The following is a 72,089-nucleotide window of genomic DNA, read 5'->3' as shown; positions in this document are numbered from 1 at the left end:
CAAAATCTACTTGAATGCAGGGGGGCAAGCCCCCTGCACCCCCGATGTGGGGGGGCTGTGTTCCCCACACACCCCCTACTTTAATATTCTCACTCTGAGACTACACTACAGTGGGGAAAAGGGAATTTTTCCCTTACTGCACCGTAGTACGACCGGAACAACAAGCTTCAGTGAACAGCACTTTCACGCAAGTATGCTCACCAAATTGGGATTCGGTGAAAGATGCAGTCGAGCATCTGTATGGATGCTGAAATGATGAAATCTCGAGTTTTAAAAAAAGAACCCAAAACATTGAGATTTCAGTATCTCGGCATTTAAAAGTGGGGGAAAAGAAAGACACCTAAAATAAAGTGTTTGCAGGGGGCAAGCCCCCCTGCATCCCCACACCACTTACTTAAATATACCAACTCTGTGATTGCGCTGCAGTAAAGAGAACGGTAATGCTCCTGTTGCACTTACCATTCTCTTCACTGTAGCTCGATCTCAGAGTTGATATATTTAAGTAGAGGGTGTGTGGGGGTGCAGGGGGGGGCTTTCTCCCCTGCAAACACTTTATTTTAGTTCATTTGTGTTTTTTTTTTCACTTTTAGATGTTGAGATACCGAAATCTCTGTGTTTTAGGTTTGTTTATTTAAAACTCGAGATTTTGGCATTTTGGCATTTCAAAGTGGACCTATATATATATATATATATATATAGAGAGAGAGAGAGAGAGACACACACACACACACACACACACACACACATATATATATATATATATATATATATATATATATGTACACACACACACACACACACACACACACATATATATATATATATATATATATATATATATATATATATATAAAAACACACACAAATTCAGTGTCAGTTATAACAAGCTAAATCTGAGAAATCATTTGGTACTGAATTAGCTTCATATACATGCACACACACACACACACACACACACACACACACACACACACACACACACACACACACACACACACACACACACACACACACACACTTACTTGATGAATAAAGAATTAAATATTTATGCTTAATGTGGCATCAGTCACTTTTGCATTGCTAAAAACATCCTTGTCTGGAATACTTATGTATGCTGTTGGCTTTAAATGCGTTTCAATCTAAGGTTGTACAGTAAGGCTATTGAATATAGCTATGCATAAAACAATTCAACCTTCCCATTTTGTTATATTAAAGTGTGTAAACTGCAAAAGATACTGTGATGATGTGAGGTATTGCCAGCTATGCCAGGAGAAGTAGAGCAGTGGATGTGTAACATATGCCAGCATAGCTAGCTGGAGTTTAAAGAATTATGTCGTTTGTATATCAAACTGATTTCTACAGGTGCTTGTATTGAAAATGTATTTGTAAACCTGCTTGTGTTAAAAATGTACTAACAGTAGGTCCTGCTGGACAGAAAAGAAATAGACCTGTATATCAGACTTTACTGTAACTGTTGAACTGAATATACTGTAACAGAGGATGCTGGCAGAGAAGAGGGCAATCTCAGTCCCACTAACTTTGAAAAATAGTCTGAAATTAAATTACCTGGTTTAGGCCATAAAGATTGTGGGCAGGATTCACGAAGGCTTGCACGGAGTCTAAGAGTAGTGTAAGACTCCATGCAGCCTTTGCGATCCAGGAACAGCCCAAAGTCCGTGTAAGAGACAAGCTAAAACGTCTCTTACACGGAGTGGGAGTGGATAAGCTAATCACCTCACTTGCAGCCAAATAGCATGCAAATGAGGATGATTAGTGATCCAGGAAGCCCAGAACAGCCTGTGTAAGAGCCGTTTTAGCTGCAGAAATGTACTCAGTTGACAACTGAGTACGTCTCTGCAAAAACCGCAATGGAGCCATGTCAGCTCCAAATAAAGGGTGCATATGTGTCAGGCAGCATGCCAATGGCCAAATATGTGGCCATTGGCAAGGTAACCTGATGCAAAAATATTAAAAATATAATTGTCTGGCACCATCTGCCGATGTTTAAACCCAGCGCATACCCGCGCAAACGGGCTGCGCTGCATAATACATAAAAATGAAGGTTATAAACCCACAAATGTGGGTTTTATGCAATACATTGATTTTTAATGCAGGGACCAGCAGAACAAAAACAACATGGCCATCGTGTAGTGGTTGCTAAGGGGGGAAGCTGAGTCTAAGAGATGTAACTAAGCATTAGTAGGCAATCTGATGCAAATGAGTGTTAGTATACTGAATTCCACTGTCACATAGCAAATGAGCACATTCTGAGTAGTGTAAGAGTTACAGAAGGGGGAGGAACAGAGTAGGAGATAGGTGACATCACAGGGGGGAATGGCAGAAAGAAATGCAGTTCATTGGAGGTCAGAGTTACATGACAGATGTCAGACACATATCATGGAAAGAGGAGTGCCACAACATAATAGGTTCATAGGTTCATACTAGGCTATCTGCCCGAGGGCATTTACAAGCCTAGCCCATAGTTTTTGTGGCTTACGCCACCCCTTTAGTATGGGGAACTATACCCATTATTTTGCTGTGCCTCTGTCGAGCAGTGACACTGAGGTAATCCCTGGGGTATATCTGCGATCTCCCATCCATTGGTCAAGATTTCTCTTGAACAAGGCCAGCGAGGTGCTCTGCCTCACATATACCGGGATTTTATTCCACAGCATAGGGAGTCTTTGGGTGATGAATCTATCCCTCCAGCACGTCCTATTAATAGCCGTGTCGAGGTTTAAGTCTCCCGCCTTGTGGCTCTGACGGATCTAGATTTTTGAGGTGAAGCATATTCATCAAATCTGGGTTTGACATGGCCTTGTATGTTAGGCAAAGGTCACCTCTGAGCAAGCGGTAGCGACTGAATAGAGCTGGAGTTCTTTCAGTCGGGCAGCATAGGACAGATGTTTGAGACCCTTTATCCTTTTGGTGAGGAACTTTGTGGCCTCTCCAGCTGCTGCAAGTGTCGGGTCAGATACATTCGAATGGGGCATTGTACTCAATCATTGGTCTGATGAGTGATGAGTATAGGGAGACTATGACCTCCCTTGATCTAGATGAGAATCCCTTCATGATAAGGTGGGCAATGTAGAAGGTCTTCCTATCTACTTTAGCTACATGGGTGTCGAATGACAGACTACTATCAACCTGGGTCCCCAGGTCCCTGATAACTTCTTCTGTGCTCAGTGGATTGCCACCTATTTGGTAGCTAGGGGTAACCTTGTTTTTCCAAGGGTATGACTATGCATTTTTGGCATTTAACTTTAGGCCATGGCTCTGGCACCAGTTATCCGCTTCTGTGAGACCCTTCTGAAGGATATCTGTGTCAGATGTGTTTTCTACTATGGCCAGTTTGCAGTCATCTGCAAACTTTGTCAGCCATAACCCTCCTGTGTTTGCTTGTACTTCGGAAAAGTAGATGCCAAACAAGAGTGAGCCCAGGACTGAGCCCTGTGGTACACCACTTGTGACAGGCTTTGAGTCTGACATGGCGCCAGCAACTCTGACCCTGTGGGTTCTGTCACTCAGCCAGTTTGCAACCCATCTTGTGATGTGTGGGTTAACATTTAAGCTGATGAGTTTTCAATGATACCCGAGTGGGGTATTGTATCGAAGGCCTTCGCCAGATCGAGGTAGGCTGTATGGACTGCCTTTCCCTCATCAATGGCTTTGGTGACTGTTTCGAAAAAGTCAACCAAGTTTAGAAGGCATGATCTGCCTTTGACAAAGCCAAACTGGGATGGATCCAAAGTCTGCAAATTCCCTATGTCTTTATTTATGAGGTCCATTATGATCCTCTCCATGGCTTTGCAGATAAGGCTTGTCAAGCTAATGGGCCGGTAATTTCCAGGGTCGGTGGAGGCACCGCCTTTGTGATAAGCATGGGAAAGTCAAGAAATGGAAGGTGTACATTGTTGCCTACACCAAAGTTTCTTGCTGGGCGTTCATGCGCAAGTGTGCGCGCCATGAAGCGCGAGTAAGACACTGTGTGCACGTGTAAGGCAGTCTGAGCATGTGGGAGCGTGTTGGTAGATGTTTAACACTGCGCTGGTGTGCGCGTGTGTAGGGCAGGCTGAGCATGTAGGAGGCTGTTGGCAGACTTGTAACACTGTTTGCGTGGGTGTGCACGCGTTTTAACCCGAATAAGTAGATTCTGAACCGTGTAAGCACGTGTGCGCGCGTGTAAGCCACTGTGAGCGTGTTTCTGCTGGTATACACGCTGCTCCCCCCTGAGGAAACAGAAAGGAAAAAGGAAGCAACAGAATTAGTAGGAAGCTACCAGGGAATACTGCTGGAGCTAGCAGGTGAAAACAATTAGAAGCAGGCAATTACACAGGCAGAATGGTAGCTCAGCCCAACACTTAAAAATCTGCAAACAGCAGTGCAAGATGTTTCTCTCAAGAGACACTGCAAGACAGGAGTAAGCTATTAGAAGTGAAAACTGAAAAAGCATCACTCAGAGCAGATTAGGGGCTGCCATAGCTGTCATAATGAGACATAGGCGACTTGCTGAGGGTGGTGACAAGGCAGATGGTGCCAGACAATCCACAGTGAGGAGACGGAGAAGAGTGTACAGGCCCAGGGTCACCTACCACGGGTTACATGAGCTGGAGATAGTAGAGCACTATAGAGTGGACAGAGACCTCCTGCAGCAAATAGTGGAGCTGTGCAGGCCACGCCTCACACACAGAACCAACAGAGTGGAACCCATCCCAGTGGAAACCAAGGTATGTGTTGGCCTAAGAATACTAGCAACAGGTACCTTCCAGAGACCAACTGGTGATATGATGGGGATATCACAAGCATCAGCCTCCAGGGTACTGCACCAGTTCCTGGATGCCATGTCAGCACATGTCGGTGATTATGTATATTTCCCCAATGCCCGTGAGGTATTGGCCAGCAATATGCATCTCTTCCAGCAAATAGCGGAATACACTGAGGTATTGGGTGCAATAGACTGCACGCACATACACATCAAAGCACCAGCCGGTGAGTGGGGTAGGGCCTACATTAACCGCAAGGGCTTCCCTTCCATCAACTGCCAGGTCATGTGTGATGCCCAGGGCATAATAATGAATGTGTGTGCTGGCTGCCCTGGGAGTTACCACGATTCCCACATCTGGCATTTGACGCAGCTGTACCAGACATTTGCCAATGGGGACATCCCACACGGACACCCAGTGGGGGATGCAGGTTATGCACTGGAGCCATGGCTGATGACACCCATCAGAAACGCACACACACCTGAACAGGAACGCCATAATGAGGCACACGCACAAACACGTAATGTAATAGAGCGTGTGTTTGGGCTGCTCAAGTCATGGTTCCAGTGTCTGGACACATCTGGTGGAGCCTTGTAGTACACACCAACTACATGTACCCAAATTGTCATGGTATGTGCTATGCTACATAATATGATCTTGCGAAAACAGCTGCAGCAGGACCAGCATAGGGCTGGGCCAAACAGCCCCCCACCATTGCCAAGGCCATCACAGGCAGAGCGTGACTCGGAGGAGGAACAACCTGAGCCTGCCCCAGTAGGCAGAAGGAGGAGTGCCCAGTATGCCCTGGCCTTGGCAAAGAGGCAACGCATAGCACATACACTAGCTCAGTAGGAACCCTGGGAATGATACCCCTCTGACTCACTCAAATAATAACATGGATGCCTAAAATGACATGACCTGCTCATAAACATGTACAGGGAAGTGTAATATGCATCCGACAGAGGCAGCCCTGCAGCACCACCTGAGGCATGAATGCCATGTGTTAAGTAATGTAACACCATGTACTATATGCACACCTGAGGACCCTGACTAACATCCTACCCTCACCAAGCATCATGCCACAATATGACAATGAGATGATCAAGTGCAATAATTGACTGAAGTATCGCAGTTAGTCAAAGGGGATCCAATGTGTGCCAGCCTGGGATGACATGCTGAGCATGACATGATGCTCCACCTGCTAAGACTGGCGTGCACCTATCAGTGCAGGCCGTATGGATACTGGCAAAGGCTGTTGTTACCCACAGCGTGCCCTGAATAGGTAAGGCTCAAAACACAAACCTACCACCATAGGTATCAGAAGGGATAAGAATAAGTTAAGGGATAAGTCAAAACAGCAAGCTGCATGCAGTCTAAACTCACCCAGTATGGAGAATGTTGATATCTGTGCTGTAACAGAAAAATGGGTCAAGGCTCACAACAGCACCCTAACACTACCAGGTTACACCTCATACTGTGCTGTACAGCCTCAAAACATGGAAGAAGCTACGAAAGGAGGGTGACTAGCAATAATTGTCAAGGATAACCACACCCCCATGTTGGTACCACAACAAGAAGCAGCATGGACTAGCCATGGTCAAGTAACAGTGGCTAAAACTGCCCCCCAGTTTATAGCCTGCTACAGACTACCATCCCAACACCAGGAACTGCACCTGGCCTATGCTGGAATACATGAATATATCAAGTCCTCCAAACCACATTATATTGGGTGACTGAAAATACCCAGACATAGACTGGGAGCATTATACTAGCTCCAACACTGTAGGAGAAAAGTTCATAGAATCCATAAACCAAAATGCCCAGGAACAACGTACCACTCCCACAAGAGGGTAAGCATACTGGATGTGATAATCAGCAACATGGGTACTGGATGGCAAGACGAGAAGTGTATTGCTCACTGGTAAAACCAGACCATAGAGTAATCACACTGGATATACAAATCCTGACCACAGTCCCTGGCCAGAAAACCACAGTGGAAAACATGTGTAAAGCAATATTTGCACTCCTCCAAACTGATGTGGAAGCCATTAAAGGTCCTGTGCAGGTGCAAAATATGGGCCACACCTCAGAACCTGTAATATAGCCATTCCATGAACACTGCCAGGAATGCTTGGATTATGCAATCCTAAATTAAAACAAGACACAATGCCATACACGCAGGCATCTGGCATGGTGAACACCAGCCATAACCAAACCATGCAAGAGAATGAGGAAGCTACTACATGATAGAGCAAACATAAACAATGAAGTAATCACTGATCAGTAGTATGGCAATAAAATAAGCCTAGCACTTGTTCTCAATACTTCTCTACTAAGTAAGCACTCTCGTACTAAGTAAAGCACTACATCTACTTACCACCCCTGTGAATATCCACTTCCCTTAAAGGTATACCACTCCCTTATACTGTTCTAGCATGTCGAGTGGTAGATTACTGGCGTCGTCTCCAGTTCAGCTAGTCAATCTGGGTATCTTGAGACAATGCTACAATTGTCTCATGTACACAGACAACCCTCTCCTCCTCCCAACAAACACAAATACATGTGAGAGATGCAACTATATAGCCAAACTGGAGGCTGAACTCTCTCAACTCAGGGCTGGCATGACCAGACAGGAGGAGATGGAAACCACACACACAACAATCCCAGTCCCACATAGACCTACCACAACTGCAAACCAAACACATAAAACACAAAGACATACTGGAGGCTCTAATAAAAACTTACCAAAACAACAGAGGCTCCCAAAGCAGACATCCAAAAATCCACCACCTCAAAACAAAACACATGCAACACATACTTCAATAAATCAGTGTGTCGACCAATCGCAGCCCTTAAGGCCAAACACCTTGCCTGATACACTAGTAATAGGTGACTCCATAGTCAGACACACTGATGTCCCACTGACCAGGCTGAACAAGGAGAAGGTGACTGTGAGCTGTCTATCGGGAGCTAGGATCCGCCACATAACACACACACTCTGGTCACTCCAAAGCAAGTACAAATATGACTCCGTCATTGTCCATGCTGGTGTGAATGACCTGAGACATACCTCCCTGGACTACATGAAAAGAGACATAGAGGAGCTCTCCGATTATGTAGCCCAGGCTGGTATGACCCTGACCCTGAGCAGCATCTTGCCCTCACCAAGAATGATACCACAATACAAAGGCAAGATGATCAGCTTTAACAATTGGCTCAAGTACTGGTGTCATTCTAAGGGGATCCAGTGTCTGTCTGCCTGGGATGATATGTTGGACAAGCCACGCTGCTTCGCAAGGGATGGCTTACACCTGTCACCACTGGGCTTCTGGATGTTGGCTAAGGCTCTTGCCACCCCCATAGTGCCTTTTTTTAGGCAAGGCTCAAAAGACAAACCCACCTCCTTAGAAAACAAAAATGGAAAAAAACTAAGGGTAATGCTGCTCAACGCCAGAAGTCTAAATCTCAAGATGCAGGCACTTGATGCACTTCTCAGCATGGAGAACATCGATGTCTGTGCAGTAACTGAAACCTGGTTCAAGGCTCCTGAGAGCACCCCAGCACTACCAGGCTATACCTCAGATCATGCTTTTCGGCCCCCAAACCCAGGCCGAACCACAAAGGGAGGGGGAGTGTCCATATTCATAAAGGACACCCACACCTCCAGGTTAGTAGCAACACATGAAGCATCAGAGACCATACAGGTGCAACTAACCATAGGCAAAACTGCTATACAACTGGTAGCATGTTACAGACCACCCTCCCAATCTCAAGAACCCCACTCAGCCTTCCTGAAGACATTGGAGGATATGAATGTATCACAAAATACCATCATACTGGGAGACTTCAACTACCCAAACATAGATTGGGTACATTATTCTAGGCATAATACCCTAGCCCAAAGGTTCCTGGAATTCATAAATTCAAATGCACTAGAACAACTAGTCACCTCTCCCACTAGGGGAGATAATATACTAGACCTGATCATCACAAACATGGGGACAAAATGCTCCACACCGGAAGTATACCCCTCACTAGTGAGATCTGACCACAAACTAATCACCCTGGATATACATATCCCACCTCCACCCCCAGCACAAAAGACCACAGTGAGAAACTTCTCAAAAGCAGACTTCACTCTTCTTAAGACTGAGATGGTATCCTTTAAGCCCACTGTGCCAGTGGATACCACATCCCACAATGCCGAATCCTTCACTAATGCTTTCTATGGACATCTCCAAGAATGCATGGATCATGCAATCCCAAACAAATCCAAGTCCCTCTCCACCAAATGTAAGCGTCCAGTCTGGTGGACCTCAGCCATAAACAAATTGTATAACAAAAGAAGGAAGCTACTGCACGTCAGAGCGAAATCCCATGAAGGGAAGACATCTCTGATCAACATTAGCAGAAAACTATGTTCTCTCATAAAAACATCCAAGGCAAACTTTGAGAGAAAAATTGTTAAGGACACTAAAGATAACCACAAAGCCTTCTTCAGCTATGTTAGAAATCTGGGCGGAAACCCTCAGATATGCTCAGAGTTGGTTCACAACAACAAAAAATACACTGAACCCACAGATATTGCTAACATTCTGGCTGACAGGTTCAGTGCAAATTTCTCCCCTCCTTCACCCCCAAAAGAAGAAATACTTATCCCAGCTGAATGTAATCTCCTGTCATCTCAGAGGTCCAAGTGAGAACCGCCCTAAACAAAGCAAAAAACACAGCATCAATGGGTCCTGATGGTATCCCGGGGTGCATGTTACGTGAACTCCAAGAGGAGCTAAACCCACACATAAAAATGCTATTTAACCTTAGCCTTACTTTGGGATATGTACCTGAACACTGGCGTACAGCAACAGTGGTCCCACTCCACAAGGGGGGTGCCTCTACAGACCCTGGAAACTACCGCCCCATAAGCTTAACTAGCCTGGTCTGCAAAGCTATGGAAAGAATCATTATGGAACTCATAAAGAGAGACATAGGGGACCTACAGACACTTGACCCCACCCAGTTCGGCTTTGTAAAGGGCAGATCCCGCCTTTTAAACCTGGTTGACTTTTTTGAAACAGTCACTAGAGCCATTGATGAGGGCAAAGCAGTCCATACAGCATACCTGGACTTGGCTAAGGCTTTCGACACAATACCCCACTCAGACATCATAGATAAGCTAAACAGCTTAAAAGTAAACCCTTATGTCACTAGATGGGTTGCAAACTGGCTAAAGGACAGAACCCATAAAGTTAAAATCGCTGGAGCAATGTCAGACTCAAAGCCAGTCACAAGTGGTGTCCCACAGGGATCTGTCCTGGGACCCCTCTTGTTCGGCATTTATTTCTCAGATGTTAAAGCAAACATGGGAGGGCTGTGGCTGACAAAGTTTGCAGATGACTGCAAACTAGGCGCCATAGTCGATACACCAGCAGACACACACAACCTACAAAAAGGCCTCACTGAAACGGACAACTGGTGCCGTAGTCACGGCCTTAAACTAAATGCCAAAAAATGTATAGTCATCCCTTTTGGAAAAAACAAAGTACCCACAAATTATCACAGAGACAGCAACCCACTGAGTACGGAAAAAGTAATCAGAGACCTAGGTACCCAAGTAGAGAGTGACCTCTCATTTGACACCCACGTTGCCAAAGTGGTTAGAAAAACATTCTACCTTGCACACCTCATCATGAAGGGATTCACATCCAGATCCAAGGATGTCATTGTACCCCTTTATTCCTCCCTCATCAGACCCATGATTGAGTACAATGCCCCATTTGGTATGTACCTCACCCGGCATTTGCAACAGCTGGAGAGACCACAAAAGTACCTCACCAAAAGGATCAAGGGTCTCCAACATATGTCTTATTCTGCCAGACTAAAGAAACTTCAGCTCTATTCAGTAGCATACCGCCTGCTCAGAGGTGATCTCTGCCTGACGACAAGGCCATGTCCAATCAGGATCTGATGGACATGCTCCACCTCAAAAGATCCAAATCCATCAGGACCACGAGAGTTAAAGACTTAAACCTCGGCACAAGTATGAATAGGACATGCTGGAGGGATAGATTCATAACCCAGAGGCTTCCCATGCTTTGGAACAGGATCCCAGTGCATATTAGGCAGAGCCCTCACTGACTCTCTTCAAGAGAAATCTTGATGAGTGGACGGGAGATCGTACGTTTACCCAGGGGTCACATCTGTGTCACTGCTAGACAGGGCACAGTAAACTAATTCTATTATATAAGGGGACCTTCATTGTGTCAATTACTAGACAGAGGCACAGTATTCTAGATTTATTCTGTACATTTTTGTACCATTTCATGGTGTGGCAAAAGCCACATCACTATGGCTAGGCTTACAAATGCCCCAGGGCAGATAGCCTAGTACTATACTATGAAACTATGAAACTATGAAATATGTCCACACATACAATCCACTAAGGCCAGCCACAACAAGTTGAATCTGTGAATCTTGAGGCAATATTACACCTGCCCCAAGTACACAGACAACCCCCAACTCCCCCCAAGAAATACAAATATATGTGAGAGTTGCAACCATCTATCCAAACTGGAGGCTGAGCTCCCTCAACTCAGTACTCCCAAAACTAGTCAGGAGGAGAAGGTAACCACACACACCACAAACACAGTCCCACATAGACCTATCACAACTGCAAACCAAAGACATAAACACAGAAAAACATTCCCGGAGGCACAAATTACAAACACAGTACACCAACAGAGGCCTCTAAAGCAGACACCCAATCAAACAACTTCCAAACATAGCACATGCAACACATAGTACACAAAGCTGGTGTGCCAAACAGTCACAGGCCAGAAGGAGAAACAACATGCCTGATACAGTTGTAATAGGTGACTCCATAGCAAGACACACTGCTGTCCCACACACCAGACTGAACAAGGGAAAGGGTACAGTAAGCTGCCTGTAGGCTGCCACAATATGCCACATAACACAAGTATGCAGGTCACCCCAAAGCAAGTAGAAATATGATGCAGTCATAGTCCATGCTGGTGTGAATGACCTGAGATGTACCTCCCTAGACTACATGAAAAGAGACATAGATGAGCTCTCTGATTATGTAGTCCAGGCCAGTATGACACTCACCGTTTGCAGCATCCTACCCTTACCAAGAATGATGCCACAGTACAAACACGGAATGATCAGTTATAGCAAGTGGCACACTTACTGGTGTAATTCCAAGGGGATCCAATGTCTGTCTGCTTGGGATGTCATACTTGACAAGCCACGCAGCTGTTCCTGGGATGGCTTGCACCTGTTACCCCTGGGCATCTGGATATTGGATATTGGATAAGGCTTTTGCCACCTCCATAGAGCCTTTCGTAGGCAAGGCTGAAAAGACTAACCCACCACCCTAGAAAACATAAGGGTAATGCTGACCAATGTCAGATGTGTAAACCCCAATATGCATGCTCCCGAGGCCATCCCCAGTATGGAGAACATCGATGTCTGTGCAGTGACAGAAACCTGCTGCAAGCCTCCTGACAGCACACCAGCACTACCAGGTTATACCACATATCATGCGTCATGGCCCCAAAACCTGGAACAAAACATAAAAGGAGGGTGAGTATCCATATTCAGCACAGACACCCATACGTCCAGGTAACTGACAATGCACAAGGCATTGGAGTCCACCCATGTGCAACTAACTGTAGGCAAGACTGCTGTACAGTCTGTAGCATGCTACAGACCACACTCTCACACACAGGAACCCCACCCAGCCGTCCTGAAGACACTGGACAGTATGAATGTCCCACCAAATACCAAACAAGGTACCACAAATTACCACATAGGTGGTAAACCATTATGTATGGAAGGAGTAATCAGGGACCTAGGGACACAAGTGGACAGTAACCTGTTATGTGACACTCACATTGCCAATGTGGCTAGGAAGACTGTCTACATTGGACACCATATCATGAAAGAATTCACATCTACGTCAACAGAGGTCATTGTGCCCCTATACTGTTCTCTTATCACACCCATAATCTAGTACAATGCCTCATATGGGATGTACCTTACCTGACACCTGCAGCAGTTAGAAAGACCTCAAAGGTACCTCACCAAGAGGATAAAGGGTCTCAAATATATGTCATATGCTGCCTGACTGTAGACACCACAGCTGAATGCAGTCACATACTGCCTACACAGAGGCATTGCATGCCTGTTGTACAAGGCCATGCCCAACACAGGAGTAATGGACATGCTCCACCCCAGAAAACTGAAAGCCATCGGAGCTGTGAGAGTGAGAGATGTCAACCTCAACAAATAATGAAATAGGATGTGCTGGAGGGACAGATACATAATCCAGAGGCTCCCCACACCCTGGACCAGAATCCCACTCCATGTTAGGCAGAGCCCCTCACTGACACTCTTCAACAGGAATCTTGCCAAGTGGATGGATGATCGTAGAGTTACACTGGGGGTCTTCACTGTGTCATGTCCAGACAGAGGCACAGCAAAGCAAATCATAAATGGCCATAATATTCACATAGCAAGGGGTGGCGAAAGCCACACACACTCTGGCTAGGATAACAAATGCTCTAGGGTGGATAGCCTAGTATGAACCTATGAACCTATGACGATACAAATTGTACAGGACACTAAGGATAATCCCAAGGCTTTCACAATTGATGGTAGGAACCGTGTTGGGAATTCACAGATATACTCTGAATCACACAAATATCACAAACAACATACCAAACACACACACATATTGCCAACATACATCCTGACAGGTGCAGTGCAAACCCCCCCCCTCCCCAGAATGCAAAATATATATCCCAGCAGACTGCTGGCCCCCTGACATTGCAGATGCTGAGGTAACAGCCAGCATCTACAAAGCAAAACACACAGCAGCAATGGTATGAGATGGTGTCCTGGGCTGAGTCCAACATGGACTCCAAGACGAATGGAATGCCAAATCACACTACTGCTCAATGTTAGCCTTACCACAAGATATGTACCCAAAGAGCAGTGTACAACAACAGTGGTCCTTCTCAACAAAGGTGTTGCCTGAATGGATACTGAAAACTACCACCCCAGAATCCTGAGAAGCTCGGTCTGCACAGCTATGGAAAGGATCAGCATGTACCGCAGACATAAAGATATTGGGGACCTACTGACACTGGACCCTACCCAGTGTGGCTTTCTTAAGTGCAGATCCTGCCCCTAAACATGTTTGACTCAATTGAAACAGTCATTAAGGTCATTGATGAGGGCAATGTGGTCCACACAGCGTAGCTGGACCTTGCAAAGGCTTCTATACAATACCCTACGTGTTCATTATAGATATGCTCACCAGCTTAAATATAAACCCCTATGTCAGTAGAGGGGTTGCAAACCAGACCAAGGACAGAACAGACATGGTCAGACATGCTGCAGCCATGTCAGACTACAAACCAGATATAACTGGCATCCCACAAGGCTTGGTCCTGGGATCTCCCTCGCCTGGTATATATGTCCCATAGGTACAGGCCAACATGGAAGGACTGTGTCTGAACAAGTTTGCAGAGGACTACAAACTGCTCACCATATATGATCCACCAGCTGACACAAGCATCCCACAAAAGGGCCACATAGAAACAGACAACTGGTGCCATAGCCATGTCAGCAAGCTAATTGCAGAAAAGTGTATAGTCAACCCCGTGGATATACAGTAAGTGCCCACCAATTACCACATAGGTGTTAACCCATTACGTACTTAACATGTAATGAGAGACCTGGGGACACAAGGTGATAGATATCCTGCATTGGACAAACATGTGCTGTACTGTTTACAGAAACATACCATATACCCACCTAATCATGAAGGTTATCAGATCTAGATAAGGGGAGGTCATTGTGGCTCTGCAGTCATCCTTCATCAGCGTTACAATTGACTACAATAGCCCCTGTGGGATGTACCTCAGCAGACACCTCCATCAACTGTAAAGTCCCCATCAAAGAGCTTGCACAGATGCCATGTGTTGCCTGATTAAACAAACTGCAGCTACACACACTGCCATACTGCCCACCCAGAGGCAAGCTGTGCCTGATGTATAAAGCCATGTCCAAGCTGGTATCAATAAACATGCTGCACCTTGTACAATCTGAATGGCAGTGAGCTATGCACATGAGAGACCTGAACCCCAGCACTGACTTACATAGGACAAGCTGTACTGCATGATCCATAACACAGAAGCCACCCCCACCCATGAGTAAACTCCCAGTACAGGCTACCCATAGAGTCACTTATCGATTCTCCTCAAGAGGAATCTTGATGAGTGGATGGGAGATGGTAGCTTTATCCTGGGTATCACTGTCATGTCATAGGTAGACAGAGGCACAGTATACTAACCATGACATATGTCATGGCAAACTCCACTTACAATGTGTGTCGAAGGACAAACACACTCTCCGACTAGCATTAGAAATGGCCTAGGGCACATTGCTAGTGTTTGCAAATGTACACCTATGTTGTGGAATACACTACCAATGTTGGACAAGCCTGGTTTAAGTAGTTCATATCTGAACATAATGCAACATGGTCAGATGTGCACAACTGGCCCCCAACCAGGCTGTTGTGCTCACTATGGAAATGTAAAGCAGTGATAGGACTAAAGCCCAGGATACTGTCCACCACAGTCAAAGTACTGAACCAGTACACTATACAGAACTACAGTGTTAGGTCAGTGTGAAAGGATGTTGACAACTCTATGCAAAGTATCCCATGCAAACCCTGCAGGCACAGTATAATCATGTTGTGTTCACACACAAAGCAGTTGTACAGTAACTACACAACATGACACACAACACACAACCATAAACGGGAGATATTTGTTGAAGTTCACACTCATCCACAAATGTGGTGGGCTGCAGAGTTCAACATATGGAATGCTCACACTGGGCATGCTCACACACTTTGATAAATGAGACATATGTCAGACAACATGCCATGGGAAGGCTAAACTGGGCATGCTCACACACTTAGGCCAAATCTCAGTTTAGCAGTTGGCCACACATATCTGGTATTTTTACGTGTTATTCCAGGAACCAACCACATTACAGCAATCTGCCCAGAGCACACAGTTAAATGACTACAGAGACATACGTGATATAATGGATCCCTCCCATATGCAAACATCTTCCACAGATACACAAGTTGTTCATACAAACAGGGAATGCTATGGCAATAAAGACGTGCAAACAGTCTATCAGCAACAAATAATGTGCATTTGACAATTAAACATATGGGTGTAGAGGTCAACACTAGGCTGTTTGCCCTAGAGAATGACAGCTTAGCCAGAGTGTGCTTGGCGTCTGCCTCCCCACAGGATGCACATTCCCCTTTCTAAACACCGATGAGGTCAGCACCCTATAAGTACAGCAGGAGAAGAAAATCCTCCCAGTAATGTGAATAGCGCACTCCGCTAATGCGTCCGTCTCAAGTGTCATAACATAGTGAGGTAGGGGTTTGAATCCTGCAAATGCTCCGTGTGAGTGGGGTTGATGTGTGTGCAAGTCTGTGGGAGAAAAATCCCCCTTTTGGCAACTGGGAAAACACACTACAGAATGCACATTCCCCTTTCTAAACACTGATGATGTCAGCACCCTATAAGTATAGCAGGAGAAGGACAACCTCCCAGTAATGCGAATAGCGTGCTCCGCTAATGCGTCAGTCTCAAGAGTCATAGCCTAGTTAGGTAGGGGTTTGAATCCTGCAAGTGTGTGTGTTTGGCTGAGGGGGGTTAGTGTGTGTGAGGGAAATGTCCCTTTTGGCAACTAGGAGAACAGACTACAGGATGCACATTCCCCTTTCTAAACACTGATGATGTCAGCACCCTATAAGTATAGCAGGAGAAAAGAAACCTCCCAGTAATGCGAATAGCGCGCTCCGCTAATGTGTCCGTTTTAAATGTCATAACATAATTAGGTAGGGGTTTAAATCCTATAAACGGCAAGTGTGTGTGTTTGGTTGAGGGGGGTAATAGTGTGTGAGGGAGATCTCCCTTTTGGAAACTAGGAGAACAGACTACAGGATGCACATTCCCCTTTCTAAACAATGATGATGTCAGCACCCTATAAGTATAGCAGGAGGAGGAAAACCTCCCATTAATGCGAATAGTGCGCTCCGCTAATGCGTCTATCTCAAGTGTCATAACATAGTTAGTTAGGGGTTTGAATCCTGCAAATGGCAAGTGTGTGTGTTTGACTGAGGGGAGTTATTGTGTGTCAGGGAAATGTCCCTTTTGGCAACTAGGAGAACAGACTACAGGATGCACATTCCCCTTTCTAAACACTGATGATGTCAGCACCCTATAAGTACAGCAAGAGAAGGGAAACCTCTCAGTAATGCGAGTAGCGCGCTCTGCTAATGCATTCGTCTTAAGTGTCATAACATAGTTAGGTAGGGATTTGAATTCTGCAAATGGCAAGTGTGTGTGTTTGGCTGAGGGGGTTAGTGTGTGTGGGGAAATGTCCCTTTTGGCAACTAGGAGAACAGACTACAGGATGCACATTCCCCTTTCTAAACACTGATGATGTCAGTACCCTATAAGTACAGCAGGAGAAGAGGAATCTCCCAGTAATACGAATAGCACCCTCTGCTATTGCATCTGTCTCGAGTGTCATAACATAGTGAAGTAGGGGTTTGAATCCTGCAAATGTGTGTGTTTGGCTGAGGGAGGTTAGTGTGTGTGGGGAAATGTCCCTTTTGGCAACTAGGAGAACAGACTACAGGATGCACATTCCCCTTTCTAAACACTGATGATGTCAGCACCCTATAAGTACAGCAGGAGAAGAGAAACCTCCCAGTAATGCAAATAGTGTGCTCTGCTAATGTGTCCATCTTGAGTGTCATAACATAGTTAGGTAGGGGTTTAAATCCTGCAAATGGCAAGTGCGTGTGTTTGGCTGAGGGGGGTTAGTGTGTGTGGGGAAATGTCCCTTTTGGCAACTAGGAGAACAGACTACAGGATGCACATTCCCCTTTCTAAACACTGATGATGTCAGCACCCTATAAGTACAGCAGGAGAAGGAAAATCTCCCAATAATGCGAATAGCGCGCTCTACTAATGCATCCATTTCAAGTGTCATAACATAGTTAGGTAGAGGTTTGAATCCTGCAAGTGTGTGTGTTTGGCTGAGGGGGGTTAGTGTGTGTGGAGAAATGTCCCTTTTGGCAACTAGGAGAACAGACTACAGGATACACATTCCCCTTTCTAAACACTGATGATGTCAGCACCCTACAAGTACAGCAGGAGAAGGTATGTGGCATGGACAATGACTGAGTCATATGTGTCCATGCCTCTGACTGACCTGTATGCTTGTGTTATGTGGTGGACCATAGTGCCCCACAGGCATATCACTGTGACCTTCACCTTGTCCAGCCTGGAGAGCGTGACCATACTGTACCGGACAATAAAGGTAGCTAACACAACTGTGGCAGGTGTGTTGTCTAGCCGTACAGGCTGTGACTGGCACACAGGATTTGTGTGCTATGTGTTATATGTGATGTGTTCAGGCATAACGTATGCCTGTGTGCCAGCTGCAGAGGTGTGTGCCGCTCAGGCAGGATGCTATTTTAATGCTCCATGAATGGCCCAGTGTGTTCACGTGCTTGTATTGCTGTCAGTGTAGTTCTACATCAGACTGGTATTGTAGTCACTGTAGTATTGCATGCCACCTGACAGGTTATGCCAGTAGTGGGTTCAGAGTGCTTAGTCCCCAGTTTGGCTATGTGGTTCCATCTCATACATGTGTTGTACGTCCATGTGTAGGGGAGAGGGTTGACTGTGTACATGTGGCAGCTGTGACATTGCCACATGACCCACATATTCCACAACTGTAGCATAGAGGTGACTGACAACTGACCTTTGAACATGCTACCATAGTATTGTGATTGTCATGGTGATTAACAGCACATAGGGCCAATGGGGAACAAGGTACATAGGTTCATAGGTTCATAGTGTCATACTAGGCAATCTGCCCTAGGGCATTTAAGAACCTAGCCAGAATGTGTTTGGCTGTCGCCATCCATTGTAAATATATCTTGCCATGCCCTTTTCCGAGGTTAGTATACTGTGCCTCTGTCTAACAGTGACACAGAAGTGATACCCGGGGTAAACCTACAATGTCCCATCCACTCATCAAGATTCCTCTTGAAGAGAGTCAATGAGGGACTCAGCCTAACCTGGACTGGGATTTTATTCCAGAGTGAAGTGAGCCTCTGGGTTATGAATCTGTCCCTCCAGCATGTTCTATTTCTTTCAGTGCTGAGGCTTAGGTCTCTCAAGCGTGTATCCCGATGGGATTTGGATATTCTCAGGTGCAGCATGCCCATTAATTCCGGGTTTGACATGGTGTTATACATTAGGCACAGATCGCCTCTGAACAGGCGGTATGCCACTGAGTAGAGCTGGGGTTTATTTAACCGGTCAGCATATGGCATCTGTTTGAGCCCTTTGATCCTCTTGGTGAGGTACTTGTGGGGTCTTTCCAGTTGCTGCAGGTGTCTGATAAGGTACATCCTGACAGGGGGATTGTACTCAATTATGGGCCTGATGAGGGATGAGTAAAGAGGCACAATGTCCTCCCCTGATGTAGATGTGAATCCCTTCATGATGGGGTGGGCTATATACAATGTCTTTCTAACCACTTTGGCCATGTGGTTGTCAAATGAGAGATTGCTATCAACTTGGGTCCCCAGGTCCCTAATTACTTCTTCTGTACGTAATGGAGTACCACCTATGTGGTACTTTGTGGGCACTTTGTTTTTGCCAAAGGGGATGACTATACACGCTTTTGCATTCAGCTGGAGGCCATGGCTCTGGCACAAGTTGTCTGTTTCTATGATGCCCCTTTGGAAGATGCTTGTGTCGGCTGGAGAGTCGATTATGGCGGCCAGTTTGCAGTCATCTGCATATTTGGTCAGCCACAGTCCTTCCGTGTTGGCCTGTACCTCCGATAAATATATACCAAACAAGAGAGGTCCCAGGACTGAGCCTTGTGGGACACAACTCATAACTGGTTTGGAGTCTGGCATGGCTCCAGCAATTCTAACCATGTGGGTTCTGTCCTTGAGCCAGTGTGCAATCCATCTAGTGATATAGGGGCTTATATTTAAGCTGGTGAGCTTCTCTAGAATGCCCGAGTGGGGTATTGTTTTGAAGGCTTTTGCGAGGTCCAGGTAGGCTGTGTGAACCACCTTCCCTCGTCAATGGCCTTGGTGACTGTTTCAAAGAAATCAACCAGGTTTGAGAGGCAGGATCTGCCTTTAACAAAGCCAAACTGGGTATGAACCAGTGTCTGTAGGTCCACAATATCTATATTTATGTGGTCCATGATGATCCTTTCCATAGCTCTGCAGACCAAGCTAGTGTGGCTTATGGGGTGATAGTGTCCAGGATCCATTGAGGCACCACCTTTCTGTAGAGGGACCACTGTTGTTGTACGCCACACTTTGGACACATATCCTGTAGTAAGGCTGGGATTGAACAGTAGGTTTATGTTTGGTAGTAGCACGTCTTGGTGGTCATGTAGGACACAGCCCGGGATACTGTCTTGTCCCATTGATGCAGTGTGTATTGCTTTGGAGAGGGCGGCTCTTACATGAGCATCTGAGATGTCAGGGGGGCAGCACTCTGCTGGGATACATATTTGCCCTTTCAGTGTGGAGGGGGGGTGAGAAGTTTGCACTGAACCTGTCAGCTAGAATGTTGGCAATGTCTGTGGGTTTGGTGTTTCTATTGACATTTTGGACTACCTCTGAGCATATCTGGGAATTACCACCCAGGTTCCTAACATAACTAAAGAAAGCCTTGTGATTATCCTTAGTGTCCTGTGCAATTTCTCTCGAAGCTGGCCTTAGACAATCTTATGAGTGCCTGTAGTTATTTGCTAATACTGATCAGTGATGCCTTCCCTATTTGTGAATTTGCTGTATCATTTAGTAGCTTCCTCCTTCTATTGTGTAGTTTGTTTATGGCTGGGGTCCACCTGCCTTTGGAGGATTGGGTCTTGGTTTTATTCGGGAATCACATGATCCATGCATTCCTGAAGGTGTCCATAGAATGCGTTTATAGAGGAATCTGCGGTCTGGTCTGTAGTTTCCACAGGCCCGGGGGCTTTGAAGGTTTCCACCTCAGTTTTGAGGAGTGTGAATTTGCTTTAGAGAAGTTGTTCACTGTGGTGTTCTGGGCAGGGGGTGGGGTCGGGATGTGAATATCCAGTGAGATTAGTTTATGGTCTGATCTTACCAGTGAGGGATACACTTCTGTTCTGGAGCATAGAGTCCCCATGTTGGTGATGATCAGGTCCAGTATGTTTCCCCTTCTTGTGGGAGTGGTAACAAGTGGTTCCATAGCATTTGAGCTCATATATTCTAGGAATCTTTGGCCTAGGGTGTTTGAGCTAGAGTCATGCTCCCAGTCCATGTTTGGGTAGTTGACGTCGCACAATATAATGGTGTTTGGAGAGACCTTCATATTTCCACTGTTCACAGGACGGCCGAGTGCAGTTCCTGGGTTTGGGAGGGTGGTCTGTAGCAGGCAATAACCTGGAAGGCAGTTTCACCCATTGTTAGTTGCACATGGATAGTCTCTGATGCTTGGTGCTTTGCTACCAACCTGGAGGTGTGGGTATCTTTGATGAATATCAATACTCCCCCTCCATTTGTGGTTCGTTCCAAGTTTTGGGGCTGAAAAGCATGGTATGAGGTTAAACCTGGTAGTGCTGGTGTGCTCTCAGTAGCCCTGAATCAGGCATCTGTTACTGCACAGATATCGATGTTCTCCATGCCAAGGAGAGTTTCGGGTGCATGCATCTTGAGGTTTAGACTTCTGGCGTTGGGTAGCATTACTCTTAGTTTCTTATCCATTGTGATACCTATGAAGGTGGGTTTGTCATTTGAGCCTTGCCTAACATAGGCACTATGGGGGTAGCAAGAGCCTTTGCCAATATCTGAAAGCCCAGGGGTGACAGGTGCAGGCCATCCCTAGCGAAGCAGGTGGTTCAACAGAAGATGAATATGTGAAGGTGTAGTGCCTGTGATTAGTTAGCAGTAGCATATATGACTGCTCATGTGGACACATGCCAGGTAAGTCATATGCACTGTATGAACAGGACAAACAGTGACATTCTGTCAAGTGAGACATGGACATACATATAGTAAGCTATGCAGATGGCACTAGGAGTCCACAGAAGCTCTATAACTATGCATTGCAGGTGGGATCAGTATTCCAGGGTAATTGCAAGCAAACATGCATGCAAACAAAGCTACAGTAAACAGGGCTGCATGTAGTCCATTGTACAACAAACAAGCTGTACCACTTCCAGTAGGTAACACTGCAAATATGCAGGCACTATGCACATGTACATGGAAATACACGGGTCAGATGGCTAGGGTCCAGTCTCAGTGCACACAAGTGTGCAGACCATGTACTGTCAGGATGTACAATAACTGGATGGAAACCCATGTGCTCATACCTGCAGTAATACACATGTCAAATAACAGACACTGAGCCTTCACTCAGTGGTTCCATACTTAGTAGGATGTATGCTACCTGGCCTGCCACCACAGTATCCCTAACATATATGGGGACTCTCCCTCCTTTGACAGTTAGTTTTGTGTGTTGGGGCTGTCTAGCATGGTATGAGATGTGAGCTTGCAGTGCTAGGGTGCTCCTGTGTGTCCTGTACCAGTCGTGTAGTACTGCACACATATCAACATCCTCAAACATCCGCATTGCAGAGTCCAGTGTGGGCAACATGCCACTTGCAGTTTACATGTCCATCATTGCGTATTACTACATTCATTACCTTATCCCCTGTGCTACCTATGTATGTAGCCTTCTGTTGACATCATTACCACCAGTATGCCAACATGTGCAGATGATACACTATGATACTTACCATGGGTGTAGACAACAGTACATGACAATCACACCCTTACTGCATCAGGCATGCTGTGATATACCCACAATTAATTCAGCACACAGTACTGTTAACAACATGATACTATTACTACACGTCTATGTGGTCACCCTGTGCATCAGCAACATGTTAACCTGTACCTGCACAGTTGTTACAGATTGCAGGAGGTGGCACAGTTTCATCATATGCACAGGGTGTGAACTTGGTATGCCTGAGTCAGCCACCGATACCACCGATTGACATGTATGTGTATGTGTGTTGGTGAGGGACAGCAGTAGAAGGTGGGGCAATGTTGATGCAGTGTGTGAGTGTATGCGGTAGCCCTAGGTGTTGTCAATTCTCATGTGTGTATGGATGCACACAGTTCCACCTCATGGCTGCCATATACTGGTGTTTGTGGACAGACACAGACTGTACCTGCCAGGTCATACATATCAGTGTCTCTGGCCACGGACACGGTACCTGTGCCTTGCAGGGGTGCTATGGACCGTATTCGGTACCAACCCAGACTGGGTACTGTCATCAGAAGTAGGTGTTCGTTGACTGGACACAGATCCCTGTCGGGCCTGGCAAGAGCCACGTGCACATGGTCTCCTGGGGCAGTCTGATGACAGTACAGACCCAGCATTGCTGGGGCTGCTGCTGGCACTACGGGGGTGGCCACGGCCTTGTTGTCGTCTGCGATGACTGCCAGCTGCTGCTGTTGCTGGCATACGGCCACGTCGACGCCTCAACCGTCCACCATCGCCCTGGCTCATGGACATGTGGTTGTGGAACCGGTCTAATATGTCCCCACAACGTCTGTCTATGACATCGGTGAAATCACGGATGGCAGCCGCAATGTCATGCATACTGTCAGTCATGGCTGTGCGACATGCTGTCAGCTCCCTCAGACCCTGTCTGGTGTACCGTTCCATATGTGACTGTGCCTTCATGACAGCCCAAAACATAGCTGAGGTTGTAAGACCTCTGTGGGCATGTCTGACAGGAGCAGTACGCCCACGGATGCTCCCACGAGAACCCCTGGACATCTGTCTGTGTGGTACCATCTCTGGGCCATGCCCATGGCTGCTGTGTGGGGAGGCATGTGCCACAGATACCACATTACCCTGGTCAATGCCCACTGTATGCTGTCCATCACCTAGGGACATTGGTGACAAAGGGTGTATTGGCAGGATAACTGTGCACATTGATGGGGTCGACAGCTGTGTACTGTCAATCGGCTTACCAATGGCGGACCCTGGCATACCTTCCTGTGCCATTACACAGATGTCATCATTATCAGTACCCATGGCACCTGATTCAGGTTCCCTACTACATGACACCAGAGCAGCACCAGAACCTGTGGGAGGGAAACAGGAAGCACAGTTTACAATGTCTACACATTACCAGTGATGCACACATGCACACATGCACACATGCACACATGCGCACATGCACACATGCACAGGTGCGCACATGCACACATGCACACATGCATACATGCACAGGTGCACACATGCGCACATGCGCACATACACACATGCACATGTGCACACATGCACACACATGCACACATGCACACATGCACAGGTGCACACATGCACACATGCACACATGCGCACATGCGCACATGCACACATGCACACATGCACAGTTGTACACATGCACACGTACACATGCACACAGTTTCACACAATTGTACAGTACTCAGTATGCGTGATATCAACACACAGATGCACCTACATGCATACAAAGAGCACTACTAAGTGAGCCTAATATTACTATTACTATCAAGACTATTACAGGTATTGTTAATACACACTCACCAGCATGGATAGGCTGCATTGCTGTTACACTGGAGGGACCTGCAGACGTGAAGAAACTAATGTCAGTGGGCACAACTGTACCATTGTTACTGAGTATGATACAGGTCAGTAGTACAACAGTCGCCTTTCACAGGTCAGCTGCTAATATTGAGGATATCACACTTGCACATTAAATACTATGGTGACAGCTACAAACCAAGGACACACCTCACACATGCATTAACTACCAGTGTACACAACAGTCAACTATACATATGGCATATTACCTGCACGTTCACTGTCTTGCTGCTGCGTGGCTTCAGTCTCCATCATAATGCATGTCTGCTGCTGTTGTTGTTGCTGGCGAACTGGAGCCACTACACTCATGAGTAGTCCCTCCAGTCTGGTGAGTGGGGGATGTGTAGCCACCCCACCACCTGTGGCAACCTGTTGCCTGTGGATATCCGACGCACGCTGACGGACATTTCTGATTAAATCACTGCAGTGATGTCGTAACTGCTCATATGTCCTATTATGTGTGCCTATGTCATTTACCCGACGGACCAGGTCTTGCCACAGTGCAGCCCTCTCCTGCTGATTCTGGCTGGTGCAGGAAAAGAGTATTGCATAATCCCGCACCAGGCTCTGGTGTATCTCCTCATCCTCAGCTGTGGAGTAAGTGGGATTCCGCGGGTGAGCCATGTACCTGAAAAAGAAAATAACCTGATATCAGCAATATATGTCAGCAGAATTTGGCAGACATACTACACATGCTACTCGACTGTTATGATACAACATATCTCACATATATAGCATCTGTCTGTCTATTGGTGGATACACATGTAAATGGCCAGGTATCAGTGCTCAGCCAGCAACTGTGCAACAGTACCTGGCACACTCCATACAACATACTACCAAACCCCAGCAGTCAGAACACTGATTCAGGTCAAGAGCACCTCCTCACTCTGGGGTTTGTATCTAGGTACTGTATGGCCTACATCATCAACTACTGTGAGCTGACCACACACTAATTGCCCTGGATATACATATCCCACCTCCACCACCAGCACAAACAACTATAGTGAATAACATTGCAGATGCAAACTTTACACTTTGTAACAGTGACATGGCATCCTTTCAGCCCACTGGGCCAGTGGCAGATACAACCCACAATGCTGACCCCTACACAAATGCTTTCTACAGACATCTCCGAGAATGCATGGATCATGCAATCCCATATACGACCAAGACACTCTCCACAAAGGGACAGCATCCTGTCTGGTGGACCCCAGCCATAGACAGATTGTATTACAGAAGATGGAAGCTACTGCAAGACAGAGCATAATTCCATAAAGGGAGGGCATGTCTGAGCAGCACTAGTAAGGATCTATTTTCCATCATGCAAACATCCATGGGCAACTTTGAGAGGGAAATCAAGAGGAACACTACAGATAACCAGAAGGCCTTCTTCAGTTATGTTAGCAACCTGGTCAGAATCCATCCTCTATGCCCATAGTTAGTACATAACAACAAATATTTCACTGACACCACAGATAGACAACATTGTGGCAGACAGGTTCAGTGCAGGTGTCACCCCGCCCTCTCCCCCAAAATAAGACATAGTTATCCCAGCTGACTGTAACCTCCCTGTCATCACAGATGTCCAGGTGAGAGCCGCCCTCATGAAAGCAGAATACACAACATGACTGGGACCTGATGGTATCCCCAGTTGCATGCTACATAAATTCTGACAGGAGCTAAACACACATATAGAAGTGCTATGTAACACTAGCCTGACTACAGGATATGTACCTGTACACTGACGCACAGCAGCAGTGGTTCCACTCCACGAAGGAGGCACCTCAACATACCAATACAATACAATACAACACAATACATTACATTACAATACAATACTATACAATATGCTATTGCCCCTGGGACTACAGCAGCATACTGTTCTGCTACACTGACCATTGTGACACATGTGGTGTGATGGTACCTGCTGCTGTCACACAGTTACACAGGGTGACTCATATGGCATATTACCTATCTGACTAACATTCAGCAGGGGTATGTGTGACATGTACTCATGGGGAGTCTTGCTTCTTAACACTGTGTGGTTTATTGCAGGGTATGTCTTATCTGTGGGTAGGAACTTTTACCTCCACATGTGCTCTCTATTGCAGTGGCATGGACGACACACAGCAGTCATTTAGGTTGTGGATGGTGTGAGGTGTTACTATGGTTGTTGGACATCTGTCATGGGTGTGACTTACGTATGTAAATCCGGGAGTGGTAACCTCTATGTGGGTAGTATATGTGTACTCTGTGGTGTTGTCAGTCACTGTGCATTGGTAATGTGTTTGAGTGCATTGTCACATTGTTGTACATGTCACTGTGTCCTTCTCCATATCTGTAGCTGTCATGTGAGGTCCATACCATGGCATCCATTATGTGGTGTGGAGGGGTACACCGACCTACATGTCCATAGCTGACACACCATGTCTGATGACACATACCATGTGCAGGTATTCCAGGAATAGTATGCCACTGTGAATATCATTGGGGCCACTATTGTACACATTTATGACCCTGTTCACCCCTGAGACATGCAGTGGTGGGCAGCCAATCACATATCTGGTGGTTACTGGTGTAGGTGATTTGAAATGGGGTATGGTACTCCGGTTTTGACACTGGTGTTCACTCCATGCCTTTGTCACCAGGCACCTGTTGCAATACATCTGTACACATGTGCCTCACTCAGAATTTATATACATCTATCTCTCTCTCTCTATATATATATATATATATATATATATGTATATAGATATATCTATATGTATATATATATATATATATATATATATATATATGTCTGTATACATATACACATATATATATTGATGTACATATAAAGCTATAGATGTGGAGGGGGGACACAGAGGGGGTGAGAGTGACAGAGGGGGTGGGACAGGGTGTGTTGAGGTCATCATATACAGTCATACCTGTAGATAGTCAGATCAGTCTGTCTATGTATATGTATCTACATATATCTATATCTGTATGTGTGCATTACATATATATGTTTGTACATATTCTATCTATCTACATCTGTCTATGTATTCCTACATCTCTCTCTATGTATGTATACATATATGCATATCATATATATATATATATATATATATATATATATATATATACATACATACATATTTTGACATACATACGTATCCATATGATAGACAGGTATATCAACATGTTTGTCTACCATACTGTATACACACACTAACATACTGCTAAACATACATAACTGTGAAACCTACTTTATACATTGCACTACAACCTACAGTCAACCTACATTGATATGTGCACATAGATGCTCTCACATACAAATGTATGTACAGCCTTCACTGATAGTTGATGTATGTCCCCTGCCCTTTACACATCTTCATATACATATGGATACAGACCAATGACACATATGGAGGGTTCACAGTATGTAGACCTTTATAGTATTACTTTACATTACCTGTGTTTGTCACAGCTGCTTGTGTTGCCATCTGGTTTTCTGTCCTGCTGCTCCACTTCCCAGTTGTCAGCTTTCAGGTGGCTGTTGCTGAACAGTTTTGTTTGTGTCTGCTTAATTTCAATTTTCTGTCTCTGTCTCTCTCTCTCTGTCTGTCTGTCTGTCTGTCTGTCTCTCATGTCCTCCTCAGGGTGCAATGAAAGTATTGCATGTGTGGACTGGGAGTACAGCATACTTTTGTAGGTATCTGCATATGCCCATGTGATGGCCTCTGCACCAATTGTTAGCCAGCATTTGCTAATTGCATGCAGCCAGTTGTGTACTGATTGCAGTTCTCACTGTGATTTCAGAACAGGGCTATAAAAAGGTATGTGAGATAGGCATAGCCCTTTCAGATTTTAAGGGCAGGGAGCATGCTGGTATGCTGTGGACAATGTTCTGTGAGTGTCAAGGTTGGTATCTCTCTCATATTTTCAGCTGTGTTGTAGATTAACATTCCTCCATTCATTTCTCCAGTTTCCTGTACTAACTGTGTATGTACACTGACACCTACAACTACTACTACTGTTAATGTGTGTGTGTGTGCTTTCCTTTCACTTTTGCTTGCACTTTGTTGCTAAGGCTTCAATATTTGCCCTTTACAGTCACTACTTGTATGCCTGCTAGGTGTCCTGACTGTAGTGTGCTGCTGTAGCTTTCCTATTTTCCATGTACATTCACACCTTGGAATGCTTGCTATATCTGCTAGGGTGTTACATCATGCAGTGTGGTCTGGCCATGGTGTGGGCCTTGACATCTATTAGGGTATTTGAGTATGCTGCTGAGCAGGCCCCAGAGACTCTCAGGTTCATCTATCTGCCTCATGGAATGGTACATATCAGTGGGGTACACCCATTAAATTGTCTGGTATGCTGCAGTTGTGACTGTGGGTTAGCATGAGCATATGTATTACTACACTTATTCTGCCATGCAAGTGGTAAATACTTTCAGGACTCCATAGTTACCATTGCATGTGTTGTTACACCTTTCTGCCTACTGTTTGTACATTTCACATGGAGTCTGTGGGGCATCCCTGTAAGTCATTCACTGTTGCTATGTCTAGGCTCTTAACTATTCAAATATGGTGGTGTCAGACCTCTCATGTGTACAAATATTTGCAGGTTGTCCACATTTCTGCCTCATATTTTGGTCAATATCTCATGCACAGCTTTTTCTGGCAAATCACTCTGGGCTCAATTCAGAATATAGTGACAAACATTCAAGTTTCAGACTTCATACCCTTCCAAACATCCCACAAAATGCAGACCCTGTTACTCTCTGAACTGTCTGCATTTGTTGTAACATTATTTGTAATGTGTCCCTGGTTTTGGGCCTTTCCTCCACATATTTTATTACTTGGTCCGGATGTGTTCCTGTAAGAGGTTGTGGGGTATGGGCAGTGATTATCCTGCTGTGAGTATGTGTGTGGCTTGCAAGGTGCTACAGTGACATTATTACCTACTAGCTACCAACTAGCATGGCTGTTTCTGTTCACACACTACTATTATGGAAATCCACTAGTTTTGACAGTAATTCTAAATGACATGCTTTGTATACTACACATCCTATATTCCCTTTACATTCATTCCTACTATTACATGATATATTTATTTTAGCACAATGTTCTTGTATAAGAGTCATGGCTTAGTGGTAAGTCATGCAGACTACTGTTTCCAAGGTCCTGGGTTCGGGACTGCCAATGGAATTTTATTTTGCTTCTGAACTGACTACAGGACCTGTCAATCAAAGTGACTAAGGCACTTTTAAGCAGTTGTAACCGGGTTAGCGCTGGTTTGCGCGGAGCTCACGCATGCGCACTGGCGTTTAGCTCTGCGCACACAAGCGCACACCCGCTTACAACCGCTTAAACGTGCTTACTCTTGTGCACACCCGCGCTATTTTCTTTGAAAGAAATGAAAATGGGGAGACAGGAAAGTGGTGAAAAAGGGGTCACAAAGAGGGTAAGACAGTAGGGAAACAAGCTTGGGTTTTGCAGGAGGGATATAGGTAAGGCCCATAGCTGCCCATTCCTTCATCAGCAACAGCTGTGCATATGTTTGTAATTTGGTGTGACATTTGATACCTTCCACCCCTGAGAGGTGTAAGGACAACAGTAATACTTGTTGTACAGCCAATTGTAATTGATAGTTTCCATGTCTGGTAGACATATGTGCGGAATGGGCAGCTATGTATTGGGCATAATTTTTTTGTGGGTACAGAGTGCACCCCTTTTTTTTTTCAGGTGAGAGTGGTATGTCAGGTGAAGGAAGTCGGTACAGCTGGGGAGGTAGGTTGGGTAGGTAAACAGACAAGGCAAACAAGACGCATACAGGGGCGGTGTATGACACGTGTGGGGGGGTTACACAATTGACGGGGACAGAGGTTTGGATATCCAGAGCCCATGAGCCCACAGATGGCAACAGCATATCCCCACCCATAGGCAGTTACCACTGTTCCTTCACTGCCCAGGACGGGGCTGTGCTGGGGGCTGTGTAGGCCGGGCAACAGGCATGCCCGTAAGTTGTGCCACCCGTGCCTCAAGCTGGAGTAGGGGCTCGAGAACAGAGTCCCGAATCTCCCTACGCACCACAGTCCGGATGCTACGGAGGGTGAGGGGTGGTTTTCCACCGGCCACACTTGCAGAGGGGGGGGCGAGCCTCATCCCCTGCAGCGCTTCCACCCGCAGGTGGCACAGCACCACTGGAGGAGGGTCCAGACTCGACCCTAGTGCCAGGTGCACTCGCCAGCTGAGGTGGGAGAGGTGGGTCCACTGGAACCCGCCTTCCCTGTCATCCTATGTTTTGCATTATGTCATGACAGTTTGGGTTAGTGACATATAATGCCATTCACAATTATTTGTAACAGCATGCATTAGTATTCCCATTAACCAAACACCCAGATATTCACACCATTGAACAGCGTGCATAACACATGCATAATTTGAACAGCAATACACAGTCCAACAACATGCAGGGTTAATTGATGGCAACAGGCCATCAGGTTTGGATGTATGAACAGGGCAGATGCATCAACGGACATGCAAATATATATGACCCAACAGGACAAACGTCCAGGGGTGTTAATTGTGATTGCACATACCATTTTCACGTGGAATGGGTTATATGTGGTTATAGGGTGGGGTGAAGAAAATAATATTAACATCTTCAAATACCAATACATATGCTGTACCTTTCTAATAGCTACAGATATATACACACTACTGTTCTAACTGCAGTTTCCTACATGATAACTATTTCAACTTGGTGATAGGACTGTTACTGCAACATCAATATACATTTTATTGTTCTTCATACACATTCATATCTAGCTTTGTTCAGATACATCATCCTGCTACATTTGCTTTATATAGCTGTAGACAAGTGTGGATGTTTGGTATATCAGACAATCATGCTATCTGCATATTGCAGACTGAGAGCAACATATCCAGATTTTGGGATATACATTCCAGATGCAGAAACACTTTGAACAGATTTCGCTGTTTGGTTTTGATTCTCACATGCATTTCATTCTGTCTTGACTGCAGTATACATTATTCAGGGGTTATTACTACTGTATTGCTGGATTCATGACACTTTCTCACACTCTCTCACTTGTTTTCATTTTACTATTCAGGATGGTACTTACTTCTAGGCTTTATTGACATGTTTTACCTGTAGTTATTACAATCCTTTCCAGCAGTCTCACTTCTGTCATGTTTCAGTATTTCAACAGGGATATATTTCACACATGTTATTTCATCATCTTCTGCAGCTATACTTTTCAGCCTGCTGCAGGTTGTGTACTATTTTCTTACAGGTGGGGCATTTTTATTTCAGAATTTATGTCAGACATTTTCATTTTTCTGTTTGGCTTACAGGCTGCAACACACTTTTGTAATCTAGCAATACTTGCAGACACTTTCACACTGTTACTTGTACATTTTATTCCTTAGTGACTACACTGCACTCTTTTGCTGACTGTTATACTTTTATATTTCTTTACAGTTACTGGTAGTGGATTACTGACCTGCCTGGTGGCGCAACTGCACCAGCCCATCGCCATAGGCTCTGCGGTTCGCAGAACGGACACCTGCAGCTGTAATATAAATGAAGTAATATTGGAATACACATCTCCATAATATCAGCTAGTTTAATTTCTTACATACATAATTAAATGTAACTTACTCAGTAGTGGGGCGTTGGGCATTTGCCGGGCCTCCTGGATCCAAAGGTTCAGTTGGTCCTGCTTGCGTCTCTTCAGGTCCGCATGGTGGTGACAGACCTGCTCACCAGTCCTTGGAATCCCTGTGGCACTGGTGAGATCATGAGCCAACCGGTCTCACGCCTCAGCCCTGTATGCTCCCCAGAGGACCTGGCCCTGCATGAGTTGGGCCTCATGATTGTGGACTAGGAGCCAGACCATGTACCTGGACTCCTCAACACCCCACCTCTGTGCTCGAAAGCAACTACCGTCTCCTACTCCTGTCATTCTGCCTGCAGTTCAGTTCTACAATCGTTTATGCTGTGTATTCCCGCCTATGGGGCTTATATAGTCCGTTTTTCCCACACATATATGTGATTGGCCATTTTGGAATTGTATCAACTTCAGTAAACCTGCATTGTCATGCTCCAGTTTGTATTCATTCCTATATATTAGCTATTATTGCATTTATAGGTACTGCTGTCATGGCTTAGTGGTTTGGTACCTTGACTATGGTGTATAGTATCCTGGGTTTAAACCTGGCCACTACTTTTTATTTTTTTATGACTGTCTAGACATGCTGAGGAGTGTGTCTGTGTAAAGGCCGTTTTGATACGGCTTGCTCAACGTTGCTCGTCGGGTAGCTTGTTTGCGCGGTGCGCAGCTGCGCGCAAATGGGGTACGCTGGTTTTAAGCCTCATTTGGCTATCGGCACGCATATTATGCTCAGCTCAGCTAGGGGCACTTAGATTCAGCATGTTAAACCACTGCTCAGCTACGGGCACTCAATTTGGACCAGTTAAACCACTGCTCACGTACGGGCAGATGCACTCACCCTGTTAAACTGTAGCTCAGCTATGGGCACATCTGGCATTTTTTATTGTTTTGTTACCTCACATTTCTTCAATATAAATGGGCTATTTCATTACATTTTACATAAAATGTGATTTTATGTGTACATATTTGTCAGGGACTTGTTTCATGCTTATTTTGCTAAAAATAAAAATTGGTGTTGTGGGGGCTTGAACCATGAATGCCTGCTCTTCAGCCAACATCTCTATCTCTACGCTATTGCTTCTTGGCTTACTTTGCATATTTAGTTCTTATATGCTTTCCCACTGACTGCTAACTGTGGCTGCGCTACGGGCACGCCCGCGCAAACGAGCGCACTCACTGTTAAACATTTTTACAATTTAAAAAAAATATATAACATGTTTATTTATATATTTTCTGTTCATAGTCTGTGGGGGAATGTGTTGTGTTGTGTTTATTCACATTTCTGTGGACTCTGTCGTGGGTGTTTACTTTGGGCACTTTTACTCTTCTGGGGGCGTGTCCGCTTGCAGGGCTCGGCCTACGGACACGCCCCCTACTGTCTTACATGGACCGTGTTAGACTTAGGTGTGATTCAGCATGCTCTCAGTTGTGATTGCAGCCAGAGACAAAATATATGTGAAAACCAGGATTAGGAATCTTACTGTATTGTACTTAGGGGTGAACTAATTGTTACCATGGAATCATGGTAGTTTTTGAAATGGTCTTCCAGATGCTATAACACATCCTAGCAAAGCTCTATGTGTGGGAACACCTATGTGCTAGATTCTGGTTCAGTTTCTAGTAAAGGGGTAGTGTGGGGGCCAGATGTGATGTCATTCTGTAATCCAACACTGAAATAATGTTTTAATACTTGATGAGACAGAAGTCTCAGAGCCATCCATTTTTGAAACCTGACAAAGAAAGACTACTCACGTACATCATCTTGCCTGCCTCTAGTAAGTGAACTAGTGGACAGTAATTCTTTAGATCACTCAGGAAAATATAGTGAGATTAGTTAAGTATTGTTTTTCCTGTATCTGTGTGACTCTTACCATCAGTGTTATTTTTTAATATTGCCTGTGACTGAAACTCTGGTGTTTATTGTAAGTAGATATTCAGTATTTTCATAGTCTTTTATTATTATTAAATATATTTAAGCTTTTCATTGTGGCTCATCTTTTAGAGAATATTTTAAGTTTTGAGAGTACTTATATTTATTTGGTGACACTGTGGCCAGTCCTGAAGGCCTTGCTACATTGGTCAAATGCCACCATTTGTATTAGCATTAATTTTAACTAAGTATAATTGGATACCCTGGTAAGAGCCTTAGACTAGCTGGCTTTGAAGTGTTCTGGTGGCAGTATCTGCCTTATAGTCTGTGTAGAGGGGGCAGAACAGGTAAATCTGTACCAGCCTTTCCCAGGAATGTGTGTGTGTGTGTTTTTTTTGTGTGTGTGTGTGTGTGTGTGTGTGTGTGTGTGTGTGTGTGTGTGTGTGTGTGTGTGTGTGTGTGTGTGTGTGTGTGAATGTATCTGTGAAAATCAAATCTCAAAGAGCGGGTGTGTGTCAGCTACTTGGAGCAGAGATACAGAGCACTGGTTTCACAGAGAGGGTGGTGGAGGACTTGCCTTGGAACACTCGGCTGAGGACTCAACCCTACAGCTGTGTCAGTGGAAAGTCTTGTTTGGGGTTTGGACAGAGAGAGGGAAACCCAACCCCAGGACAGAGTGTGCAACCTGCATGCTCTTAAGAAAAATTGTACTTGGTGCAGAGAACTGCATCTGGAAATACTGTGTGCATCTATCTTTGTTCCAAGTGAACGTCACTCACCAGTGTCAGTGGTGAGGACTGAGGCTCCTTGATTACTGGCTCTCAGGAGGGACATCAGAGATACCATGAGAACAAACACAAAATTACTAGGGTTACCTGCATCTGTATTTGCACAGGGCAGTGCCTATTTGGGCAGCTGTGTCCAGAAAAAAATCTTGAAAATGATAAATGTCCTGAGATTTTGGGATAACACTATTTGGTTCCTCTAATAATTGCATAGAATAATTATTTGTATCTAAAAGGCTTAAATATTATATGAAACAGCATACACAGCTGAAATTCCACAAGACTGAGCTGCTATTTTAGAAAAAAAATGACATTTATAGCTTTGCATTGGGTTACAGCTTTGCATTGGTTTTGAGTATGGTTTGCACACTCACATTTCAGAGAAAATGTCCCAGTTTATGTATTTGAGAATGTGATAACCCTGAAAAAACACAACAGTGGATATCTGTACTGGCCCAGAAGCAAATGGTATACTATCCGCTGAAGCTAATTAATTATATGAGAAGTTTTAGCTACCTGAGATTTTTCAGATGCATCTTGTTGTATCCAACACTGAACTTCCTGCTACTTGTCGAAAGGTGTTACCTAATTCAACAACCATACAAACCACAAAATGAGCCAGATGCAGCACAGTGCAGGAAAATGAAATAACATGCAAAAAGTGCATAAAATAACATCCCAGAAGGAACTTAACTCAGACCACAGCATCTGGATCATAGAATCAAACTCTGTGCCTCTTATCTCTGAGGCAAACACCTTAACCATTATGCCAAACCTCCATCACTGCCCTAAAGCAACTTAATGGTTAGATAAGTGAAACTCTGTATGTATTTCATTACAAACGCAGTTAACAAACATAACTGATTGAATTACTCCATGCAAGATAAATGATCAATTCATAACCTTGTATTTGTTTCATTAAATAACATGCTTCACTTTCTAGAAAAAAAATTTACATGTGATAGCAACTAGCAACCTTAGTAACCTATGAGTCGATTGCAGCAGGTCCACTGCTGATCACTTGTGGAATCATGTAGGAACTCTTCTGCTGCTGAAGGATTTTGTCTGTTCTTACTAGAATTGTACAGATGCCTCATCCCACAGATTGGCTGGTAGCAAAGTGATGTAAGAGATGTGTGCAGCTTGTAGGGAGACTGCTAGAAATAGTATTATATTGCAGAAGAATAAGCAGATGAAGTTATTTAAAATCCTACAGGGAATCACTTTTTAATGTAGTTACTGATAACATTGTTATGGAACTTAGCAACCTTAACTTTGCATCAGTAACCCATAGAGTAGCTGTAGAAAACTGATCGCTGATACTGGGTCAGGGCTAGCCAATTGATGGTGTAAACATTGACTCTAGGGGGTTTGGTTGCATTGACTAATGCTGATGTGACAACCCGACTCCATGTAAAAATGGAAAGAAGGGATTGATGCTGATGATGACTGACCAATAGCATGGATGGATTACTCAGTTAGGCTCCCTTGATAAGATGTCTAGGGAGCCTTGTGCTAGAACCAGCTATGCTGACTCTTTAGAAAGAACAGCAACCACTGTACCTATCTAGTTAAAGAAGGATGACATTGGTTAGAGCAAACCTTAAGCTGTCTTTTTCTAGATCCATGTGTGTTGCCTGGGAATAAGCTTTACTCATATTGAATCACAAGCATTTGATTATGTCCTGTGTACAGTTTGCGTATATACCTGTGCATTTGTGTAGTTGAGGTGAACATGCATATCAGTGGAGTGTAAGATATGTGAAGTTATCTTCTCATTACTGACTGTATATTTACTCTTCTGGATGAATTCTAAATATTTTAATAACAGATTCATACCGACCTTTTTAACATAATTCAGCAGGCTGCCACCTCTGTGACATGAAAGCAAGATGATGATCTGTGGTGTTGGGAATCCATGAATTATTTTAAGATCCAGAAGCCAATAAGTCAGGATGGGATGGAAAAGGATGCAATCAGTAATGGCAAAGTTTAACCCAGTTATAGTTTGGGACAGATAACCTATTAAAGTCTGCATATCAACCTTGGGCATGATCTTGCAGGAATGTGTGTTGCTACCATTTGCATTACACATAAATATATGGTAGTTGGAAGCACTGAAAATATCATAGGTATAAATGGATGCCACAGTTTCTCTTCTTTGTGATAAACATGTCTGATGAAAAAGTGAAGACAGGGCCAAGGGACATATAAGTTACCAAGTAAATAAATAATAAATAAATTAACTGTCAAGCAGTAACAAGTGCATCACCCTTTCCCTCCTGTTGTGACACTTTTCACCTTATTTCCATATTTCTTCATTCTTGTAATTAGAAATGAGTTTTTTCTCTTTGTTGCTACCTGTACAACTACCCTTCTTTCTCTATTTCTCTATTACTGTCTGGAAGACAAGATCTAATATGAGAATCAGAACCCACCCTCCACTTCAAAAGGCAAGGTTTATTTTGCATTAGAAAATGGGTGATGTGTATATTGCACCCTGATTGGAGAATGGACATTCTCCAGCAGGGTATTAATCTACAGGTAATGCCTACTGAAAAATTAATCTGATGCTTCATGGCAGCATATCAAGCTGCTGTGGAGTTCATATTGAAAGTAACACAATGGCCTCCATTATTTTATGCTTGCTAAGCAGCGTTTTGCAGTTTAGCAAGTGTAAAATAAAACAAAGAAAGAAAATTTTGAAAAAGTGTGTGTTTATGTGTGTGTGTGTGTGGGGGGGGTGTATGTGTGGATGAGAGTATGAGCGAGATTGAGTGAGTCATTATTTTACACTTGCTAAACTGTGCTTTTGCTCTTTAGTGAGTGTAAAAGTAAAAGTAAATGAAACATAAAAAAAAGTGTGTGTGCGTGTGTATGTGTGTGTGTGTGTGTGTGTGTGTGTGTGTGTGTGTGTGTGTGTGTGTGTGAGCATGAGAGAGACTGTGAAAAGTGAGAGCGATCGAACACTGGCAGCAGCAGTTGAAAGTTGCATACCTCTCGACCTCTTAGCTGAAGATGTCACCATAAAGCCTAAAGGGGAAACAAAGTCTCAAAATAGGGACAGATTTTAAATACTGCTCTTATAAAATGGAAACGTTTCTGTAATGATAGGGTTTGTGTGCATACATTTTCTGAAGCACAAGTGTGTGAGTGAGAGAGTGAGATTGAGAGACCACTGGCAACAGCAGAGGTATGCATACCTCTTGACCTCTTAGCTCAAAAAATCAAGATAAAGCCCAAATAAATGGGAAAAAAATGCTCAAAATTGAAACAGATTTTAAATATTGCTCTTATAAAATTAGAAAGTTGTTTAAATAACAGGATTTGTGTTAGCATGAATTTTCTGAAGGAAATAATATCTGAAACTCAAATGTTTGTCATTATTTGTGACTTCATTCCCCAGTGACTGGCAGACTGCCACACATTTTAGGAGTAAGGGACCAAAACATGAAGTAAATATATTGATATTTTTAACATGTTATATTTTGGATGTAAAATACTTCTTCCAACACTACTTATTTACAGTACAGCAAGTATGAAACATTAGGCATAGGAACTATTTTACTTCAAAAATATATAAAATATAGTAATAAAGAAAGTAAGTAACTAAACACAAGAATTTTACAGACAGCCCATTCTCTAAGCACAATGATGCCCTCCAGGGTGTGTGTTACTGTGTAAATAATGCCCTTACAGGGGCGTTATTTACACAGTAACACACACCTTGTTGGGCATTATTGCTTGCTTAATGTTGCAAAGTGACATTTAACATCTCATATAATCCAAAAAACAAGATGCAAGATTCATAAGTTCACAACAGAATAGATGCTTAACTGGACTAAGCCTATTATTCTTTGTGCACACACTAGCAGTATCTTGTAAAAAAGTAATAGAAACAATAGCTAATGACTATGTCATAATCCTGCTGCGTAAGACAGCAGCCCATAGCAGTTAAGTACAATATGGCGGCATGCTAGCCAGCTGCTGAGGAAGATGAATTACAACCCATTTGGTATTCCAGGTTTTAACAGCTGATTAACACAGTGGTGAATGGGAGAAGTTTGGAATCTATGCATTCAAAGAAAAGAACTATGTGACAAATATTGATGGGCTAGCCAGCTCACTAGAAACCAAGGAATCTACAGCAGTAAATATGGTAGCAACTTGCTGCAGTTTGCAGAACAGGCTGGTTTTACTCACTGTTCAAGTGGTTTAATGTTAAAAATAGGTAATGCAATACAGGTATTTTCTCTTGTCTCTGTAGTAGTTCTGATGCCCTAACATATATTTTTGCTGAGATACTTATTTTGCATGTAATGTATATTTAAATTCCATTGCCAACATATTTCACTTATATTTTATCATTTGTATTTTACTTGTTGATCTTGGATTTGTTGAATGCATGATAGGCTTCTGCTGTGAATGGGTGTTGCATCTTACCTTATCACCAATGTTTAATTCACATAAACTGAAATACTGTTTGCACCACTTGAGTAACTAAAGCTTTTGAACTGGATTCAGAAACAACAGCTTTTTACAGTGTCCCCTGATGCACTTTGGTTGGCCTATTGAACTGCATTCATTTTTGTCTGGGTACTGAATGTAGGAGAGCTTGCTGTAAAGTAATTTGGATGTATTGCCTATGCTGGTCAGTAAAGACTATTTACAATTTAAAATAGCAGGAAATTAGAATACTAAGTTGATTTTAGTTGCGTTTGAATTAATATTCAACCTTCAGTTATTGCCCCACTTTTACTTGCCTAGTGGCATGTTTTAATCGTGTTACTGGATCATTGTCTTATGCTTTTTTATGAAGCCAGTATACCCGTGGAATATATTCTACATCTGTAAGGCTGTTTATTTATAGACATCATTTCAAGTAAAGCACTTTCCCTAAACTGCTGAGTCTCTGTTTTTAATGACTATAGCTTTATGTGTCTGTTGACACAGAATGTATTTTAGTTTTAAAGTTTATTTATTGCAAACAGCCACTTAAATGGTGCACATGAACCTGTTTTTAAATGTCAGTAATTATGTACTTTTGTTTCTCAGCTCCTTTGGTTCTTGTTTTATCCAAACTTTGCCACAAAATTATTCATTATAACCCTCAACAGTCTCCAAGACACATGCTTTCCATTAATATCTACGTTATGCAAGCCAAAAATAATGACTGGAAAACTTACACAAACTGAAATTTCTTCTAAAATTCAGAGATGAGGCCTGGAATAACTGGAAAGCCAACCCAGTTCCAGATGCAAGAAATACTTCACTCTGTTAGGAATATAGCAAAACAAGCTGTTAGATGATATAAAAGCCATCTGATGAAATCCCAACAAAATTCGCTAATTTGTACCCTGAAACAATTCCGAAATGAGGTAATTTGACTAATAGGGAGGCATGCTGCTACAGTACCCTAAATTACAACATCATGATTCTCTGCCTCTGATTTTTTCAAAACAATTAATAAGCTCCCCTACAGTTTGTAGCAACAGTTCAGACTCCCACAAAAGTGTTGATACTCCCCTCTACATTCCCTTATTTGATGTTTTAAGCATATAAAATCAAAATACATACCACCACTGATTGAAAAACGCAGAACTGAAAACCCTCTCAATTCAGATGGCCTTCATACCTGGTTCATATCACTAAAGGGGCATTATCTCAGCTCTTCTCCATCACATACAAACTTTGCTAAATATGAAACACAATGACAAATATCTGGAAAGTAGTTTTAGTAACCATCCTCCCCAAAAAAATATCCTCACCAAGGTATCTCACTACCACTCAATCTCCATACTTCGCAACATGGTAAAAAAGTTTGGAAAATCCTCTAAAAACAGCTAACACGGTACATAAACAATTACAGTCTCTTCTCTTTCAAACAACATGGATTCATGTCTGATTATAGTACACTAACAGCACTATGGACTCTTACTAATGAACTTCGGTGGATAAAAGACGGCTCACATGCACCATTTTTATTGAGTTTTTTAAGGCATTCAATCTTGTAGATTAAACAATCCTCTTAGATTACCTGGATGAAATAGGAATTATCACTGATCACATTTTCTAGTGTAATAAATTATATATCAAATTGCCACTTCAGGGTAAAATTCAGTCCTCACTGTCACCATTAACCCTACTCAACAAAGGGGTGCCATAAGGCTTCATTCTTTCCCCCTCCTGTTCTCTATATACATAAAAACTGCCTTTTGACCTGCCTCATCTTCCCCTATTACTCTCTTCAAATGGCATGGTTTGATTCTGCTGAAATCAGTTCCTGTTAGTACTGCAAGAAGAACTTTGGTCAAATTTCCTCTTCATTATTCAGTGGATAAGTAATGAAAAACTACTACTTAACCCATACCAAACAAAATATATGCTTTTTGGAAACAAGCTGAAACTCTCAAAGCGACTTCTCCATTACAGACAGATTCATGATTGTAACAACACTCTTACAGAAAATACTAAATAATGCAAATACATAGATCTATAGTTGTACCCATATCTCAACTACTGATTCCATGTAGAGAGTACAAGGGGAAAAAAGATTAACCCGCTCCCATTCTGGGCTAGCAAAACACCCCACATTCTCTCTGCAGCATTGAGAATATTAATAAGCAAAGGTACTGCACTCTTCCAGCTTGAATGTGGTGTCTTCTTAATAACATCTGCTTCAAAACAAAATGATGTTATGTTGTCCTATCTTGCCTTCATTCTTACTGGATGGGTTCAAAGCCAATCCTTGGCTCTGACTCAGCCGAATACACTAACTTGAAGTCTCTAACTTGGCTCGTAGCAGAAGGGTATTCCATCATGCAGTGATGTAATTCTCCGGATCTCGTTTGCAGCTTTACAAGTTCGGATGCTCTCTCCGCGGCCATGGCTAAGTTCTTTAAAATCTTATATTTTTCCCTTTATTAAGCTTTACTTAGTGTTATTTAGCTTTAATATTGCTATTAATAGTTGGTTAGTGTTTTTTCCATAGTTTAACTGTGTGCTGTAGGTTTCAAGTGCTGTTTATCTAGCTATTGTGTGGTTTTGTTGGCCATCGTTAGTCGCAAGACCTTTTTTGCTATTTTCCCATTTTTTGTAGTGGTGTACTTTAGTAGTTGCAGTAGAAGTGAGTTAGTCTGTATTTCCTTTTGTATATATTAGCTAATTTTAGTTAGAGAGCTAATTTTCTGTTCTGTGTCTCTCTTGCACAACTCCACTAGGTCTGTTTAAGTTAGAGGGCCTAGTGCCCATTTAATTTAGAGGGCAGATTTTTTCACCTTGTTCCTGTCATGTTATTATAGTGTGATTATAGTGTTGTAATAGTCTTGTCTTTCAGCTTTTCCCAGTTAGGGGTCACCACAGTGGAACTCTAGTCCACTAATGATTGGCAATGGATTTTACGGTGATGATTTGCCAGCCCGACACTCAACCTTCAACGAAGGCACGTCCATTCATGCATGCACCTACCTGCATGTCTTTAAAGTCACTCGACCGCAGGGAGGACATGCAGAATAGTGTTGTAATAGTGTTTGAAACTTTAAATTTTTCTTACACGTGTTACTTGCTTACAGATATGTGTTTTTTAGGCTTTACCTGTTATTGTACTAGTGCTGTTTCCTTCCTAAAATGCCTAAGGAAACTAGAGACAAGGAACCCAAGGCTTCAGGGTTTAAGAAGTGTCAGAAATGCTCTCAGAAGATGTCCATCACTGATGGGCATAATATTTGTGTTTATTGTTTGAGGGCTATTCACCTCCAGGAAACTTGCACCTTTTGTCATTCTTTCAGCTCCCGTGTATTGCAGGAAAGAAAAAACAAACTGATACTCAAAAGGCTCCTGAAACCTTCTTTTGATGAGGGTCTACAGAGCACTTCTTATTCTAGTAAATCCCCTTCCTCCAAGAGTGACAAGACTTCAAAATGGCCATCTCCTGCTTCTTCGGCTCAGTTGGAGCTGTCACTAAAATTTGCCAAGACTTCTGATGCATCGATCTCCTCAGATCCACAGCTCTTGGAGCCAAAAGAGATTATTGACTTGGACAAATCTAGTCTTTCAGCTCCAAAGCCTTCAGAGCCAAAGGAGACTGTTTTTCTGAGATGGTCCACTGATCTGTTACTGGTCTCTCCTACCTTGAGATCTCCCATTTTGGAGAGATCTCGCTCACCAACCCTCTCCTCCAGGTCCTCTAGGAGCTTATCAGATTATGACATGGACAGGGTGGTGCCAGACTTTTGAAGTCGCCGCTGCTGTCTAAACTGTTTTTGGCTCTGATTAATCGTGATTTCTTTAGCGGCCAGCCCTAGCAGCGCTCTTGAAAGGAGGCCTGTTTGCTCTACTCTGGAAGTAGTCGGGGGGCGTGTATCTTTGTACCCAGAAGCCTGGTGAGATATCACATGAGACAAATGGGTACAAAGTATAATATCCATTGGCTATTCCATCCCTTTTTGCCATCTTGCTCCACAGATCAGAACAATCCGGGATGTTCCACCCAGTCAAAGGGAACAAACAACTGTAGAAATTCAAAAGTTGCTAGACAAAAGAGTCATCCAAGAAGTCTCTGCAGACCAACTAGGATTCGGAACTTACTCAAGATTCTTTTTAGTGCTTAAAAGAACAGGGGACTGGAGACCCACTTTGGATCTCAGCAAATTAAATGAATACATAAAGAAGTCCAAGTTCTGAATGGTGACACTGCAGTCAATTCTTCCCTTTTTAGGAAAGCCAGTTGGATGTGCTCAATAGACCTCCAAGATGCATACTACCACATAAAAATGGACAGAACATCAAGGAGTCACTTACGGTTCCAGCTGGGAGCCCGTCATTACCAGTTTCGAGTTCTGACCTTTGGTTTTACTACAGCTCCCAGAGTGTTCACCAAATGCATGGCAGTAGTCATGGCTCACTTGAGACATCTGGGATTCCAAGTGTTTCCGTATCTAGACGACTGGCTCCTAACTGCCACCACCAAGCATCTACTTCAACAGGTGAGAGACACCACTCTTCAAACTTATTCCCGGTTAGGGGTTACAGTCAATTTACAAAAATCTGCCTTGTTGCCTTGTCAACATATTACATTCATAGGTGGAGATCTCGACGCTGTCTCCATAATGACACAACTTCTGTCGGACAGGGTTTCTGTTCTCAGACAACACATAACCAAACTTTTACCCAGAAAAAAAGCAAAAGCAAAGACAATTCTGAAACTCCTATAGACTATGGCTTCAACGATCACCTTAGTTTCCCTGGCCAGAATGCATATGAGAATTCTTCAATGGCTTCTATTTGCTCAGTTATTTTTACAAGAGCTTCCTATGTCTCACCAAGTCAGGATCACAAACTCATGCAAGCGAGATCTCCTATGGTGACTTTGGTCCGACCATGTGACCATAGGATGATCCTTTGTGCCACAACTACCTGTAGCTACAGTGACCACGGACACCTCCCAGGTAGGGTGGGGGGGCATTATCTGGGAAGGACTGTCCAAGGCACATGGAAAGAACACAAGGCCCATCTGCACATCAATGTTCTAGAGATGAGAGCAGTGCTTCTAGTGTTGCAGGAACTTCACCACTCTCTTGCACTAGGAACGACTGCTATCCAGTCAGACAACATGTCAGTAGTCTGGTACATAAACAAAAAGGAGGAACCAGATCATACCCCCTTTGTCAAGAGGAGCTGAGAGTATGGCAATGGGCAATTTCTTCTCAACGTTTTCTGGTAGCAATGCACATCCCGGGGAAATCCAATGTAATAGCGGACAAGCTCAGCAGGGCGATTTTGATCCGTCACAAGTCGTCTCTGAACCAAAACATAGTGGAGATCTTCTGAAAATGGGGCCAGCCTTGCTGTGATCTCTTTGCCACTCCCATGAATAACAAATGCAGCAGCTACTTTGCCCTAACCCCCCCTCTGGGGGAGACACCTAGAGATGTACTTGTTCAGGATTGGCCCTCGGGACTTCTGTATGCATCCCCCCCTTTCCCCTCATACCCAAAGTCATCCAGAAAGCAAAATTCTTGGGAAGCAGGCTGATTCTCATTGTCTCATAGGGTCCACTTTAGAACAACGAATGATCAGATGATCAAATGCTGTTGCATTGACCCCTAAACGTCAAACCGGCAAAACAGCGAACGGCCGGAACAGCAATTTTTTCCCAGGGGAAAAAAAATTGCTGGGCCATTGTCCTGGTTGTGCCATTTCCTCCACTGTAGTGTGATCTCAGAGTTGGTATATTTAAGTAGGAGGGGTGGGTGGGAACAGCCCTCCACATGGGGGGTGTGTGGGTTGAAGCCCCCTACTTTATTTAGTGTTTAGTGTTTTTTTTTTTTTTTGGGACCAGCAATTTTTTTTCCATGGGAAAAAAATCGCTGTTCCAGCCATTTGCTGTTTTGGCTATTCAATGTTTAGGGGTTGATATAACAGCGTTTGATCATTTGACTGTTCGTTGTTATAATATAGACCCACCCCATACTGGCCTCATAAGATTTGGTTCCCCTTTCTCTGGCCTCACCTACTGGAGAAGCCCTGGGTTCTGGACCCAGTTCCAGACCTTCTGACTCATGTGTCCAGATCTCTTCATCCTGCTCTCCAAAGCCTCAATTTGACAGCATGGCTGCTCCACTTCCAAACTTAGTCAGGCTTCAAGACTTCACACCAGCAGTAAAACACATTTTGGTATCCTCTTACAAGACTTCCACCAGAAAATTATATGATAGTAAATGGAAGAGGTTCTCCTATTGGGCACAAGCAAAAAACATTGATCCTTTCTCTGCCTCAATCAGTTCAGTTTTGAAATTTCTTGCGGAACTTTTTCAGCAAGGCTCTGCAGCAGCTATGATTAGCATATAACTAGCTGCAATATCTAATTTCCACATTGGTGAATATACTCTGAACCTGATGTCACAGAAATTGTGTAAAGCATTTTTAAAAGGCACTTGTTTATTGAGACCTCCCATTAAAGAACCTCTTTCTCCATGGGATTTGAATTTTGTTCTGACTCACCTAACATTACCTCCTTTTGAGCCCTTATCATCTTGTGATCTTAAACTCCTTTTTTGGAAAACTATTCTCCTGGTAGTCATTACATCTGCAAGAAGAGTCTCGGAGTTGAAAGCTCTATCAATCAAACCACCATACCTGATCTTCCATAGAGATAGAGTATCCCTATGTACAAATCCGTCCTTTGTACCAAAAGTCTGTTCCCAGATCAATCTAAATCAATCTATTGAGCTCCCAGTGTTTTTTCCCATCATAGCAACAAGGCAGAGTACAAACTTCACCAATTGGATGTACATTGACAGCTTAGATTTTATATGCATAGAACTAAAGATTTCAGGAAAACAGATCAATTATTCATTTCATTTTCTGAAGCAAAAAAGGGCATGCCAGTTTCTAAAATTATGCTCTCAAATTGTATTACCTTCATATATTCATCAAATAACAGGAATTTACCATTCAAAGTCAGAGGCCACTCCACCAGACCATTAGCAAGATCCTCTGCTTATCTGGCCAGATTGTCAATGGACAGTGGGCAACTCCTCATACATTTATTACTTATTACAAAGTAGGTTTGGCCTCCAGGGATAAGGCTTCATTTGGTTCCACTGTGCTCAAAGGTGTTCTTCCGTGAGCCACCCAGGGAAATGGTGCTAGGGATGCTGTCCAATCCAGTAAGAATGAAGGCGAGATAGGACAACATAACATAAAGAAGTTATGTACTTACCATAACGTTCCATGTTTATTGCCCATCTCGCCATTCATTCTTATGACCCTCCCACCTTCCCCCAGCCAAGGACTCCTAGAGGACCTGGGGTGAGATTTTCCTTCCGTACTAAGGAGCTCCTTTGTAGTTTTCCTTGTTGTTTCTATAGCTGATGTATTTTTGTAGTTTAGACAAATTATGGTTGGCAGCAAACAAGATCTGGGGAATTACACCACTGCATGATGGGATACCCTTCTGCCACGAGCCAAGTTAGAGACTTCGAGCTAGTGAATTCGGCCGAGTTGGACCGAGAATCAGCTCCAAACCCATCCAGTAAGAATGAATGGCGAAATGGACAACAAACATGGAATGTTATGGTAAGTACATAACTTCTTTTTACTTGCATTCAATCATTAAAAGAATCTTCAGCTTTATCACTTTCTCTCCAAAGTGTGGAACACTACAGCATACATAACGACAAATGGCTAACTGCCTAACAATGAACCAACCTACTATTATGTTCATCAGCATTCAAACTTCTAAACAAGAAAATAATATCTCCCTTAGCTGCTAACATTGTAAGACATTCCCCAACCTACAACCTTAGAAGTCAGTGCCACATGGCACATACATTACAAAACATAAAGACCAAGCTCCCTTACATAGATCACTGCTTCTCTGTATTAGGCCCCAAAGCATTCCATCTTAAAGAAACCTTATTTTACCCAAAAATTCTGTGGACAGTTAAAAGCTCATCTCCAAAAAACGTGACTATGTACAAATGCCATCTCACATGCCAAATTACTTAATTTCCTCACGGCTTCTAATTGTCAACACACTCTTATTCTAATTGATCTTTAATATCCCCATGGTGCATAGCTCGCTCACTTGTCACTTTTCTGCACTTGTATATATTCTATATAATTACTTTGTATAATGTGTGTACAACTACACTTTGTTGTTACTCTTGTTACATGTTGCATCTTTTTTAACACTTTTATTGAATTATCACTTAAGGCATAAACACATATTTATATAAAAGAAAACAAACCATATCATTATGTTCCTTGTTACAAACATTATATATCACATATTTTTAGTATCACTATCATCAATCCAACATTACATAAGTTGCGCAACTCCTACCTTCCCTTAAATCTCAGTCTTCCTCCAAAACATTATTCTGCATGTATTGTTCCCACAATTTCCATTTTTTCTGTTTGATCCTACTCTTTTCTAAAGATCCAGCTTCCTGTTATTTTGTATCTGTCACAATATTCAATGCTTCAAATACATTTATTTTAAACTTTGATTTCCATTTTCTAGTAATTGCTTTTTTGGCAGCTACCAGATTAAACTTAGTAAACCCTTATTATTTCTAAGCGATTGAGTTCTTGTATCCCAGCTCAAAAAATCATTTTCTTAGTACCACACATCTGCTCTCCCAATATTTCTGGCAGAGTACTCTGAAGGGAATTTTTGATGTCTGCCAGTTCATTACATTCCCAAATCACATATTCTTGGTTATTGCTTTCTTCCCCATCACGCCTCCAACATTTGCCATCCAGCTTAGGAACATTTTTTGGAGTCTGCTTGGGGTATAAGATACCCATGCAAACACGTCCATGCAAAAATCCTAAATCTTCTACAGTTTGTCTGGGAGCCATACATATGTCCTCCCATTATTTTCTTGTGAATTGCTTATCCAGTCTTCCCAATCTTTTCTAAACTCCTCCGATAGATTCCCATAGTTATCGTGCAATATTTTATATGCCATACTAGTTATCCCTTTTTAATGGCAGTTTATGTTCTAGATTCAACTAAGAACTCTACCAGAGCAAGTTTTTCACTTAGGATTCCCCTATCCCTTTCTCTTTGTCTATACTCTATCAATCCCTGATAAGGAAGGCAGCTGCTATCCTGCTGTCCAAATGTCTTCTTGGCCTCTTCCCATTCTAGTACCTTTCCCTCTCTAGTTATTTGCTCCCAATTTCCTTTGCCACTTTTCTCCACTAGAGTCAGCCCCCCATCTTACCTGTTCTGTGTACCCCAATTACAGTTATCCTTACTGGAAACATCTCCTTTCTCCATTCTCATGTTGGCTTACTTCTTAGAATACTTTCTGCTACTTTATGAATATAATATATTTTTTTCATTTCTCCAAGTCTTTTGGGTTTCTAATACTATGACTGGAATGGACCCCATTCCTAAGTTAAAGTACGATTAAAGTGCATGAAATTAGTATTGTTTCAATCTTTGATGCGAGCCAGAAGTGCTCTTCGCAGCACCCGCAATATGCCCAGTAATGACTCCTTCTGCAATTTGTATTGGGTTATATGTTTTGGTAACATATCTAAGTACGATTATAGATTCTTTTTTATAAGATCCATTGCTCCTACTACTATTGGAACTGTCTGGGTATCTTTCTTCCACATTGCTCTCGTTTCTGCCTGCAAACACTGTAGTTACTGGTTGTGGTTGTGTACAGGGAATATATAATCTTGGTATACAATGATTTTTTATAAATCATTTGGTGAGCATGAAGCATCCTTCTTGTTTTCCTATCTAATCTATCCAACACATTGTGGGGCCAATCAGTCACTCCAAAACTGTAAGTTAGGACAGGAAGAGCAAACTGGTTTATGGCTTTGATTTTGTTCCTAGGTGTCAATGCTGTTTTCAGGATTAATTTAAATCTTTTAAAGTATTCCTTACTAAGTTTTATTCACAATTGTTCATGTTTTATTGTTGATCCTTCATCAATTACCAAATATTTATACACTCCCTCTTGCTCTAGTTCTTTTGTATCATATTCTTGTCCCAAACTGATGCTTTCCTGGTGCTGCAGTTTGTCTGCTTTAAAGGTTGCTCTTGCACATTTATCAAGACCAAATGACATTCTTATATCATCTGAAAAAGTTTTGACAACTTGCAGTTGTGCTTTCAGTTCCTCATCTGATGAGCTATACATTTTTAAATCACTGACAAAGAGAAGATAAGTCTTTACACTTTGTTGTTTTCTAGGAGCCAAATTATAGCCATGGCCTAAGCTGTTAAGTAGACAGCATAATGTCTCATTGAATAAATAGAAGCTTAAATAAAATAATCCAACAGTGTATACAATGAAGCAAACACATAGAAGGACCATAAAAGTAAACTTTAAGCACGTTTATTAAAACAAACCCAGTGCACAAGAACAGGTAAGCGCTTTCACAGTCAGACCAAAATATTGCACACCCCATAACCAAGTTTAAAAACAGCAACCTGGCCAATCAAACTGCATGATGAAAGTCACATGATAAAAAAATCACATGATAAAAAAATCACATGAAAAAAAGCATTGGGTTGTACCTTAAACATATACTAAGTACAATATAAAACATGAGTTTATAACTAACTTTCACCATGAAAGCAAATATGCAAATAACATAAAACAACATTCTATGACAATATATATATATATATATATATATATATATATATATATATATATATATATACACACACACATATATATCTATGTATACATGATCATAAAACCATCAATTAAAAAGTCATTACACTTTTAAATGCCTAAACGTTGGTTAGATGCCTAAACTTGGTTATGGGGTATGCAGTTTCTACTTCTTTAACTTCTCCATTACTAATTTCCTTTTCTACTTTTCCTCTTTGTTTTCTTATTTTTTGTATTGTAAAGTTTTCCATATCTGGATTCCTTTGCCTGTATTTCTCTTCAAATGTCTTTGGAGCTGCTCTTTTTGTATTGCTTAGTTTTGCTTTCTCCTTTGCTCTTCAAATACCTTTGGGGCTGCCTTCTTTATATTGATTCATTTGGCTTTCTCCTTTGCATAAATATTACACCATATCAAATCTCTCTTTATTTCGTATGTCCATATATTTTTTTATACATTTCAAAAATCTCTAAGTTTTGTTGTTTATATTTTCTGACTTCCTCAGATGCTTCTTTTTCCAAACAGATCAATGTTTCTTGATCTAGATACTGTTTTTCACAAATCTGTTGTATTAATGGATACAATTTGTTTTTTATTTGAAGCTTCTGACAGTTTTTCTCGTGGAAGTAATTTTCTTTCCTCTAATTTCTCTCTTATTCATTTTGTATATCTCGTGCCTGGAAATTCTGGGCTTTTTGCATAATAGTTACAATACATAATTTCTTTCTTATCCTCAATAGTCCACTTTATCATCTTTATGGCTCTTCTTTGGCCTATCAGTTTTTGTGATTTTTGTGGGCTACTACGTCCTTCTACAACAGGGGTCCATCCTCCCCCTGGGCCTGGCCTGGCCCCATTGTAGGAAGGTTTCCATATTTTGAGGATTCTATACTGTCATCTTTTCCAGTCCTGGCACCAGTGTGCCTACCAGGATTGGGCACTTGTTTATCCTGGGTCTTGTGCACCCAGCTATCTTTTTAAATTTTTAACCTATTTCTATCCATGATATATGCTATATAAATACACTTTATATATCAGTGTCATCTTGGTGAGATTTTGTGAAAAACAGGGTCCACCTTGTGAAGGTACTCACCAAGACTTGAAGATTAATTCAAGTTCAGCAATACTACTCTCCTTTGCTTGCTGACTTCTCATCTCTCCAATCAGACCCTGTTCTGTATGGCTGCTGTTATTCTCCTTAAGGATCTGTATCCAAAATCTCACTCACTCTCCTTATTTCTTGAATTTCCTCCATTTCATCATCATCCCTTCCCACTTTGAATTATAGCTTTTTATTGGGTTATACATATGAGCCTCAGATGTGTAGCAATAAAATATCTCTTCAAATCAGGTAATCCTAAACCACCTTGTTCTGCAGGAAGGATCAACCTTTCCCACTTGAACCTTGACCTGTTCCCCTCCCAAATAAACCCCTTCAACTGCTTATTTATTATTGCCCACAAATTCTCCTCTGGTTGATAAAAATGTGCCTGAGCTACTAAAGGGACTAAAACATCATTGTGATACAGGATTTGAATTGCCTAGACAGAATAAGGCCTTTCTGAGTTTAATTCTGGTGGCTGCCAAAAAGCAATTACTAGAAAATGGAAGTCAAAGTCTAAGCCAACTGTATTAGAAGTAGTGAATATAGTAATAGACATAAAATAACTGGAAGTGGGATGTTTAGAAAAGGGTAGGTCCAAGTTTCATAGCAAAAATGGGAATTCTGGAAACAGTACATGCAGAATAATGGTTTGGAGGAAGAATGAGGTTTAAGGGAAGACAGGAATTGAATGAGATATGTAATGTTTGATTGACAGTGTCTATAGAAGATCATATGAGATGTGTAATGTTTATAACTGAAAATATATCAAAATGGCTTTTCATTTCTATAAATATATGATTGCCTATATCATAAGTGATAATTCAATAAATATGTTTTTGTTTAAAAAAAAGCACTGCTTGTATCTTGTTATCCATATCCATAATCAGGAGCGTCCAGTTTATCGGTTTTTGTATTAGCTTTTTAGTCTCTTCCCACATATCCTTAGTAGCCATAACAGAAGCCTTTTTAATCCATTCTCTTAAATACTTCACTTTTTCGTGTACCTATTAATATGGGTTTTACTGGACAAATTCATGTGTGCATACATAGTTTACAGCTATACCTTTTGTTTTATCTTCACTAATTGTATATACCAAAAAGACTTGAAACTATCTTAAGATAATCAGAACACTGAGATGTCCTTTTTTGGTAATATCAGGTACAAAATAATATTGTCTGCAAATAAAGCCAACTTTTCTTGATTACTATACCAATTATATACTTGAATTTCTGAGTCCCTTATTTTCTTTGTCAATGGCTCTCAATATAAAGCAAATAAAGGGAAGAGGACCCATCTTGTCACAGAAGAACCCTCCTACTTTAATTTTTGCCTTTTTTCAATGATTAACCTTATTTCCAGGGAATGCAAATTATTCCATTGCCCTTCTCATAAAATCCCACCTTACCCTATCAAATGCTTTCTCTGCATCCAGACCCACCAGCAACAGCAGTATTATTTTACACTCTGCTTTCATCTGATTCATCATTATTCTATTTGTTTGCCTCTCCTCCACAAAACCACATTGATCCATATCTCTCAATTTTGACAACACTTTGTTATTCTTTTAGCTGTTATAGACATAAACATTTTATAACCATGGTTAAAAATTGAAATGGGCCTATATGAAGCTGGGTCTAATGGGTCTTTACTGTCTTTAGGTATTATAGCCACCACACCTTTCTTCCAGGATGTTAGTGCTCCCCTCCTTTTAAAATACCATTAAACAAAACCTTCCAGATCTTTATCACTTTCTTCCCTCCTAGCTTCCAAACTACCACAAGAATATCATCTATTTCTGGAGACTTTCCTGCATATTGATTGAATGTCACTGTTTTATTTCATCTCCTCCTATCTATCTATCCATCCATCCTCAACCCCTTTTCCCATTTATTGATTTCCACATTTCTCTGCTTTATATAAATGTTCAAAACATTTCCAAAATATCTCTAATACTTCTACAGGATCTGGTTATTTTTCTTGCGATGGACTCCCTAAGTTTGGCAACAGCCCTTTCTACTTTCTGTTGTCTAAGTTGTTGTTCTAAAAGTTTTTGTGCTTTGGAGTTATTTTCAAAAAAAATTGCTTAACAGCAATCATTCTAAACTCATTCATATTATCCAGATAATCCCTTATTTTCTGTTTCACATTCTGCAGTGGTGCCTCTTCATGTTCTGTGAGATTCCCCTTATTCTGCAATACTTTAACATGTGTCATCCCTCTAAATAATTACTGTTACATCTTAACTGTCTCTCTTTTTCTTTATTCTAATTTATTTTTTATCCCAGCCACTAATATAACTTCTAAAGAAATTTCAGTCATCTGTAATCACTAATACTAAGTTTGGATAACATAATGCAACTCCTGTAATGAAAAAGCAAAAAACAAACAAACAAAAAAAACCTTACTACCTATTCTATGCTGAAAGGTGTGGATGAAACTAAAATAATCTTCCACTATATAGTACTACAACTCTTGAATATGTTTGCACCACTATACCAAGGAAAATAAAATACATCTCTGCTCTATGGCTAGATAAGATATCTTGACATCTCATGAAAGAAAGAGAGAGGCAAAGTCTGTGTAGAAAAAGAGAAAGTCAAAAGCACAGTGTCACTACAGATATAAAAATTTGTCTACAACTCATGCACATCAAAATGCACAACTAGCCTACTATAATAACATTTAATCCAATAATTTAACACTTCTTAAAGCTTTTTTGGACCCCATCAACAACCTACTTGGTGACAATAAAAATGGAATAACAAGCCCAATGATTAATTTTATTTTTTTTTGCATATGTTGATGTTTTTCGGTGTAAAATACATAATAATATAAAACAACCATGTTGATAATTACAAACTGTATACAGAACATTGAAATTCACTCTTAAGAAATTATACAGCAATGTTACTTATCTGATAAACATTTAGGAAAGAGCCAGTGTAAAAAATTGTTTCATGCGTACCATCTATGACTTGTTTTTCTCTGTGGATTGTGACATTAATTTCATCTAGATAGACCTATCCTATGAGCCCCTAATAGTCTACAAGAGTCAGAGGAAAAGCATTTGTCCATCTCTTTGTCATGGCATTCGTAGCAGCCAATACAATGGTGAGGAGAAAATGGTATGAGGCTTTTGTGAAGCTATGCCATAAACGAAATGTGGGCAAATAAGGTAAGACTTCCCCATAATTGTACAGATGTCACCACTAAGACTTCTCCAATATCCTGTTTGAGTTTGAATGCTCCAGAAGATGTGCATTCAAGTTTTGGAATTTTGGAAAGATATTCAATTTTGGAGATGCAGTTGTACGAGATGAGCTAGAAAGATAGTGGTTATCTGAGCAGAGGGTAACACTTCACCCATTTCAGCCCTGCAACACATAGAAAGATCAATACCAGTGCCAAAGTTAACTCTGATGAGAACATTATACATTTTGGCTCTAGCTTTGGTAATATCCAACTTCCCTATGCAAGTATCCTCTGTATGTTGCATGAGAAACCAAACTTAGGATGTAACACTTGCACAGATAGTCACATTAGCCACTGATAAGAGGTTAATTGCAATTGGTAGTATTTATATGTGTGATCAAGGCTAAAATAGAACCATCCCACCATCTTATCTTTATTAAATTGGACCATTTATTGCTTACTCACTATCCATAACAATAAACCCTTGTCAGAAAGAGCCACTTCCCCATTGTCTGAAAACAAGGAAAGCAGATTCCTACACAGCAGAACAAAAAATACAGATCAATAAATGTTCTGAGTCTTCTATCCAAACAATTGGAACAAATTCTTAACCAACAAACAGCCTTCCTCTTCAACAACTATGTCATCACCTATATACAGTATAGATCCAAAGTGGGTCACAACATGCAACCAGCTCTTTTGAAGTTGCTACATTAAGTGGCCACTAAATATGTCAATGAACAATCAATATCTGTAATATTACTTTACTTTTATAAAGCTTTTGATATCATAAACCACCAAAACCTCATCCAGAAATATAAAAATGGCTATAATAACATAGTCGGATCATAGTTCATCTCATATGCTGTTAGCACACAGCTGAACAGGAAAGAAATGTTAACTAGACCAAGTAAATCAAATTGTACTTCCAAGACAGAGCACAAAGAATTAGTTGGCAAAATATAATCTATATCATTTCCTTTACACCAAATTTCAGAGTACATCAACGTTCTGTAGTTGCACCACTTTTATTCACCATATTCATAAATCACATTCATTGACACACAAATTATGTCACCTTAATTCAATGTGCAAATGATTCTGACTTAGTTTACAATGCACACAGCATCTAAACACTAGAATTAGAGCTGCAGTCATTACTCAAATTATAGACCTGAATCAGTGAAAATAATTTCTTAAATAGAGAGGGAAGCATATTATTTTTGGCAAACAAAACCAGAACTCAAAATACCCAACAAGAACCCTCATTCTGTATGAGATGGTGGCATAGAAAAATAATACCCAGACTACAGTTCGAGAAACTCGAGATCAAATAGTACCTTAGGTGCTTGATAGTGCCAGCAGAGAAGGGAGGGTGTATTTTTTGGGGGGATGAGGGACTATGACTCATACTTGACTTTCACTGGTTCTCTAACAGGTCCTCAGATGGAGAGCAGAGGTCTGTTATGATATGAGGAGCCAATACTAAGATGATATAGGCATGGCTGCCCAAGATGGTGCTGGCAACCCCTTTTATCACACATGAGGGAGGGAAGATGCATGTGTAGACAAAAAGACATATGTGACCCTAACAATGATACATAAAATGAGAAAAGTCGACATTGCCAGGATGTTAATGAGAGCACACAAAATTCATTTGTGGCTGCCTGAATAAGGTCCCCCAGACAGTGTAGATTTTGTTTTTGAAAACGTTTTTATTAGATTTTAACTAAGTAAATTGATCATGACAATAATTGTATTTAGAAATTTGTGAGCATAGAAAAGAGCAATATGAACAGGATGAAACAATAACATCTATTTACAAGAGTGTCTACTAAAAATGAAGATTCTCAAAAAAATCCTATACATTACAATTGTCAGTATAACTAATTTTGTTTATCAAGCAGTTCCTTGAAATTTGTCCACGTATTATAGTAGGAGGTGATTTTAGTAGATCTTGATTTAATGGTGATACTTTCCAGATAACATACTTTGGTTGCAATATTTGTGAATTCTTTGAAAGATGGTGTAGCTTCATTCTTCCAAATCTTGGTTATAACTTTCCTTGCAATTGATAAAATGGACCATAAAAGCGAGTATTTCATTCTTTTAACACAAACAGGAATATGGTTATTAAAAACAATTAATGACTTAGATAAAACAAAATTGTCCTCAAATAAAGCCTGTAAAAAGATTAATGTTACTCCAATAAGGTATAAGTACAACACAATCAAAGAACGTGTGTTGCCAATCTGCTTTAATCTCCTGTTTACATCTCCAACAAACTTGCTTCTTTTTAAACATTAATTCAATTTTATGAAGTGTGAAGAAAGATCTATGCAAGAATTTCCAGGTAAAAAGAGAATAAATTGTCTGTTTGGAAGATATTAAAAATGATTTTTTATCCTCTTCATCTGGAGGCCTGTTTATTAATGTGAGTAAAATAGTTCCAATAATTGTCATTGCAACTTTTTGTTTCTTTCACCACCATTCTATATAATTTGTATGAGAGACCCTCTCCATTGTGTTTTGTTATTAATAGTATTAAAATTCAATTAATTTTGGGACAAGATCTTTTACCCCTGGTTGCATTTATGTAATGTTACCTTCTATATATTGTTTGCAAGATTTTACTTCCAACCACATATCTTCACTTAAACCATATTTACTTATGATATAATGATCAGAATGCAGCTTTTCATTATTCATTAACTGAAACCAATATATCAGATGCTTTTTGTTCTTTAAATGTAATCATTATGTCTATCTTTGAAGTGAAAATATTGAGTATATGCTATAGGGAAAAGAAGAAAAATCCATGCCTTATATGTTGGATTTCTATAAATTAAGTTTCTAAATGTATTTAATATAGTAGAAATAAAATAAGAGTCAGTTGTCTGGTGACTCCTTTCTGAAAAGTAATCTTTTAGCATACAATATAAACTACTGTGTAGTATAAGATTATGATTAGAGTTTATATTATGTTTAAATTTTATGAAAAGGCATCCTAGAAAATCTTTCCACCTAGCTGTGTACATATTATTTATCCAAAGAGATATTGTTTTATAATTGATGATAAAGAATATAATTCCAGATCTGGTAGTCCAATCCCCCCTGTTGTCCAGTCCCTTATATGCTAATTTAAAGCAATTCTTGGTTTGTTGGGGAACCAAAGACATTTTAAAATTAATGTATTACATTTTAATACATGTTTTAGATGGAGGTAATGATAATGATTGAATAGCTTATCAGATTTTTGGTAAAATAATCATTTTGATTATAGATAGTCTCTCTTCCATTGTGAAGAAATTTGTTCCATTTATTTATTAGATTCTTCATACTGATTATGCTGTTAGTATAATTGTAATCTATGTTATTAATGTTATCTGCTATAATTATCCCTACATAGTTCATTTTTCTCTCTTTGACAATATATTTAATAAACCTATAATTTATCCTATTTATAAGTAGTAGTTTTGTTTTTTATCATTAAAGGAGAGACCAGATTTTTTGGAACTCATCCATTGCCTTAAAAACAGCAGAAAGGGAACTATTTTTTCACTCAGTCTCAGAAGAATGTCATCAGCAAACAATTGGATTTTAGAAACCAAATTTGAATTCAGGTTAATGCCTTTTATGTCTAAATTTGACCTAATAAAATTAGCTAAAGGTTAAAAAATTAGAGTGAAAAGCTGGGCTAAAGAGGACATCCTTCTTTAGTTCTCTTCAAAATTTGTATTGAATCAGAAGTAAAAGTTCCTATTTTAACATGTGCAAAACAATGGTCATAAAGAAAATTTGTAAGATGTGGAAAAATACTTGAAAAATGACATTCCTGTAAGACTAACAAAATATATTCCAATTCAGAGAGTCAAAATCACTATTAATGTCTATACTTATTAATGTTAGATATTGTTTTGTTTTGTTTCCATAGTCAATTACTGTGATTATTTTTTGATATAGTCATGTGTATTTCTATTTAGAATAAAACCAGTTTGATCCTCATTAATCATGGAAGGTAAAATATATTTTAATCTATTAGCATGAATTGCCATGAATAATTTATAATCTACATTTAAACATGAAATTGGTCTGTATGGAAAGCATTCAGTTGGATTTTTGTTGTTTTTTAAAATTGGGGAGATAACACTATATTTCCAGGAGGGAGGAACTTTTGCTAAGTCTTTAAATATAGAAAAAATGTATAATATGTTTGAGGCTTTTTTAGGTATTAACTTTTAGAGATCTGGTATAATTCCATCATTACCTGGTGCCTTGAAAGGTTTTAATTTGTTAATTTGAGTTTGAATTTCAGACAGATTTATCAATTAATTTCACATGGTCATCAGATGTTTTAAATACTTTTTGATAAAAGTTTTGATTATCCTTTCTGAGTCTGTTATTACATTACATTGATTCATTTTATTGTAATAATTTCTAAATTCATTGAAAATATCTTCTATTTTTGTCACATTTCTTTTCTCTTATGTGGATAAATCTTTTTTATATGGTTAGACTTGCTAAGTAGTTTTGTTCTGGTAGCTAACTTATGCATAGAATTTGGGTTAATAGATTAATTATCTTAAACTTTTCTAGATTAATCGTAGTTTTATGATTTAAAATTTCCAAATACTTATTATGTAGATTATTAATCTCTTCTGTGTTATTATTGTTGCCTGTCTGATTTTCAAGCTTTGTCAAGTTTTTTTCCTTGTATCTCATACAGTTCTTTGTCCCATTGTTTTTTTTTTCCTGTATCGATAGCCAATTCGCAACTATACCAAAAAGACATGATTTTAGTACATCCCATAGATAGATTTCTGAAATATCTCCTGTATTGTTAATTTCTATAAAAGAAAACAATTCTTTAATAAAAAAACTTTTAAAATCCTTTAAGCATGTTATATATGCTGGCGTCCTCCTAATCTTAAGGTTATTGTTAGATTTTAAAAACAGCTCAAAATTGATTACACTGTGATCTGAGAGTGGGCAAGATACCATTTTAACTTTGTCTAGTTTATCTATCAACTCATTGGAGACATACACTCTATCAATTCTGGATTGTGTTTATGTCTATGTGAGTAAAGAGTAAAGAAAGGTGATTCTGGATTTGAGAAATCATTTATGTGCCTAAAGTAAAATAGTTTGGTGAACTTTAACAATGCCTTTGCTGATGCCTATATTTCCCATTTACCTGTTGTATTAGTATCCTTTGGTGACACTGTACAATTAAAATCTCCTGCTAGTATGATGCTGCCTTTTCAAAATTGAATTACTTGTTCTAAAAGTTGCGCAACGGTTTTAATTCCTGTTCCAGGAATCCAGTATTAGTTAATAAGGGTTACTATTCTCTTATTATATTCTAGGGTAACAGAACAAAGCATACCTTTATCATCTGTATATGTGTCAATGATTTTAGGCATAGGCAAAGAATTTTTCCATGATAAAGCAACTCCTCTATTTTTTATTATATTGTGAACTAGATAATATAGATAGATAATATTAGTATTAAGTCTGTCTTTATCTTCTGTCAATATGTGCGTTTCTTGTAAAAAAATAATTTGAGTTAAATAACTTCAAATATTTGTTTAGACTACCCTTCTTGTAACTGTTATTCAATCCATTAACATTTATAGAAATACAATTAATAAATGTCATTTGTCATACAAGTCAACAGTGTAGATGTAACTCTCTTACAAATAATGATATGGACCCTGTATAAACTCTCTTCTTCGTTAAAGAACTGCTTATTAACAGTCAAACTGACATTAATACTTACAATTTTAGTTATATACATAACTGTTATTGTAGATACACACACAAAAAAACTTTTAATGTAACTAAACACTTACTTTTAAAATCCTTCAAACCACTCATAGAGTCTAACACTCACTCTTGAATAGTTTAACCATCCAAGCAAACCCACCCATCTACTATTCTAAAAAGCCCAAACCCCTTTTCTTCAATTAAAATTGTCATTAACAGCAAAATGAACACAAGTTTGTATTCTTTAAAACCAGTATATATATATATATATATATATATATATATATATATATATATATATATATATATATATATATATATATATATATATATATATATATATATATATATATATATATATATATATATATATATATATATATATATATACATGTGTGTGTGCGAAAAATAAAAGAAGTATTATATGTCCAAAAGTTGTTGTTTAACTTACATATTTCTCATTGTTATATGTTCATTAAAACACAAAGAGATAAATAACATTTCTTATTATTGTTTGATAACTATATAAAATCTTAAATCTCATCTACTGTCATCTTGAAAAGTTGAGGAACTGCTGTACTCCTGTTAAAGATTCCTATTATGTGCCTCACAAAAAGATCAATTTCCCTCCCAAATCATCTATTTTCATTCAGTGAAAATGTAATAGATGTCATGAAACATTTAAACAATAATGTACTGCTATTTGTGCTGAACAGTTTACTATAATAAACACATTATGTCATCCCTATTAAACAAAAGGTTTGTTTCTTTCCCTGTTTTGTATATAATAACTTCAAGTGTAATGATAACATACTCATGGCATTAACATAAAGCTTCTAATAAAAAGGTTGCCAATGTCATATACATGTTCACATCATTGTTAATGTAATGTTTCTATGAAACATCTTAATATGTACATTCAAATATAGTCTTCAAGAAATGTACTCAAGAATATATCACAGTACATGCAGCATTATTTTGTTTGCCTTATTAAATGATAAAGAGCAACACTTTTGATTGCTCTTAATGTAAATATAACATTCACTGAATTTTTGTCTTACATGCTTTGCATAGCTTTCTTGTCATTTGTCTTATGTAACAAACTATGCTGCTTTATATAACAGAAATAGTATGTCCATATGCTTATTTTTCATTCAAAAAAGACATCAAAACTAAATTATCTAGAAAGAGAAAAAAAATTACTTTTGGTAACCTACTGTAGCATAATGGATTATTTTATTAAGCTGCAATGTCTTAACAGTACAATATAATTTAGATTTTAATTAAAATTAGCCAGAAATCAGACTTTAAGTGTGTTATTGTATTTCCCATTCACAATCTTATGCTTTCATTGACTTTGTTCAACTGAGAACACAGTGACATTTGAGCTAATGCATTGTTCAGTGATTGCTTGAAGAAATGCTTGATGTTCAGCGTGCACAGGGATAAAAATGATATAAAAAAATTCCTCATTCTGAAAAGTTCCATCCTTGTAAACTAAACCACATCCATGTTCCTGTTCATACACAGTTTAGACCAATAGATGGTAAAAGGAAATTTACCCCAGGACTGACTCCCATCCTTCTAATGAACAGTTGCATTCAAAAGTGTGGCAATTAACCTGTTAAAATGATAATCATTTAAATATAATTATGGCAAGAATAGTTAAATATGTGTGGGTAGCGTAACTAGGTGACTAATGGGTAACATGTTTAGGTTTTATGTCCCACCATGGATGATAGCTTAGTAATTTTTGTTTCTACTATGTTTTGTATTTTACCCGGGCTGAGCCTGAAATTGGTGAATATTGATCAGTGCACTACTCTGATAATCAAATTTAAATAAATAAATAAAATATTCTGCTAGGAAACAACATATAAAGTCTGCTGTAATGGAAACAAACTAAAGGTTTAGTACACACTTCCATCTTGGCTCCTGTCTCCTGCCTCCTATTAAAAGAAAACTAACAGAGGTTATTACTGAGAGCAGTACCATTGGGCAGCCTATAGAGCAATACTTCCAAGTTACTCATACCAACGTGCAGCAGAATAGCTAAACTTGCAGCAAGCAAGATAAACACATTCCCACCACTATAACCTTCTAAGCAACCTCTGAAAACAAACTTAACTATCTTCATTTCATCTTGACATGCAAATTAATATGCAACCTTTCTTGCCCCAACCCCTGTCTTATAGTTTCTTGGTGCACTCCTTCCAAGGAAGTAATATCATCCAATTAATGTCTATTATCAATATAGATAAACAATAGCAAATATGGTGAAAGTGCTTCCAGCACATCTCTACCTGTTGCTTGGAACCAACTAACTTCTTCACATTCACAAATTACAAAATACAAGGTTCTGCCTTTGCTCCATGCACATGCATCTTGTGTATCAATACTTGAAATCCCCTCACTCTGACGCTATCTACCACCATCCATGTTTCTTCTCTTTTGGTATGTATTATAGGTTTATAGGTGTGTACTAGGCTAATGGCCCTGGAGCCTTTACAAGCCTAGCCCATAGGATTACCCTAGCTCCGTGCCACCCAACCTTAGTTTCTAGTGTCTCTGTCGAGTAGAGCCACTGGAGTGATCCTCAGGGTGAATTTTCTATTTCCCATCCACTCATCAAGATTGCTCTTGAAGAGGGCGAGTGAGGTGCTCGGTTTGACATGTATGGGAAGTCTATTCCATAGCATGGGCCGACTCTGGGTTATGAACCTGTCCCTCCAGCACATTCTGTTGACTGCGGTAATGAGGTTGAGGTCTCTGGAGCGTGTGGTGCAGAGGGATTGGGATTTCTTTAGATGTAGCATTTCTAGAAGAGCTGGGTCAGACATGGCTTTATAAGTCAAGCAGAGATTGCCTCTAAGTAGGCGATATGAGACAGGGAATAGTTGGAGTTTTTTGAGTCTGTCTATATAGGACAAGTGTTTAAGGCCTAGGATCCTCTTTGTGAGGTACTTTGGGGGCTCTCCAGTTGTTGCAGGTGTCTAGTGAGGTACATGCCAAATGGGGATTGGCATAACGAGGGAAGAGTATAGGGAGACAATGACCTCTTTCTTTCTGGATGCAAAACCCTTAGTAATGAGATGTGCCACATAGAAGGACTTTCTGACCACTTTCTGACCACAGTGGCAGTGTTGTGGTCAAAAGAGAGGTTGCCTGTGTTCCCAGATCTCTTATAACACCTTCTGTGTTCAGTGGACTACCATCAATGTGGTAGTTCATGGGAACTGGGTTTTTCCCAAAGGGGATGATGACATATTTTTTGGCATTGAGCTTAAGGCCATGGTTCTGACACCAGTCGTTGGTCTCAGTGAGGCCTTTCTGTAGGATATCAGCATCACTTGGGGAGTTAATAATGGATCCCAACTTATAAACGTCTGTGAACTTTGTCAGCCAGAGTCCCTTCATGTTCGACTGGACTTCTGAGTAGTAGATACCAAACAGGAGAGGACCCAGGACCGATCCCTGTGGGACTCCACTCTTGAGTGGTCAGCAGTCTGACTTGGAGTCAGCTACTTTCACACTGTGGGTTCTATCTGTGAGCCAGTTTGCAACCCCCCTAGTGATATAGGGGTTGATGCCTAGCTTAGTGAGTTTTTCTATGATTCCTGAGTGGGGAATGGTATCAAAGGCCTTGGCCAGATCAAGATAGGCTGTATGAACCACCTTGCCTTCATCCGCAGCTTTGGTAACTGACTCAAAGAAGTCGACCAAGTTGAGCAGGCATGATCTACCCTTCACAAAACCAAACTGTGTGGGATCCAGAATTTGGAGATTCTTTGGCCTTGGCCTTGGACAGTGCTGTTTTAACTTGTGCAGCAGTAATACTGGGTGCCTGGCAATCTACTGGTACTGTGATTGGTCCTTTGGGGGGGAAGAGAGGGGAAACGTTGGCGCTGAATTTGTCAGCCAGTATATTGGCAATATCTGTTGGGCGCGGTATAGGAGGTACCATTGTGCAGTAGCTCAGAGCAAATCTGGGTATTGCCGTGGAGGTTCTTTACATAACTATATAAGGTCTTGTGGTTGTCTTTACTATCTGCTGCAATTCTGTTTTCATAGCTAGCTTTAGAGGATTTGATGAAGGATCTCAACTTTTTTGTTGAGGCTAATAAGGGAGTTTTTCAAGTCTTGGGACTTCACCTTATTCTGCATCAGTTTCCTCCTTCTGTTGTAGAGTTTGTTTATGGCAGGAGACCACCAGATTTGCTTCCTTTTTTAGGAGGCAAGCATCTTGCTTCTATTGGGTATGGTGAGATCCATGCATTTGTGTACATGTTTGTACTGTGCATTGGTGTATGATTCAGCAGTCATGCAACTGTTCTCCATTTGCATAGGTGCCGTGAAGTTAGCCATCTCTGTTCTTAGGAGCCCAAAGTTAGCTTTGGAGAAGTTTTTCATGGTGATTACCTTTGCGGGGGGTTGGGGTGGGTGGGAGGGATGTGGATTTCCAAGGTGATTAGTTTGTGGTCGGATCTAACCAGGGAGGAGTTGACTACTGATGTAGAGCAATGGTTACCAATGTTAGTAATGACCAGGTCAAGGATGTTGCTACCTCTAGAGAGGGTAAGAATGAGCTGGTCCAGGGCATTGGGATTAATGAATTCTAGGAAACGTTGGGCAAGTGTATTGGTACATGAGTAGTTTTCCCAGTTAATAGAGGGGTAGTTGAAGTCACCCAGTATGAGTGTGTTAGGTTGGACCCTAATATTCTCCAGGGTGCTTAGGAATGTGGAATGAGTGTCTTGGGATATGGTTGGGGACCTATAACAGGCTACAACCTGAATCGCTGTCTTACCCAATGTTAGCTGCACCTGAAGTATCTCTGATGCATTATGTTGGGCTACCAGTCTGAGGTGTGCATATCCTTTATGAATATGGAAACGCCACCACCTTTGGAGCTTCGGTCCAAGTTCTGGGCCAAAAGGTGTGGAATGAGTTATAGCCTGGTAGTGCAGGGGTGCTTTCTGCTGCCTTGAACCAGGTCTCTGTTAAAGCACAAATGTCAGTGTTCTCCATTTTAAGGAGTGCTTCGAGTGAGTGCATGTTGAGATTTAGACTTCTAGTGTTGAGCAGCATGACCCTCAGATTGCATTTGTTTGTAGCTGTTACAGTGGTAATTTGGTCTTTGGAACACCACCTAAAAAGGCGCTATAGGGGTGGCAAGAGCCTTGGCCTGTATCTTGAAGCCCAGGGGGTGACAGATGCAGGCCTTCTCTGGCAAAGCATCGAGGTCTGTCAATCATGTCATCCCAGGCAGACAGATACTGGATTCCCTTAGAATGACACCAGAAACTTAGCCAATTGTTGAAATCAATCATTTTCTGCTTGTACTGTGGTATCATTTTGGGTGATGGTAGGATGCGGCTCAGGGGTGGGGGTCGTACCCGGCTGGGCTACATAATTCAAGAGCTCCTCCATGTCTCTTTTCATGTAGTCCAGGGAGGTATGTCTCAAGTCATTCACACCCACATGTACAATGACAGAGTCATATTTGTACCTGTTGTTGAGGGACCTGAGTGCGTGCGTTATATGGTGGATCCTGATACCTGACAGGCAGCTGACTGTTACTTTCTTCTTATTCAATCTAGTGAGTGGGACATCAGTGTGCCCCACTATCGAGTCACCTATGACTAGTGTGTTAGGCATGCTGTTTTGCCTTAAGGGCTTTGGTTGAGTGGTACACTGTTTAGTAGAGTTATGTGTCTCGTGATTAGTGTTGTGTTGTGGTGGTCAAGTGCGTTTCTGCCTTGGAGGTCTCTGCTATTTGGGTAGATTTTTATTGAGATCCTCTGCGAAGGTGGATGTGTGGTTTGTGTTTTTATGTGAAGGCCATGCTGGTGTGTGTTCTGGAGGGCTATGTAGTCCATGTGGTGTGGTGCAAGTGTTGACCTTCTCCTCTTGACCAGTTATTCCAGTCTTGGCTGGAGAGTATGTGGCTTCCAATTTGGATATATAAGTGCATCTCTCACAAGTCTGAGTGTTGGGAGGTAAGAGGAGAGGGTTGTCGTTGTACATGAGGCAGTTGCTACATTGCCTCAGGATGCCCAAGTTCATGAGGTTAACAGGAGAAAGCACAGGGAGCTGACCTTTAGACATGCCTGGAGGGGTGGACATTAATAATAAGTACCGGAGCTGTTTCCTTGTAGAACATCAGTGCTGGTAGCACTTTTGTGTGCTACAATAATTGCTACAAGAAGTCTGGTATGGTAAAGTGCTAGACGAATAAGCTAGTAAAAGTGCAGGAGAGGAGAGAACTAGCAGATCTAAGGGATTACAGGGAATAACTGTTTTACTTCAGCTGCATTCAGTCTTGTAACTATAAGCACAGGGCCATTACCTGTTGCTTTATTTCAATGTGCAGATTATTACAGTTTTATATAATTCTATGTCTGTGGCTACAATATATGAATATTGTTTTTATATGTTCCTTTTGTTACATTGTGTGTATAACATGTGCATAGTGACACAGTATATCTGTATTATCTGTTCTTTAGGAACTCCGTTCCCACCCAGGTCCCCTCTGAAAATGATCTGGCTCCTAGTAGCTACAACCAAGTAAAATAAACAAAAGATAAATTAATAAAAATAATTGTAATTAGGAATAATGCTCTCAATGTGATGGTGAATTAAACATTCACTGTTTTGTTTTCCCTGAAATTTGATTTTATTTGCTCTGTACTGAATGCAAAGGTGAACATAACAAAAACAAAACAAAAGACACAGTAGTGAAACACAGGCAGTTTAATAAGACATTTAGCTTTGTTCTGATGAAGTCTTTGAAAAGTTTAGATGACATTGCTAAGCTTCTTAATAAACTGCCTGTGTTTCACAACAGTGTTTTGTTTTTGTTTTGGGTTGTTATACACTGTGTTCCTGCCGAGGAGTGTTCTTTTTTGTTAAAGGTGGCATAATAAACTTTTAACCTATTATAACCTGCCATTTTAAATATAATGAAGAGATACCTTTCCTAGCACGTTTTCTCTGCCAACTATTTTTGTTAAAAGTACTTTACACTGCATATTTTATGGCTTTTAGGATGGCCAGTTGACCACATGTGGTTCACCTTTCAGACCCTGCTTTCATACAGAGGTATATCTTCCATTTTCTGCTTTGTAGCATAGTTTGTTGTCTAACACAAACTATACCTTAGGATGAAGGTGACATTCAGCATACCACAAAGAAAGAACAATGGGTTTAAATTCCAAATATGTTGCTACAAAATGGGTGATCAAGAGTAAGTCAATGAATTTTTGGTCACTTAATGGCAAATCCAGAAACAGACAAATGGTAGCATGATAGCTCAGTGGTGAGATCTATGCCTCAGAGCTCTAGTGGTTCAATCCTCACCTGTAGTCACTGTCTGTGTGGAGTCACAGTAGGTTTTCTCTGGATATTTCTGTTTCCTCCCACTTCCTGAAAGGCACCCTGCTGGAAGAATGAGAGACTATAATGTGAGTTCTACAACTGTGAAGCTTTAATTGTGAACACCACAAGAACAGAAAAGTATGAAGCTTGTTGTCACATATTAAAAGCACATTTTACAGGGGGAGCCCTCCCTCGTGCACCCTATCATGGAGGGCTGCAACCTCATGCCTCTACTGCTTACGTATGTTAACTTTAGGAATGCTGTACTTTGGAGAAGGGGGGATTATCTGAGATACAGCATTTTTAAACTTAGTTCATTCTTTCTCCTAATTACAGTAGATTTTCATTATTATCATGAGAGCACTTACCATCCTCAAATGTGTAGGTAATCCCCTCAAAATATGCAATTGACTGCTTTTGTTATGTTGTTTTTTCTGCTCTTTCTACTTATATTTCATATGTATGTATATATGCAATAATATCTATCTATCCATCTCTGTCTTTTCCTCCCTCTCGCTCTCTCTCTCTCTCTCTCTCTCTCTCTATATATATATATATATATATATATATATATATATCATCAACCCCCTTTTTCCCATTTTACATGGGTTGGGTGCATGTCAACTGTTGGCACTTCTCTAGATTCAGAATCTTACCTTCTTCAACAGTCACAACAGTCATATACAACTTTCACAGTCAGTCGGACATGTTGGCATCATTTTTATAATCTTCACCTGACAGACATAATTCCAGGATTTGATACTGACCTCTGGTGACTGTCTCTATAGAGTGTGCATGTTCTTCCTGTGTCTTTGTGAGATTTCTCTCACACCACAAAAACTTTTTTGGATGTTTTTGCCACAAGAATGGAAAGTACAGGATTCAAACCCTCTATGCCAACTTGAATTGAACAGACATGTCAGCTTAGTACACCAAAAATGAACAGAGTCATAGGCATCAACACAGACTGTAGATGGTGCCTGTCAGGGAAAGAGGGATGTGGATCGACTACTTTAGGCATCAGCTGTGGTGCACTATATCCTCTAGACTGGAGATCAAAGATTACATGCTGTATATTGCATGAGGACTAGCCACTTTGTAGTGTAAAAATTGGTTAAAGGTGAGTTCATCTTGTTCACTAATATATATATATATATATATATATATATATATATATATATATATATATATATACACACACACACACACACACACACACACACACACACACACACACGCGATAATGTGTTAATATACTGAATATTATTCATGTTTTATATATATATATATATATATATATATATATATATATATATATATGTTTATAACATAAATAATAGATTTTATACACATGTATGATATCTAATATATATATATATATATATATATATATATATATATATATATATATATAAACCGTATTTCTTCGTAAATAAGACCTAACCAGAGAATAAGGCCTAGCATGGTTTTCCAGGGTGGTCATTATATAAGCCCTATCTGAAAAATAGGCCCCAGTTAAGATAATCAACAACACATAGGTTCATAGGTTCATACTAGGCTATCTGCCCTAGGGCATTTATAAGCCTAGCCAGAATGTGTTTGGCTTTCGCCACCCATTTTAAATTTATTTTGCTATGCCCTTTTTCGAGGTTAGTATACTGTGCCTCTGTCTAACAGTGACACGGAAGTGATACCCGGGGTAAACCTACGATCTCCCATCCACTCATCAAGATTCCTCTTGAAGAGAGTCAATGAGGGACTCTGCCTATCCTGGACTGGGATTTTATTCCAGAGTGAAGGAAGCCTCTGGGTTATGAATCTGTCCCTCCAGCATGTCCTATTTATTTCAGTGCTGAGGTTCAAATCTCTCGAGCGTGTAGCTCGATGGGATTTGGATTTTCTGAGGTGCAGCATGTCCATTAATTCCGGGTTGGACATGGCTTTATACGTCAGGCACAGATTGCCTCTGAACAGGCGGTATGCCACTGAGTAGAGCTGGAGTTTCTTTAACCGGGCAGCATATGGCATCTGTTTGAGCCCTTTGATCCTCTTGGTGAGGTACTTTTGGGGTCTTTCCAGTTGCTGCAGGTGTCTGGTAAGGTACATCCCAAAAGGGGCATTGTACTCAATTATGGGCCTGATGAGGGATGAGTAAAGAGGCACGATGACCTCCCTGATCTAGATGTGAATCCCTTCATGATTAGGTGGGCTATATAAAATGTTTTTCTAACCACTTTGGCCACCTGGTTGTCAAATGAGAGATTGCTATCAACTTGGGTCCCCAGGTCCCTAATTACTTCTTCTGTACTTAATGGATTACCACCTATGTGGTAATTTGTGGGCACTTTGTTTTTGCCAAAGGGGATGACTATACACTTTTTGGCATTTAGCTTGAGGCCATGGCTCTGGCACCAGTTGTCTGTTTCTATGAGGCCCTTTTGGAGGATGCTTGTGTCAGCTGGAGAGTCGATTATGGCGCCCAGTTTGCAGTCATCTGCGAACTTGGTCAGCGACAGTCCTTCCATGTTGGCCTGTACCTCCGAGAAATATATACCAAACAAGAGAGGTCCCAGGACTGAGCCTTGTGGGACACCACTTGTAACTGGTTTGGAGTCTGACATGGCTCCAGCAATTCTAACCATGTGGGTTCTGTCCTTGAGCCAGTTTGCAATCCATCTAGTGACATAGGGGTTTATATTTAAGATGGTGAGCTTATCTATAATGCCCGAGTGGGGTATTGTATCGAAGGCTTTTGTGAGGTCCAGGTAGGCTGTGTGGACCACCTTCCCTCGTCAATGGCCTTGGTGACTGTTTCAAAGAAATCAACCAGGTTTAAGAGGCAGGATCTGCCCTTAACAAAGCCGAACTGGGTAGGATCCAGTGTCTGTAGGTCCCCAATATCTTTATTTATGAGGTCCATGATGATCCTTTCCATAGCTTTGCAGACCAAGCTAGTCAGGCTTATGGGGCGATAGTTTCCAGGATCCGTTGAGGCACCACCTTTATGGAGAGGGACCACTGTTGCTGTACGCCACTCTTTGGGCACATATCCTGTAGTAAGGCTGAGATTGAACAGTAGTTTTATGTTTGGGTTTAGCTCTTCTTGGAGTTCATGTAGGACGCAGCCCGGCACACCGTCTGGTCCCATTGATGCTGTGTTTTTTGCTTTGGAGAGGGCGGCTCTTACCTGAGCATCTAAGATGTCAGGGGGGCAGCACTCTGCTGGGATAGATATTTGCCCTTTTGGTGGTGGTGGGGGGGGTTTGTGCTGAACCTGTCAGCTAGGATGTTGGCAATGTCTGTGGGTTCGGTGTATTTTTTGTCATTTTGGACTAATTCTGAGCATATCTGGGAATTACCACCCAGGTTCCTAACATAACTAAAGAAAGCCTTGTGATTATCCTTAGTGTCCTGTGCAATTTTTCTCTCGAAGCTGGCCTTAGACAATTTTATGAGTGCCCGTAGTTTTTTGCTAATACTGATCAGTGATGCCTTCCCTTTTTGGGATTTTGCTCTATCATTTAGTAGCTTCCTCCTTCTATTGTATAGTTTGTTTATGGCTGGGGTCCACCAGACAGGACGTCTGCCTTTGGAGGATTGGGTCTTGGTTTTATTTGGGATCGCATGATCCATGCATTCCTGAAGGTGTTCATAGAATGCGTTTATAAAGGATTCTGCGGTCTGGGCCGTATTTTCCACAGGCCCGGGGGCTTTAAAGGATTCCACCTATGTTTTGAGGAGTGTGAAATTTGCTTTAGAGAAGTTTTTCACTGTGGTTTTCTGGGCAGGGGGTGGGGTCGGGATGTGAATATCCAGTGAGATTAGTTTATGGTCTGATCTTACCAGTGAGGGATACACTTCTGGTCTGGAGCACAGAGTTCCCATGTTGGTGATGATCAGGTCCAGTATGTTTTCCCCTCTTGTGGGAGTGGTAACAAGTTGTTCCATAGCATTTGAGTTTATAAATTCTAGGAACCTTTGGGCTAGGGTGTTGAAGCTAGAGTAATGCTCCCAGTCTATGTTTGGGTAGTTGAAGTCACCCAATATAATGGTGTTTGGAGAGACCTTCATATTTTCCAGTGTTCTCAGGAAGGCCGAGTGGGGTTCCTGGGTTTGGGAGGGTGGTCTGTAGCAGGCTATAAACTGGTAGGCAGTTTTACCCACTGTTAGTTGCACATGGATAGTCTCTGATGCTTCGTGCTTTGCCACCAACCTGGAGGTGTGGGTATCTTTGATGAATATCGATACTCCCCCTCCTTTTGTGGTTCGCTCCAAGTTTTGGGGCCGAAAAGCATGGTATGAGGTATAACTTGGTAGTGCTGGGGTGCTCTCGGAGCCCTGAACCAGGTTTCTGTTACTGCACAGATATCGATGTTCTCCATGCTAAGGAGAGTTTTGAGTGCGTGCATCTTGAGGTTTAGACTTCTGGCGTTGAGTAGCATTACTCTTAGTTTCTTATCCCTTGTGATACCTATGGAGGTGGGTTTGTCTTTTGAGCCTTGCCTAAAAAGGCACTATGGGGGTAGCAAGAGCCTTTGCCAATATCCGAAAGCCCAGGGGTGACAGGTGCAAG

Source organism: Protopterus annectens, chromosome 3.part1, assembly GCF_019279795.1.
Source record: "Protopterus annectens isolate FY-2018-M chromosome 3.part1, PAN1.0, whole genome shotgun sequence".
Lineage (NCBI taxonomy): Eukaryota > Metazoa > Chordata > Ceratodontiformes > Protopteridae > Protopterus > Protopterus annectens.
This window is presented reverse-complemented; position numbering follows the sequence as displayed.